This window comes from Phascolarctos cinereus, unplaced genomic scaffold, assembly GCF_003287225.1.
Source record: "Phascolarctos cinereus isolate Bilbo 61053 unplaced genomic scaffold, phaCin_HiC Scaffold_8;HRSCAF=390, whole genome shotgun sequence".
Lineage (NCBI taxonomy): Eukaryota > Metazoa > Chordata > Mammalia > Diprotodontia > Phascolarctidae > Phascolarctos > Phascolarctos cinereus.
The window spans coordinates 4339578-4405295 of record NW_027556291.1 but is presented as its reverse complement, the minus strand read 5'-3'; the positions used below and the strand labels follow the sequence as shown (position 1 = coordinate 4405295).

The following is a 65718-nucleotide window of genomic DNA, read 5'->3' as shown; positions in this document are numbered from 1 at the left end:
TCTTCCATTCAGCCACCAAAGTGATTTTCCTAAAGCATATGTCTGATCATTTCACCCCCCCACACACACACTCAACAAACTCCAGAAGCTTCCTATTGTTTCCTAGGATCAAATATGCCCTTCATAGCCTAGCGCCCTCTGCTTACGCCTTACTCCACACATCCTCTTCGATCCAGTGGTATGGGCCCCTGGCTGTTCCATAGACAAGACCCTTGAACTCTTGGCTCTGGGCACTTTTTTTGCCTGTCCTCCATGCCTGGATCACTCTCCCTCCTGTCCCCTGGCTTCCCTGGCTTCCTTTAAGACTCAGTGGAAATCCCACCCTCTAACGTGAATTCTGAGCTTTCCCCAAGCCCTCTGAATTCCAGTGCCGTTCTTTTCTTGTTGTTTTCTCCCTCATTAGACTGTGAGCTCCGTGAAGGCAAGAACTGTCTGTTGCTCCTTTTGTATCCCCAAAACTGAGCACAGTGTCTGGCACAAAGCAGGCCTTTAATAGATGTTTATTATCCGACTGATTCACCCTCACAGTAACCCTGTGAGATAGATGCCAATGATTATCCCCATTTTCCAGATGAGGAAACTGAGGCTCAAGGAAATTTTGAGAGGCGAAATTCCTAGGGTTGCACTACTAGAAGCTGTCAGAGGACAAATTTTGAACCAAGGTTTTCCTGATGCTAAGTTCAAGACTCTCCATCCTCTGTGCCACACAGCATGATGGAAAAAAAAAACCACCTTAGTTTATATTTTGAGATACTGAGACCAGTACTGTGGAAATAAATAGGCAATCTTTGTAAAGAATAATTCAATAGATACATGTCAAACTAGCATTTGAGATTCCGAGACAGAGAAAACACACCAGAGACCATCTAATAACCTAATTTTACAAATAAGGAAACTGCTGCCCTTGTGGAAGTGACTTGTGGAAGGTTATGAAGCTTCCTGGTAGAGAGAGAGAATAGGGATCAAATCAAGTCAAGAAGCATTCAATGCATACCTGCTGTGTGCCAGGCACTGAGCTAAGCCCTGGGGACACGAAGAAAAGCAAAACCAGCTCCTGCCCTGGAGGAACTTAAAATAGAATGGGGAGAAAACATCGAAACAAGTATGTCAAAACAAGATATAGACAGCCTATATTGGAGATCATCTCAGAAGGAAGGCAGTAGCCTTGAGGGGGACTGGGAAGGGCTTCTTGTGAAAGGTGGGAATTTATCTGGGACATGAAGGAAGCCAGGCAAACCTGGCAGAGGTGAGGAGGGAGAGCAGCCCAGGCCTGGGAACAACCAGGGGGAATGCACACAGCTGCAGATGGAGTTTCTTGTAGGAAGAACAGTTAGGAGCCCAGAGCTGATCATCGATTATGTGGAGAGGAGGAGAGTGTAAGATGACAGGAAAGGTAGGAAGGGGCCCTATTAGAAAGGGCTTTGAACTCTGAACAGAGGATTTTCCACTGGATCCTGGAGGGAGCCACTGCAGATTAATGAGTAGTGGAGTGACATGGTCAGACGTGTTCTCTAGGAAGGTGCGTGAAGAATGTCCAGGAGTGGAGAAGGAGTGGGGCCAGAAACTCGACGCACAGAAGCCAACTAGTCTGAGCATGATGGCACCCAATGGTCCAAGACACATGGTCCAGAATTTGCCATATTGTAATAAGACAGCACACTTCCAATCCAGCCATTTCCCATTCCTTTCCTCCTATTTTCCACTGGTCTGGTAAGTGGTGCCCTTAGTCCCTATCCCCAGGCCCTCGACAATGTCCTAAAAACACTCATCTCTGTACCCCACAAGCCACAGCTCACTCTGCCCTGGGTCTCCAAGCTTTACAGTATTGTTTCACTGTCACCAGGGACCCTCCTTTCTTGACTGCTTCAGGAACTAGTTGTAAAGTGGAAAAAAAGACAGGAGGCATGGGAGTCTCTTGGAGGGTCTTGCCCTGAAATGATCAAAACATGCACAAGGGCCAATTGGGACAGTATTTGGGCAGCACGCTCTATCCACTTCCATGGCCACCCCTCTCACACAGACCCTGACCACCTGCTATCTGGGCTATCCCAAAAGCCTCCTGATTTGGTCTCTCAGACTCCAGGGCCTGACCTCTCCAACTCAGCCTTGCCCAATAGTTGCCAAGATAACAGCACTCCTTCCCCACCTCTGTGACCAGTCCTCTCTCCTGCTCAAATACCCTCAGTCTATTTCATCCTGATGAGCTGGTGAGCCAGTCTGCTGAGCCTGGCATTGAAGGCTCTCCACCAACTGCACCCAAGCTGTCCTTCCACAGCCTGAGGCCTCTTCCTCCCTGTGCTTCCAGGTGTTCCTCTTCAACCAAACCAGCTTAAGAGGCTCCAGGTACAAGGAATGTCATTTGAGTACAAATAGATCCACAAATTTAAAAGTTTACGATTTTCTTTAAATATATTTCATTATGAAAAGGCTATGGAATCACAAAACATGTTTTTGGCTCCAAGAAAAGCTGCTCACCAGACTCGTCCTCTTGGTCCAGGAACAAAGGGGGTTTCTATGGAGGCCTCTTTAAAGAACTAAGTAGAAGCCAGAAAAGCAGTTTACCTTTAGGAGAACACTACCATCATCACTGTCACTATCAACATTAGTATCCAATTTCTTGGGCATCTAATGTATGCCTGCTACTAACACAGGCTCCCCGGAAACCTATAGCCCCCATTACTGAGCATCATGATGGTGCCACCTGGCTTTCGTGCAGTGCTTAACTCTACAAAGAGCCTTCAAAGAGCATACCCCATGAGGTCCATGGGGCACTTGGGCCCATTGGACTATGTACCCTAAAATGGCGCAGCTGGGACTAGAACCCAGTGCTCTGATGCCCCATCGCCCACCCTTTCTACTAGCTCTGTCTTCAGATGGCAATGACTGAGGCCAGCCTGAGAGTCTCAGGACGGCTCACGTCTAGTATGGGAGCTGTTGTCATCATTGACTTCTCTTCCCAAAGGTGGGACAAATTTCCAGGTGGACATGAGGTTAGCTGAGCATGGTGGATGGTCTCATTGGAATGGAGGGTGATTCTTTATGCACTCAACACTGATTACTAGCAGGAGATCTCAGCTCTCAAAATGATCTGAAATATGGATCTGGTGTGAAACAATGGGGGGGGGTGGGCAGGCAGCAGCCATTATAATAATGCCCTTGTTATACCCCAGATGGATTTCTCCTCCCATATAACTTTCCCCCGGAGAACCTAAAATCAAATGAAACTCTCCATTAAAGGATGTAGGATTGTCTATAATCTCTCTGTCTCTGTCTGTCTGTCTGTCTGTCTGTCTGTCTGTCTCTCTCTCTCTCTCTCTCTCTCTCTCACACACACACACACACACACACACACACACACACACACACCCCATCTAGTTTTGTTTCCTCTATCATTCAATTTTAAGATCAAAGTGTCTAGAGGAAGTTGGAACGGGATTGTCAGTCTAAAGGAGTGATAACTTCAAACAGCCACGTCCCTGTGTGTTTCCAAAAGACCTTTACAAGGGGCCCCCTGATTCCTGGCAGTGTGGCCAGGGGGCTCCTCTTTCCATGGCTCACATATCTGGTCCTTATATCCGCCCGCGGCAGCAGGACACCAGGACAGTTGCAACTTCTTTACCTGGGATTCCAGCTCCTGCTTCCCAGCAAAATCCACCCCTTGTTTATAGAACCTCTTTGTACACCGAAGCCCAAGCTGTGTGCCTGCATTGTCTCCTGTAACCATGGAAACGAGCCCTCTGGCTTGGGGGCGGGGGGGGGGGAGAGGTTCCACAAGCTGAATGAAATCTAACAATTTTAAAACCTTATTTGGAGAAAGAATCCATAGGCCTCTTCACCAGACTGCCCAAGGGTTCTGCATCACAAAAGACATATGGAAGCCCTCTTTGGAATTTCTGACTGTTTGAGCTAGAAAAATCTCAAGGGGCACCTCGCACAACCAGTAGCCTCTCCTTCTCCCCCCAAACCACAAAGGAAGATGGGGTAACACAAAAAAAAATAATAAAAATGTGAAAGAGGACCCAAAAAAATGACGTGGGGGCACGTGGGCCCTGCACAAGATTAGCTACAAGGGGGCTTTGGGTATGGCAATCTTTTCAATAAAATATGAGGCAAGGTTCTCAGCTGAGTGGGGGGGGGAACGACGGCCGGACTAGGGGAGCCATGGGAGGTTGGAGGACAGATGAAAGAATTCCCCTTCCCCTTGGGTGTGAGATCTAGGACTCTCTCTCCCCCTCTCCTCTCCTCTTCTCTCTGTCTCTCTCTCTCTCCCTCTCCTCTCCCTCCCTCCCCCCCCCTCTATCTCTTGGGCTGGGTTACCTCACTCACAACAAAAGAGCTCTTCCTCTGTAATGTCTGGTATATATTCTCCTAAGCAGACTTTCTCTGATTTCTCTTTTGCTACACTTGGATAAACGGATTTCTTTGGTACCTGTTATGTGTGTTCTGTAGAATTGGTATTTGGTGGGAAGGGAGTCAAGCCTTGGATGGAAAGCTTGGGTTCCTATCCTGCTTTTCCCAATAAAGAGAAAGTAATCAGAAGTTAGCTTAAACCCTAAAATCACATCCCTTAGACTAATAATATTCAGGGGAGCAGATAGATGTAATTCCAGCCCAGTGCCCCTTGGCTCCAACCTCCTGCTTTCCTTCCTACCACAACATAAAGTTTCCCTTGGAGAAGAGTGGGGAGAAGAGTGCCTTTGAGCTGCACCCCAACACCCCTGCTATGTGTGGGGAGATGCCCTCTCTCTGCACATTGACCACACTGCCACCATTTGGCCATGGAGTTGGTAATAGAGGAATTTCCCGAGAGTAAAAGAGGGGTGAACACTGAAAATCGATGGATTTTTGCAAACAGCAAATGGACAAGAGAAAAATCACAATAAAGAGATAAACACTTCCCAGCTGCAGAAACGAAAGTAACATTTTATTCCACGGCTGAGAGCAAGGGGGGATTTAGAAATGCTTTGTGGTAACTTGCTGATAAAAGAGCAGAATTCCATCCTTGAAATTCACAATGAGAAACAGACTCCTACAAAGTAAAGGCGTCAGCTGGTGTGATTATTATAACTAAGTGATTCTACTCTGGGCAAGTCTCCTGCCTTGGGTTCTATGAGCCTCTCATTTCATACCAATTTCCCATTTAGTCACTGAGAAAATCCCCTTACTCGAGTTTCCACACAAAATCACACAAAAACATTAAAAACAGAATAAAGCCAACTGCCTAGGGTGTTACTGCCCCATTCCCTCTAAATGTTTAAATGATGGTTGGAGGAAGTTCAGTGGCTTCTTTGTCTTTCTTTTCCATCTCCCAAGTCTTGTTTTGTTTTTTTAAAATTTATTTATTTTTTTCCAAGTCTTGTTAATTGATTTTCCATCCTTTGTAAAAACTGTGCAAAGGAACCATTATTTTGTTGTTTTGTTCTGGTTTGTTTTTGGTAGTATTGACAATTCTAAAACCTGGTGCCATCTCCAGGGACAAAAACAGACTTGATCTCTCACAGGTGTTATTCTCCACCACTTGCAGACCCTCCACGTTGTGACTGGAGTCTTTGTGCTACTTTTTCTTGAGATGACTATGTCCTGTCTGCACCTTTTATTACACAACAGCCATGTAACTGTGAAGATGGATAGAGGCCCTGCCTTATGAACCTTCCTTTAGGAAGCTGTCTTTCACCTTCAAGTCATCTGTCAGATTTGAACACTTAACAAGTTCACTTAAGCCAACAAAACAGCAGATTTTGAAATAGTGAGAGAATCTTGGCAGTGTGTGTTACCCAGCACATGAAAAACAAATTTAACTTCTTTCAATGGCACGTTATAACTTGTCACATTTTAGGGCTGGGACCTTTGGGGGGGGGGGAGGCATCCCAGATCTACATCAGGAGAAAACTAAGGCTTTAACACCACTTTTCCAGAATTTACACTGGAAGGCTGTCTCAGTTAACGAAACAACCAAAGCAGAGGTTCATTTTTTGTACTTTGGGTATAAAGCTACTGAGGTACAGCCATGTTATTTGAATGTTTGTCTTGTTAACATGCCCCTGCTGCATTGTATCATTTCATATGGTTTAGAAAGTGCCCTTCCAAGGACCCTGTTCACTGCTGCACTTTTCAATGAGTTATACTGTGTCTAATGGAAAATGTCAAAAAAAAAATTCTACCAAGATTCTACTGGGTAAGCTGAGGACCCTTAAATAGCGTTCTGCATAGATGTGTGTCTGTAGGAAACTTTATTATGTGTGGAGCTAAATGTCTGTCAGTACATGTGTGTGCAGGTGTTTTGGCAGGGGGAGGATTGGAGAACTGGGTAAAAACACAGAGGTAATGAGCAGCGTTTATCTCAAAGCTGGAATATAAAATGACGAGACCACGTTCTCAAAATCCCAAGCCAAACCAAGACCACTACAATAATGCCGACATTTCCCAAATGGTCCCACGGGGACATTTAGAGCATGAGAAGGCTGTGCTTTGGTACACCCATTCTCTCCAAGCCCTCAAAACGTTTCCTGGCATTGGGGATATTGATCAGGGTGGCTGCAGAAGTGATGGGGGAAAAGGAAAGAAAATAGACATGAACCTCAATAAGAAAAAAAACTGGGCAGGAAGCTGACTGATGTTTTCTGTTTGTTGGACATGTTTACTGACTGACCAACTGAGTGTCTCTCAGGACAGGCTCACCTCTAGAATGGCAGCAGCTGTCTTTTGAAGTTATGCTGAACTTTAAAGACAAGGACATGGCTAGTGGCAAAGAGAGTGCTGTCCCCAACCAGCTAAAGAGGCTCCAGACTTAGGAAATGCCACTGGGGCAAATCCATCCACAGATTACACACCATCTCAGATTTTGACAACTATTTCATTCAGAAAAAATATCAAATCATGAAACAATTTTTGGCTCCAACCAGACTCATCCTCTTGGTCCAGGAGCAAAGGGGATTTCTATGGAGGCCTCTTTAAAGAGCTGAACATAATAAGCCAGAGCAGCATTTCAGCTTTAGGAGAACACTGCCACCATCACTGTCACTATCGACATCATCAGCCCATTTCCTGGGCATCTAATGTGTGCCTGCTACTGTCATGGGCTCCCCAGAAACTCATGGCCTCATTAATGAGGATGGTGATGATACCACCTGGCCTTTGTGCAGTGCTTAACTCTACAAAGAGCCTTCCCATCTCTTACCCCATTTGATGCTCACAATGACCCCATGAGGTCCATAGGGCACTTGGGCCCATTGGACTACATACCGTAAAATGGCACAGCTGGGACTAGAACGGAGGTGTTCTGATGCCCCGTCACCCATCCTTTCTACTAGCTCTGTCTTCAGATGGCAATGACTGAGGCCAGCCTGAGAGTCTCAGGACAGGCTCACCTCTAGTATGGGAGCTGTGGTCATCACTGACTTCTCTTCCAAAAATTGGGACAAGTTTCCAGGTAAAAATTAGGTCAGATCAACATGGTCGACAGTATCATTTGGAATGGAGGGCTGCTCTTCATTATTTCTCTCAATGCAGATTACTGGCAGGGGAATCTCAGCTCTCCAAACAATCTGAAAGAGATGACTCTGGCGTGAAACAATGGGGTGGTGGGGGAGGCAGCAACCATGATAAGAATATCCATGTTGTTCCCTGGACAGATTTCTACTCCTGAACAACTTTCCTCCTTGTGAACCTAAAAATTAAGTGGAAATCTTTATTGAAGGATATAGGACCACCCATAATGTCACTCTCACACCATACGTACACACACACACACACACACACACACACTCCTTCTGGCTTTGTCCAATCAATTGTTCAATTTTAAGATCAAAGTAGAGGAAAATGGAAAGGGATTGTGGGTCTAAAATAGAGAAAACCTCAAACAGCCACATCCCTGCATCTTTCCAGAAGACCTTCCCTATGGGACCCTCACTCTCTACAGTTTGGTCAGGGAGCTTTTCCTTCCATGGCTCCCACTTCTGGGCCTCATATCCAGCAGCAGCAGCAGGAGGAAGGGATAGCTGTAGCTTCACTACCTGGGATTCTGGCTCCTGCTTCCCAGCAAAATCCATCCCTTGTTTATAGAACCTCTTTATAGATGAAAGCCCAAGCTGTGTGGCTCTCTTGTCTCCTGTAACCATGGAAACGAGCTTTCATGCTTCCCTGGGAAGAGGTTTGATAAGCTGAAAGGCATCAAATAATTGAAAAGCCTCATTCTGGGGTATCCATAGACGTCTCTAGTAGGCTGCGCCAGGGGCCCAAGGCACAAGAGAGATGTAGAAGCCCAGACTCAGAATTAATGTTAGGCAAAGATAGAGGCGCCTTAAGGGCCATCTTACATAAACTAGTGCCTCCCCTTCTCCCCTCAAACCACTAATGAAGATAGTATAAAACAGACAAATATTCAAAGGGAAAAAGGGAACCCGAATGAATGACATGCAGACCTTGGGCTGTGCTGCAGACCAGCTGCAAGAAGGTTTTAGATGTGGTCGCTGAGGAATTGTCCATGATGTCCATGTCCTAAACAGACCAGAAGTGGGCTGCAGAGGGGAGTGCTGGCTGTCCCTCAAAACACTCAGCTCAGGCAGCCACATGCACATTTTAAGGCTTGCTCTCATTCAGAAGAGTCCTAGAACCCTCTTTGGGAATTGCCTTTAGGGCCCATTTATATCTTCACCAGAAACCTCTTTGGATTTCTTAGTTCACCCAGCCTGTTTGGACCCTGAAGTAGCACCCATAAAGCATTCACCAATCAACTTAGGTGGCAGCTATATCGTTTGGGACTTGAGTATTTGTTGGCTATTTCCAAACATGAAATCCTTCCTCCTAGGACAGTGGGAATCTCCCATTGTGTGGCCAAGGTTCTAACGGCAATCTCAGAGGAAGCAGGAGGCTTCCCAAGGCGACCGACGTGGAGGCTCGAGCAGTTCCATGGGGCACTTCTGGTCTCAGTGTTTCTTTGGTTTTTATGTCACATCACAATCCCATGCTCCTACTGATCTCCATCCCCTCTCCACCAGATTGGGTGCCTCAGAGGGTCGGGCACCATCTTCTTGGGAAGAATGCCCACTCCCTTAAAAAGGTAATTTGGAAGCCTTCCCCAACCATGTCAAGTGTTTGAAATGAACATTAAAAATAGAGAATTTGATGAGAAGGAATAAAGTTCATTCACCAATACTAGCTGATATATGTATATATATATATATATATATATATATATATATATATATATATATATATGTATGTATATATCTCAATATATCAATCTCTCTCTATGTGTGTGTGTGTGTGTGTGTGTGTGTGTGTGTGTGTGTGTGTGTGTGTGTGTGTGTGTATATATATATATATATATATATATATATATATATATATATATATATAATATGTGTATGTATGTATATATCATGGCCTTTTAGGACTGTCCATGGAGCCAACAGTGACTGAGCCTCTGTCTTGCTGTAGGCACTAGGCACAGAGCTTCAAAAGGAGAGTGATTTCAGGTTTGCAGAGGGCCTTGCATACATTATCTTATGGTCCTCAAGAGTGGTCCGCTGAGGTAAACGCTACTATTATACTCATTTTCCAGATGAAGAGACTGAGGTTCAGAGAATTTGAAAGCTATTCCCAGGGTCACACACCTAGGAAGTGACAAACACAGGGTTCCAAACCAAGGTTTTCATGATATCAAGTTCTGGGCTTTCTAACCATTGCACCACTTAGCATAAAGAAAGCTCAAATTACATATTGAGGATGGCTTATGGAGCTTACAAACTAAAGGGGAAGAAAACATGTAACAACTATGACAATACAAGATCTAGGCAGGCTGAATTGGAGAAAATCTCAGAAGGAAGGCAGTAGCATTGAGGGGGACTGGGAAGGGCTTCCTTCAGAAAGTGGCATTTTGGCAGGGACCAGAAGGAAGCCAGGGAAACAGGAGGCAGCGGGGAACAGGCAGAGCATCTCAGGCATGCCGGCGAGCCCATGAAAATGTCCAGAGTTGGGGGTGGGGGGGGGACCGAGATGGGGAGAAAATTTGGAACTCAAAATCTTGTGGAAGTGAATGTTGAAAAGTAAAAATAAATTAATTAATTTAAAATACTAAAAAAAATTGTCCAGAGTCAGGAGATGAAGTTTCTTGCACAAGGAACACACAGGAGGCAAGTGTAGCTGGGTCCTGGATTACATGGAGGGGAGGAAAGAAGACAGGGAAGGCAGGAAGGAGCCAGGTTAGGAAGGGCTTTGAACTCTGAAGCTGGAGGGGATATGGAGCCCCTGGATCTTCCTGATTAGGGGAGCGACCTTTGGGAGGCGAATGAGGATGGACGGGAGTGAGGGGAAAGACTTGAGACAAATACCAAGCAGCGGGCCTTTGCAATAGTCTGAGCATGATGGCATCCAATGGGCCCAGGTGCATGGTCCTGCTTTTCCACATTGCATCCAGACCCCACATTCCCAACCCAGCCATTTCCTATTCCTTTCCCACTGCTTTGGTAAGCAGTGCACACAGTCCCTATCCCCAAGCCCCCTATGATGTCCTGAGGGCACTTACCTCTCTGCCCCACAAGTCATGGCTCACTCTGCTCTGGGTCTCCAATCTTTACAGTATTGTTACAGTATCACCAGAGACTCTCCTTCCTTGAAAACATCAGGGATGCAAGGTAGAAAAAAGGCAAGAGGCATGGGAGTCTCTTGGAGGGTCTCGCCCTGAAATGATCAACACATGCCTCTAGGCATCACAAGGGCCAATTGGGACAGTATTTGGGCAGCACGCTCTATCCACTCCCGTGGCCACCCCTCTCACACAGACCCTGACCACCTGCCATCTGGGCTATCCCAAAAGCCTCCTGACTTGGTCTCTCAGACTCCAGGGCCTGCCCTCTCCAACTCAGCCTTGCCCAATGGTTGCCAAGATAATAGCGCTCCTTCCCCGCCTCTGTGACCAGTCCTCCTCTCTCCTGCTCAAATACCCTCAGTCTATTTCATCCTGATGGGCTGGCGAGCCAGTCTGCTGAGCCTGGCATTGAAGGCTCTCCACCGACCACACCCAAGCTGTCCTCCCACAGCCTGACTCCCTGCTCTTCCCTTCCCTGTGCCCCTAGGTGTTCACCTCCTCAACTCTCCTGTGCATTTGTGTAGACTCTTTGTCCCCCAGGATGGGAATACATCACTACCTCATCACTACCTGCTAAAATCTCCTTTTTTTAAAAAGGGACCACAGATAATGAAGTAATATCAATACTAAACCTACATGTAACAAATGCTATAGCATCCAAATTTTTAAAGGAGAACCTAAATAAATTACAGGTGGGAATAGATAGCAAAACTATAATAGTGGGGGACTTCAACCTTACCCTCTCAGAACTTGACAAATTGAACCAAAAACTAAATAAGAAAGAAGTCAAGGAGATGAATAGAATCTTAGATAAACTAGATATGACATCTAGAGAGAATTGAATGGGAATAGAAAAGAATATACCTTTTTCTCATCTGTACATAGTACCTTTACCAAAATTGACCATATATTAGGGCATAAAAACTTTATAGCTAAAGGCAGAAAAGCAAAAAATATTCTTTCTTACCATAATGGAATGAAAATTATAGTTAATAATGAACCATTGAAACACAGATTAAAAATTAATTGGAAACTAAATAACTTAATCTTAAAGAATGAGTAGGTTAAAGAACAACTTATAGAAACAACAAATAATTTTATTAACGAGAATGAAAATAAGGAGACAACACACCAAAACCTATGGGATGCACCAGAAACAGTGATCAGAGGAAAGTTTAGGTCTCTAAATGCTTACATAAATAGAGAAAGAGAAGGTAAATGAATTGGGCATGCAATTTAAAAGAAAACTAGAAAAAGAACAAATTAAAAATCCCAGATTAGACACCAAATTAGAAATCCTAAAAATTCAAGGTGAGATTAATAATTGAATGTAAGAAAACCATTGAGTGAATAAATAGAACTAGCAGTTGGTCTTATGAAAAAACAATAAAATAGATAAATCATTGGTTATGATGATTTCAAAAAAGAGAAAATAAAGCCAAATCAGTAGTATCAAAAATGAGAAGGTGAATTTGAAGATGAAATAAGAGCAATTAGGAAAAATATAGACTGCCTAGATTAACAGAAGAGGAAACAGAATATCTAAATAAAACCACTTTAGACAAAGAAATGGAACAGGCAACATACGAGCTTAAGTAAAAGGCATCGGGGCCAGATGGATTTACAAGTGAATTCTACCAAAAATTTAAAGACCAACTAATTCCAATATTAAATAAATTATTTGGAATAATAGGCAACGAGGGGGGTCCTACCAAACTCCTTTTATGAAATTAATATGGTGCTGGCATCTAAACCATGCAGAGGAAGAAAATTATAGACCAATTTCACTAAAGAATATTGATGCAAAAATCCCAAATACGATATCATCTAGGAGACTATGACAATATATCACAAAGATTACACATTGGGACCAAGCGGGATTTATGCCAGGAATGCAAAGATGGTTTGACATAAGGAAAGCTACTGACATGATTGATTACATCAATAACAAAAGTAACAAAAACCATCAGATTAGGTCACTAGATGCAGAAAAAGCTTTTCACAAACTACAACACGTATTCCTATTAAAAAACAATGAAATCATAGGTATAAATGGGTTTTTCCTTAAAATGATAAGAAGTACCTATGAAAAACCACCAGGAAGCATTATAGGTAACAGGGATGAGTTAGAAGCTTTCTCAATAAGATCAGGCATGCAACAAGGATGTCCATCGTCACCAATATTATTCAATATCGTATTAGAAATGCTAGCAATAGCAATAAGAGGAAAAAAAAAAGAAATTAAAGGAATCAGAATGGGCAATGCCAAACCAGAGCCACAACAATAATTCTGGCACTTCCAAAATGGTCACATGAGAACATTTAGAGCATGAGAAGGCTGTGCTTTGGTGCACCCACCCTGTTCCACTGATACACCCTTCTATTTCTTAATTAAATTACCAAAAAAATACTTTATTGAGCTAGAAAACATAATAACAAAATTCATTTGGAAGAACAAAAGGTCAAGAATATCAAAGGAATTAATGAAAAAAAATGAAAGGAAAGAGGTCTTAAAATATATAATAAAGTAGCAATTATCGAGACTATCTGGTACTGGTTAAGAAACAGAAAGGTAGATTGGTAGAAAAGAGTAGACATACAATACACAGTGGTAAATGACTATAGTAACCTTGTGTTTGACAAGTAAAGATTTAAGCTTTAGGGATGAGAATTCACTATGTGATAAAAATTGTTGAGAAAACTGGAAAGCAGTCTAGCAGAAACTAGGTATAGACCAATATCTTACACCATTTGCCAAGATGAGGTTAAAATGGATACACGATGTAGACATAAAGGGAGATACGTAAGTAAATTAGAAGAACCACAGCATATTAACTATCAGGTCTGTGGGTAGGAGAAGAATTTATGAATAAACAGTAGAGAGCATTGTGAGATGTAAAATGGATAATTTTGATTACATTAAATTAAAAAGGATTTCTACAAATAGAACCAATATCACCAAGATTAGGAGAGCAGATAATTGGGGAATTTTTTTGATAGAAAGTTTCCCAGATAAAGATCTTACATCTCAAATATATATGAACCTTTGTCAAATTTTTAAGAATATGAGTCATTCCCCAATTGATAAATGGCCAAAGGATAGGAACAGGCAGTTTTTGGATGAAGAAATCAAAGCTATATATAGTCACATGAGAGAAATGCTCTAAACCATTATTGATTAGAGAAATGCAAATTAAAACAACTTTGGGGTACCATCTCATACCTATCAGACTGGCTAAAATGACAGAAGGGGAAAACGACAAACATTGGAGGCGATGTGGAAAAACTGGGACACTAATAAACTGTTGGTGAAACTGTGAGCTGATCTGACCATTTTGGAGAGCAATCTGGAATTATGCCCAAAGAGTTATAAAACTGTGTACACCATCTGACCCAGGAATACCAAGGTGATCAGGGAAACAGGAAAAGAACCTACATGTTCTGAAACATTTATAGCAGCTCTCTTTCTGGTGTCAAAGAACTGGAAATTGAGGGGATGCCCATCAATTGGGGAATGGCTAAGCAAGTTATGGTATATGATTGTGATGCAATACTACTGAGGAACAGGCTGATTTTAGAAAAGCATGGAAAGACTTACATGAAATAATGCAGAGTGAAATGAGCAGAACCAAGAGAACATTGTATACAGTAACAGCAATTTTGTTCAAAGAATAATGTGAATGACTAAGCTACTCTGAATATCATAAATATTCAAATCAACTACAAAGGACCTATGAAGGAAGATGTGATCCACTTCCAGAGAAAGAACTTCTACAAAGAAGTATGTATAGCTTGGAACTTAAAATGTAAAAATAATAATAAATAAATTTTAAAAAGAAAAACGATTTCCCTTCCTTTTAGGACCAGCTGAAGGGTCACCTCCAAGAAGTCTTCCCTGATTGCCTCTAATCTGAACCTGTTCTCTCCTTCTCAAAGTCTCCCTGGAGCATTCTGGATCCCTCCTTCACCCTAGCACACTCTTTCTGGTATTTTCCTTACTGGTGTATGTGTCTTAGCCCACCTCCAAAACACTCTGACAGCCCCTTGAGGGCAGGCATGTGCCTTTTGAAGCTCTGTGCCTAGTGCCTACCGTGTGCCTAGCTCTGCCACAAAGGAGGTTCTCAGTCAGTGTTGGTCAGCCCGATGGTCCTAAAATGCTAAAAGGAGACCACTAAGGTGGGGGTACTTCTGAGCTCACCTCCTTGCCTTTCATTGGCGCCAAGCAGAATCCCAGAAGGCCAGGGACATTTGTGTTTCTTTGACATCAGTACATTGTTTCCTTCAGTGCTGAATACAGATAACAGAAGACTGTTAGCAACTGGCCATGGGGTGGGTAATAGAGGAATTCCCTGGGAACGAAAGAGGGACAGATTCATGAAGACTGATAGATATTTGCCAATGGTGAAGAGACAAGAAACAAAAAAATAATACAGAGCTAAGCACTTGCAAACTGCAGGAACTAGGAATCCCTCACAGGCAACATTTTAGCCATGACTGAGAACAAGGAGGGATTTCGAGATGCTTTGTAGCAGCTTGCTGATAAAAGAGCAGAATTCCATCCTTGAAATTGCCAGTCAGAGACAGAAGAACCCAAAGCCTTGGCCTACATCACTAAGTTACTATATTATGTATAAAGGCCCTGCCCTTGGCTGCCATGAACTCCTCACTATGACACAAAGCCCTTCCTCAGGTTCCACTGAGGATGTGGATGACCTGTAAATAGCATGTGGCCTAGGTGTAAGTGTGTGTGTGTGCTCGTGTGTGTTTGTACAGGGGCACATGTGTCAATGAGGGAGGTAGAGGGAAGAGCACAGGGAAAGAATAGAAAGGGGATTAGCAGCGTTCATCTCAAAGCCAGAATATACAATGACAAGACCACATTCTCAAAACCCTGAACCGAACCGGAATCACCACAACAATGCCGACATTTCCCAAATGGCCCCACGAGGACATTTAGAGCATGACAGGGCTGTGCTTTGGTGCACCCACTGTCTCTAAGCCCTCAAAATGTTTCCTGGCATCGGGCATATTGACCAGGGTGGCTGCAGAAGTTATGGGGGGAAAGGAAAGAAAAGACGTGAATAGCAGTAAGAAAAACACTGGGTGGAAAGCTGACCAATGTTTTCAGTGGTTATCAGAGACTCTGTTGAGTGACTAAACTGACTGACCCAGCAGCAGCTGTTTTGGAGATATACGGAACTTTAAAGTCAAGGTCGCTGCTAATGACAAAGAATGCTCTGTCCTCAGCCAGCTAAGGAAGCTCCAGATACAGGAAATAGCATTTGAACCCAAATAGAGCTGGAGGTCATATACATTCCCCTATTATATAGCAGAATGTTAAATACAGTATACTGTATATATGTAATATATAATGCAATAAATATTATATACTATTATATAGCAGAATCTTATAAGGTAGAGGTTATACACATTCTACTGTTTTCTTCTTAGGGGCAGCTAGGCAGCACAGTGGATATAGAACACTATTCCAACACACATGGGGGTCAGGAAGACTCATGTTCCTCAGTTCAAATCTGGCTTAATCCTGTTTACCTCAGTTTCCTCATCTGTAAGATGAGCTGGAGAAGGAAATGCCAGAAAACCCCACATGGGGTCACGAAGCGTCTGACCCGACTGAAATGACTGAACAACAACAATTTTCTTCTTTGCAAATATTTCCAAAAAGGTTTTCAAATCGTGAAACTTTTCAAAGCAAAACTGTTCACCAGACTCATCCTCTTGGTCCAGGAACAAAGGGGATTTCTGTGGAGGCCTCTTTAGAGAGCTAAACATAATGAGCCAGAGCAGCATTTCTGCTTTAGGAGAACACTGCCACCATCACTGTCACTATCGACATCAGCAGCCCATTTCCTGGGCATCTAATGTGTGCCTGCTACTGTCATGGGCTCCCCAGAAACTCATGGCCTCATTAATGAGGATGGTGATGATACCACCTGGCCTTTGTGCAGTGCTTAACTCTACAAAGAGCCTTCAAAGAGCATACCCCATGAGGTCCATGGGGCACTCGGGCCCATTGGACTACGTACCATAAAATGGCACAGCTGGGACTAGAACCCAGTGCTCTGATGCCCCATCGCCCATCCTTTCTACTAGCTCTGTCTTCAGATGGCAATGACTGAGGCCAGCCTGAGAGTCTCAGGACAGGCTCACCTCTAGTATGGGAGCTGTGGTCATCACTGATTTCTCTTCCCAAAGGTGGTACAAGCTTCCAGGTGAACATGAGGTCAGCCCAGCAGGGCAGACAGTGTTATAGGAATGGAGGATCATTCTTCAGCATGTCCTCAACACTTATCACTAGCAGGAGACCTCAGCCCTCAAAATGATCTGAAAGAAAACAAAATGTGGATCTGGGCTGGACGATGGGGAGGCAGCGGCCATGTTAATAATACCCTTGTTCCCTGGATGGCTTTCTTCTCCCATACAATTTTCCTGCCCTCCTGATCCAAAAACGCAAATGGGACTTTTGAGGAAGGGATGCTGGATTGTCCATAATGTCAGTCACACACACACACACACACACACACACACACACACACACACACACACACAATCTCTAGCTTGTCTACTCAGTTGTTCCATTTTAACATAAAAGTTACTGGAGAAAGATGAAAAGGTATTGTTGGTCTAAAATAGCCTCAAACAGCCACATGTCCGTGTCTTTCCAAAACACTTCTCTTCATTCTCTGCTTTTTGGTCAGGGGCCTTTTCCTTCCACGACTCCCACTTCTGGAACTCATATCCATTGGCAGCAGCAGGAGGAAGGGATAGTTGTAGCTTCACTACCTGGGATTCTGGCTCCTGCTTCCCAGCAAAATCCATCCCTTGTTTAGAGAAGCTCTTTGCACACAGAAACTCAGAAGCAGGACTGTCCTGTCTCCTGTAACCATGGAAACATGGTCTCTAGCTTCCGGGAGAAACTGTTCTGCAAGCTGAATGAAATCTAAGAAATGCAACCCTTTATTGTGAAAAGGGGCTATAGGCTTCTGCAGCCAAGGGGCCCCAACACAAAAGATGTGGATCCCCCGCCTTCGAATCAAGGACTGTTAGAGCTAGCAGGGCAAGGGCCAACTAGCACAGCCTGCTGCCTCCCCTCCTCCCCAAACCACCAAGGAAGATGGGCTAAAATGGAGAAAGAAGCCAAATGTGAAAGATGACCCAAATGAATGCCATGGGCATGGATGCATGGGCCCTGCTGAAGATGAGGTCCATGAGGGCTTCAGGCTTGGCTACTCGGGAATGTCGTCCATGAGGTTCATGTCTTAAACAATCCAGAATCAGGATGAAGAGGGGACGGCTGTCTGTCCTTGAAAACACTCAGCTCTGGCGGCCATATATGTATTTCAAGCCTTGCTCTTGCTCAGAAGAGTCTTAGAACCCTGTTTGGGAACTGCCTCTAGAGCCCATTTATATCCTCACCTTTGGATGACTCTATTCTCCCAGTCTGTTTGGACCCCTAAATAGCATCTATCAATCAACGAGTGAACATCTAGGTGCCAGGTACATCATTTGGGACTTGAATGTCTTTCAGCTTTTTCGGAAAACAAAATCCTTCCTCATAGGGCAGTGGGGATAGGCTATTGTGTGTGCCCACGGATGTGAAAGCAATCCCAGAGCAAGCGGGAGGCTTCCCAAGGGGACCAACATGGTGGCTAGAGCAGTTCCATGGGGCACTTCTGGTCTCAGAGTCTGGTTTTGGGGGTCTCATTATGATCACATACTCATACTGATCAGTCCCCTGTCCATCAGACTGGTGCCTCACAAGGTTAGACATCACCTTCTCTGGGAACAATGCCTACTCTCTCCTAAAGGCTTTTGGGAAGGCTTCCCCTATCAATGCACTATTCCATGCCAAATTTCCACAGGGGAAGAAGGTTCATTTAGTAATTTGTTGTTCAATTGTTTCAGTCATGTCTGACTCTTCAGGACCCCATTTGAGGTTTTCTTGGCAAAGATATTGGTTTGCCATTTCCTTCTCCAGCCCATTTTTAAAGAAGAGAAAACCAAGGCAAACAGAGTGAAGTGCCTTGCCCAGGATCACCCAGCTAGTAAGTGTCTGAGGCCAGAGTTGAACTCAGGAAGGTGAGTCTTCTGGATTCCAGGCCCAGTACTCTAGCCACTGCACCATACAGCTGCCTTCATTTAGTAACACTAGAGGTTATGTTTATAATGATTTCAGGTTTGCACATAGCCTCTCAGAGTGGACCTGGGAGATAGAGGTCATTATTATCTCAATTTTCCAGATGAGGAAACTGAGGTTCACAGAGTATGAGAACTCCCCAGGAATAAAAGAGGGACAGACTAGTAAAAATCATAGGTTTTTGCCAAAGATAAGAAACAAATAATGAAGAGCTAAGCACTTGCAAGCTGCAGGAACTAGGGATCCCTCACAGGCAACATTTTATCCATGACTGAGAACAAGGAGGGATTTAGAGCTGCTTTGTAACATGTTGCTGATAAAAGAGCAGAGCAGAATTCCATCCTTGAAATTCCCTATCGGAGGCAGAAGAACCCGGAGTCGAGGCCTTGGCCAGCATCACTAAGTTGTCATATGCTATGCGCCAGTTGTCTGCCCTCGGGTGCCTCTTTGGCATCACGCCCTTCTTAAATAGTGTCCCGCATATGGGCATGCATGTGGGGGAGGGGGGGAACTCTATGATTTGTGCAGGTGTTTGTGTTGGTAGGAAGATGTGGTCTGTATCTGTTTGAAAGGAGGACAAGGGTGGGAGGAAGCCCAGGGTAAGAATACAGATGCAATGAGCTACATGCATTACTGCATCCTCAAAAACCAAAACTAATCACACCATGGGAATTCCAGTGTTTTCAAGACTGTCTGTCACAAGACCCAAAGCAGGTTTGGAGAAGGCTGTGCTGTGGTGCGCCCACTCGCTCCAACCCCCTTGAAATATTTCCTGGCATCGGGAATATTGATCAGGGTGACTGCAGACATAGTGAGGGTAAAGGAAAGAAAAGAGATGTGAACAGCAGCGAGAAAAAAACCGGTCGGGCATTCAAAGGACATTCTCCGTGTTTGGTGGAGATGTTTGAATGAGTGATGCCTGGCAGTGGATCTCAGCTTTCAAACAAATCCAAACGCTTGAAAGACAAAAAATATGCACACAAGCTCCTCCCTTACAACTAACTTTCCTCCTGCTGAACTGAAAAGTAGAATGGAATTGTTGGTTAAGGGATACTGGATTGACCCCATCAGTCACCCTTGAAGAACCTCTGGCTTTGGCCAATCATTTGATTCGAAGATCAAAGTGTCTAGAGGAAGTAGGAAAGGAACTGTCAGTCTACAGCAGTGATAACCTCCAACAACCATGGTCCTGTGCCTTTCCAAAAGACCTTTGGTACAGGACCCCTGATGCCTGGCAGTGTGGTCACAAGGTCCCTTTCTTTCCATGGCTCATACTTCTGGGCCTTATATCCATCCGTGGCAGCAAGAAGATGGGACAGGTGTAGCTTTCTGTTGTTTTTTTTTTCTTTTGTTTTATAGATGTAATTGAGGTTGACTTGCCTAGGGTCACACAGCTAGGAAGTGTGTGAGGCTCCACTTGAACTCAGGCTCTCTTGACTCCAGGGCTGGTGATCTATCGACTGTGCCACCTAGCTGCCCCAGTTGTAGCTTTTTTACCTGGGATTCCAGCTCCTGCTTCCCTTGTTTATGGAACATCTTTGTATACAGAAACGTGGAAACAGACTCTCTTGTCTGCTGTAACCACGGAAATGTGCTCTCTTGCTTGGGGCGGGGGGAGAGGAATCATTCCATTAGCTAAAGGAAAGCTAATCAATTTAAAAGCCTTATTCTGAGAGGGGGTGAGGTATGGACTAGGGGAGCCATGGCAAGTTGGAGGACAGATGAAAGGGTTTCCAAGAGCTGCTGTGGTGTCCCACTCCTTCTTCCAAGCTGCCCCAGAGCCTCTCGAGGCCAGGGACTCTCCTTTTGAAGCTTTGTCTCCCAATGGCTACTGTGGCTAGCCCTGTGACATGGCAGGCGCTCAGGTGCCAAGAGACCACCAGGCCTGGGGCACTTCTGGATTCGCTTCCCTGCCCTTCACTGGCATCATGCTGGAAGATGACCCCAAAAACAATCCCAGAAAGCCACCCACGTTTGCATTTCATTGCCATAAGTACTTTATTTGGTCAGATGATTAATACAGATAACATAAGACTGATACAAGTTTGCCACTGGGTGGGTAACATAGGAATTCTCCAGGAATAAAATGGTGATGGACTCCTGAAGATCCAGAGATTTCTGCCAGTGGCAAAAAGGACAAAAACAATATAGTGAAAAGATAAAACACTCACAAGCTTCAGGGAACTAGGAATCCCTAAGGAGTTACATTTTCTTTTATAATTGAGAACAAGGAGGGATTTCGAAATGCTTTGTAGCATGTTGCTGACAAAAGAGCAGAATTCCATCCATGTCATTCATAATCACAGGCAGAATACCCAAAGTAAATGCTTGGCATGCATAACTATCAGAACTATGTTAATATATGATGTGCAAGTCCCCTTCCCTTGTGCCCTACGAGCCCCTCCCTTTCATGCTCTGTTGGGTCTCTTGGTAATATTTAAGTAAATAGTGTCTTGCATGTGTGAATGTGTGTCTGTATGGGAATGCAGTATGGGTATGGCTGAAGTGTCTGTGGATATATGCATGTGTAGGTGCATGTATGTGTATGGGGGGGAGTGTATGTGTATGCTTGTGTTTTATTTGGAAGAGGGGGGAGCACAGGGTAAGAATATAGAGGGGACAAGCAGCATTCATCTCAAAGCTTGAATACATGATAGCAACACTACATTCTCAAAACTGAAGACCAGACCAAGAACACGATGGAGCTTCGACGCTTCCCAAGGGGTCACGTGACCATACTTAGCGCATGAGGAGGCTGTGCTTTGGTCCATCCACTCTCTCCAACTTCTCGAAATGCTTCCTGGCATTGCGGATATTGATCAGGGTGGCTGCAGAAGCTATTGGGGGGAAAGAAAAGAATACAAAGGAGGCATGAAGAGCTGGCCCGGGGAGCAGCCTGCCAGTGGCCCTCCTCTGTGGCTGGATCTCAGTGGGTCTTGAGCTCCTGTTTGATTTGTACCCTTGTGTCCCCCAGGGGTGGCCCCAGTACCAAAGAAGGGACCCAGCTGTTGGACTGAAGCGAAATCATTCCAAAAGAGAAACTGAAGTCCTGCTCAAAATCTTTTCCACATGCTCAAGAGTTTGCTTGCAAACTGTAATAGGAGAGCGAGAGCGAGGCTAGAAGCACATACTGTGACACTGGGTACTAGCCAAGAAGGGCTCAGAAGAATTCTAGAGAAATCCATCCAAAGGGAAACTGAGCTGAAAAATCCTTCCTGGGCCCAGCACATCTTAGATCCAGGCAAAATGCATGCTGGTGACGGAAAGGGCAGCGGATGAAGCAGCATTGCCAAATATTCAAGGCAGTCCTTCTTGGATCTGACCTGCGCTAAGCAGCTCTCAGGTGCCAGGCCCTGTTTTCCCAGAACGTCTGCCCTCCTGAGGAGCAAGGCCGGCCGATGACATACAAGCTGTTTCCTGAGGAGGAGGGAACGAGGGCTGCCACGGGCGCCTGCCCCAGCCAGGAGCTAGCTAAGCACTGGGGTGTAGCCTTGAACAAGCTGGGGATCCCCCAGGGTGGAGGCAGGGAAGGGGTACATGCCAGGCCTGGGCCCAGGCCATAGACTAGCATGACCATAGAGCAGTAAGCCACTTGGCTGGTACAGAGGAAACAGTCCCTGATTTCCAGACCTTCCCTTCTACTGGAGGCGTATGGCAGGGAAGCATAACAGGGTAATTGGAAGAGATGGCCTATGTCCAAAAGTGTCTCACCATCATTCATTTCCCTAAAGCTGGTGTCCTCCTTCAGGCTTTCCTATTTGGCTGGGGGATCACCTGCTATTCACCCAGCGTCTTATCTTCATAACCTGAGTATTGTGAGTACACCTGGGAGGTGAGTATCACCTCTGACTCCTTCCTCCTTCATCACTCAGACATGGCTGGTTTTCAAGCCCTGTCCATTGAGCTCAGAGAGCAGGGGTTTTAACTCCCCTAACTTTCGGTTTCCTCAGGACCTAGCAAAGTCTTTTGTTCACAGCAGAGGCTTAATAAAATGCCTCCTATTGGATCTAGAAGCTACTGTATTTAGACACCAAAATACATTCAAACACACACTTGCAAGTGATCAGACACATGCCAACCCACTTTCTGCATGTGTTTAAGTGAGGAGGGCTACAAAGAGGCTTCTAGGCTACCACTGGGCCCAAATGGTACAAAAGACTGATAAAAATTTCATTTCTTCTGGGCTCCCAGGCAAGACGGGGAACGCCCTGAAGGACTCACAAACAGATTTGGGAAGGGTGAGTCCCTCATTCAATATCCAGAATGGGGTTGGGAAGCTAGGGAGATTGGGACATCTTTTTTTAAAGACAGGCATGGATGAGCAGAGTGTTCTTTATCAAATGTGGCTACTCTGAATCCAGCAACTGAAGCCTGGGTCCCAACACGTTTTCAACCTATAGCACAAACTGGGAATATGGCACTTTTGGGTTGGGAAAAAGGATGGGCAAGACCATGGTATGTACAAAGAATCCAGCAAAGCCACCTGGCATTTCAGCGTTCCGAGATCAGTGCCTCCATGTACTAGTCAGCCTGAGATTTGCATCATGAGGCCTAAAGCACAGTATTTTGTTCCTACCTTCTTTGAAAGTCTAGATCATTGGGAATCTGTTTTGTGGATTGTTTTATGTTCTAATGAGAGAAAAGTAATACCACTGAGAGTCTTGAGAATTGGTTGCTGGATTCTATTAACTTACGTATCGATGGATCAGACATGACGACCATCACGTAGGTGTTGGAAGTAAAGATGTCAATGAAAGCAGCAAAGTTCGAGTTGCGCACTTCCATGCTCTGGAAGGAGGCCGCCAGCTTGCTAGAGGGGAAAGGCAAAAAGCTATTGAAAAACTGATTTCCTTGGACACATGGACCCTTAATGAAGCACTGCAGTTCAGGGCTATTCTACCTTCTAAAGCAAATGATCAGATGACTTCCAGGTCATGTGTGCAACATGATGGCCAACTAGACATTTTCTCCAATCCCCATAATCTGTCAAACTTTTCCAAAACAGAAATGCTGCGCCAAAGATAAAGAAACTATTTCCATGGTCTAGGATACCCAGAATCCAAAAGAAGGTTAAAGAAAAAATCCCCTGAGCCTAAGAACTGATGCTTCCTGAGCTTGACTCACTCCGTAGCCCTTCCCCAGTTCCAAGGACACAATACAGGCTGACAGCAAAACCCATTGCTACATCCCAGTCTCCCCTCTCTCGTGCCAGTGCTGGGACAGAGTACTAAGGAACAAAGGGAGTGGGGCAGGTCACCAGGACAGGACACTTTGCATGGAGTGTGTGTGTGTGTGTGTGTGGTGTGTGAGCGTGTGCATGTGTGGTGTGTGTGCGTGTGCGCGTGTGTGGTGTGTGTGCATGTGCGGTGTGTGTGCATGTGTGGTGTGTGTGCGTGTGGTGTGTGTGTGTGGTGTGTGTGTGTGTGTGTGTGTGTGTGTGTGTGTGTGTAACGGGATGCAGTACTCCACCAAGCCTGAGGGAAGGAGTCCAGCATCCAGTTGGCTACAGTTCTGACTACCCAAAAGTCAGTTGGGACAAAGACCCAGGCTGGTGAACCAGGAAATGCCCAGTGTGGGAAGAAGCTGACACACTTTTGAGATCCAGTTCCCAAGGAAACCACCATCTGAAGGGAGAGAGTCAGGAAGTAAGCAATAAAGAAAACAATGCGGGGGGGGGGGACGGACGGACTGAAAGGACCAAAGATTCCAGGAACAAGAAAACTCAAAGACCTTAAACATTAACATAAATCAAGAGGAAAAACTGTTAACAACAAAAGAAATCAGGGATCCACGGACAGATAAGTGCAAAACAAAGGAAGGTGATCCAACACTTGCTGAGACAGAGGACCCTGTGGAATGTGAGGAGAACACAGAGCCCAGTACACTGCTCCTAAGTGGTTCAAAAGAGAAATGAGTTTACGTCCTGCACAACAAAAATAACGAGAAGAGAAAAACTGGAATTTGCAATGGCAAGCTTCACCAAAGAAACAAGAGAGAATAATAGATTGGGAATTCAAACACACAGAAGTACAGGACAACCTGGAAGCAAAAAAACCAAAAATATTTAAAGAAAATATGCTCACAGAGGTGAAGGAAAAACAGCAACAAAACGCAAGCCAAGGAGAATAATTAGGCCAATACCCCATGAGGTTCCAGAACATGTGGGGAAAAATCAACTAACCTGATTTTTTTTGCCTGAGCAAAATGTCCTTTAGCCATAAGATTCACATATTATCTTCTGACTGTCATAATTAAAGAATCTCATTTCTTTCCAACCAATCACCAACAACTTTCACTTTCCTGTCATGGTCTGCTCAAATGGAAAACAAAGACCCCCCCCCTTCTGCTCTCCTGGTAGACTTGGAAAGAAGAGTTCCACCAAAAATGATTTATTCTCTATCTTTAATAATGTCATTCTGGTATTCACCAGCCACTCTCCTCACAATGCCAATGTCATGGGACGATTAAGCATTGACTTTGTGCAGACCAGAGACATCGAGAAAAACACGTATAACACATTAACAACTTGCAAGCCGTAGTGGCTCACAACTGAAGGGGTGGACTCAAGAGGTGAAACTTGCCCACATTCCTGAGCCAACATCTGAACCCAGATCTTTTGACTCCAGACCCACTGATTTTTCTTCTAGGACACATTCTGCCAAAGCCAAAGCCAGATGGGATGCGGTTAAGTGAGGCTAGAGTTACATCAGGAGGGACTGTGAATATAACCCGAGTACAGACTAGGTGGGGGGCAGCTAGGTGGTGCAGTGGATAGAACCCCAGGCCTGGAGTTAGGAAGACTCATCTTCCCAAGTTCAAACCTGGTTTCAGACACTTCCTAGCTGTGTGACCCTGGGCAAGTCACTTCACCCTGTTTGCCTCAGTTTCCTCCTCTGTAAAATGAGCCAGAAAAGGAAATGGCACACCCCTCCAGTATTTCTGCCAAGAAAACCCCAAATGGGGTCGCAAAGAGTCCGACACGACTGAAATGAATGAACAACACAGACGAAAATCCTAGCCTGGAACCGCACACTGACTGCCCTCTACAAACTCAGAACTTCCAGTGCAGGCCTTGTTCAAAAAGGCCGTTAAGCAGAGTGTTGTGTGTGGCCAGCGGCTCTCACCTGCAGCTCAGCTTGAACTGCTTAATGATGTTGCTGATCTTCTCAAACCTGTGGACGTCGCGCTGCTCTTTACACTGGTAATGGGAGATCACCTGTGGGAAAAGAGAAGCAGCCGCCGGTAAGTACAGAGCACCTGAGCGCCGCTCTTTAAGTCTCACGCCGTGTGCGTGACGTCAACCAAATCCAACCTCTAGGCCACGCTCGAAATGCTGTACGAGGGAGGAGTCGGAGATGCTCAAAGCCTGCAGCCGAGCTTGGGAGCCACGGCCTACGTGCTCATGTAAGCATCAGGATCAGTGGTCTCTGTGCCAAGTATATTCTTCTGCTATTACAGACACAAACGCCTTCTGGCCTGACACTGTTACCTATTTCAGCAGAGTCCTTGAGGCCAAGCTAGTGATTTGTCATGGTTTACGATCACCAATTCAGCTCTCGCTTATTTTCCCTTTCCTTCAGACAAACACTCTTCTGTTGGGGCACAGCCACTGCACAAGACATACAGAGAACTGCTTAGAATTCTGTAGATGCTCCTGAGAGAGGGATAAGGCTCAAACATCTCTTTAGCTGGCATTCTTGGCTAATGGGGGAGGGAGGGAAATGGGGACATGGAGCAGTGAACAATCCTAAGGAGTCCTTGGTAAATTAAGAAATGTGTTTCTGATAGATCTGAGCCCTTGAAACATAATGTGGAGTGACTCGGTTTATTTGCTTCTATAGAGCAGCTACGGAAAATGTCTTCCATGCTCATCAAAAGTATCCTTGACTTAATGACTGGCCCCCATAGGCAGCTGTTGCCCACTATGGACAAAGACCCACTGCCCCTGAAGAAAACCTGATCCAGCCCCCTGCTATTACTACTACCCAAAGACCCAGACACTCCCCCACCACCATCAACTGGGACCCCTGCCCTGGAACTTCTGGGAGTTCAGAGTAATGGCATAAGTCTGATAGGTTCTATGCTACTATTCATAGGCTCTGGTGGGCTGGTCTGGGAGCTGAACCCATTTTAAAATATTTTTTAACGTCTATTCTAAATGACCAACTGATAAATCCTGCCCATGCACTGGGGACTACTTGTAATTTACACAAGACTTTAAACTCTCCTTACGCAAGGCCTAGAATCAGAAATTTCAAGCTGGAAGGGGCCTTAGAAATGTCAGTTAGTCAACACCACTCATTTTCTAGAAGGGAAACCAAGACCCAGACAGGCTATGTCATTTGCTTCAGGTCATATGAGTAGAAATGGCAGAGGTCAGATTTGAAACCAGACTTATAGACCCAAAGCAAACTGAGCAGCTACCTTCCAATCCCTAAAATACACAGAATCTCTGCCCCCCCCCCCCCGCCAAGGAACATGTAACTGGCCAGCAGAGGCAATAAGGAAATCAGGCTATTATTTCCATAAAAGCCCAAGAATGAAGGCCAGAGTGGCAAAAGTCAGCAGTGAGGAATATGCTTCCCATTCTGCTGGGCAGGGTTTCCAGGGAAAGGTGGAAATCCCAGAGCTGTGCCCCTGATGAAGAACAAGGAGAGGGGAGAAACAGAGGGAGTGTCCAAAGCCCACCTTCCGGCCCCCTCTGCTTTGGGGGGGAAGGAGGGGAATGAGAAGCAACCCAACTTTATGTCTGCCAAGCACATAGGTTCTTGGGAACCCCCATTCCCCATAACTGAAAACCAGCATTCTCCAATAATTTCTGTTCTGGGCAGAACTACGAATAGGACAAATTAGAGGCAGTTGGGAGGAGCAGAAGATACAGCACTGGACTTGGAGCCAGAAAAGAACTAGGTTCCTATCTCTCTTGACTCTGACTGCGTGATTCTAGGGAAGTCATTTAACCTGCTGCTGAAGCTCTAATTCCATTTTTTGTTGGAAGAGACTTCAGAGGTCATAGCTAGCCCAATCTCCCTATCTTACAGATGAGAAAACTAAGCCTTGACCAACTTGCTAGACTCACAGAGCCAATAAGTGGTAGAGGTGAGATTTGAACCCAGCTCTCTCTGTCTCCAAGGCCAAAGTTCACTCACAGCCCACTGGCATCGGTCATGAAGAGTCTTCAGTTGACAATCATTTCATATTGGTTTTTCTTGACAAAGGGCAGAATGAGAGCTAAAGGCAAGCTTGAAGATTTCTCTTGCATATTAGGGGATCTGAGCTCATTAACAGGAAGAGACTTAAAAGCCAACAAACCTCAGTACCTTCTAAAAATCAAGACAGGCAGTGCCAGTCACTAAGTAGGCAGATAGCCTTGGCCAAGTCAAGTCACCAGAGCCAGATGGACTCCATTCTTAGGTACTGAAAGAACTGGCTGATGTGACCCAGGAGCCAGCAGAGGCGATCTCTGCAAAAGCAGGAAGAAGGCCAGAGGTACCAGATCATGAGAGAAGGGCAAAGGCCGAGCTATTCACAGACAGCAAAAGAAAGCAGCCTGAGGCTACAGGTCAGTGAGTGTGGCACTCCCTGGCCCAAGCCTAGAATGGATTATTGAACCCTGCTCATCAATGAATGTCTAGAAAAGGAAGTGGTGAACACAAAAGGCCAACCTGGCTTCAGCCAAAGCAGGTTATACCAGACCAAGCTTATTTTTTGTTTTTGGACAGGGTCACTAAAGTGGTAGGAGGCACAGACCTGAGACCGAGTCCAACTTCTGTCACATCCTAGCCACCTAGCCCACAGTGCCCCAGGCAACTCCATAAGCCTAGAAATTAGGCTCCAAATTAGATTGGGTTGGATCTCCATTGATGAGAAAAAGATGGGGCTTTTAGCAAAGCTGTCTCATAAAATCTTAAAAGACAGAGAAATGGGGGGGGGGCAGCTAGGTGGCACAGCGGATAGAGCACTGGCCCTGAAGTCAGGAGGACCTGAGTTCAAATCCAGCCTCAGACCAAACACTTGACACTTACTAGCTGTGTGACCCTGGGCAAGTCACTTAAACCCCAACTGCCTAAAAAAAAAAAGAGAGAGAGAGAGAGAGAGAGAGAGAGAGAGAGAGAGAGAGAGAGAGAAATGGGAGGTTGACAATAGTACAATTAGGTGGGCTAAGAACAGACTGGATGACCAGCTGCGAAGAATAGTCATCAATGGCTCCACGTCAACTTGGAAGAGTTGTAGTGCTAGGAGTTCTAGCTTTCTCCCCACCCCCACCCCGCCCCTGCCCCAGTGCAATTTAACAAAGTTATCAGTAACTCACAACAAGTCATGGATGGCATGATGACATCAAACTAGATGTCACACTAAATGACATCTGACATTTGGGCCAAATCGAATCTGATGACGTTTTACAGAGGTAAGTTGACTGTCAAGTCTTCCAAGTGGGCTCTAAAATCAACTTCCCAAGTGCATGGTAGGGTTCACCTCAAAAACCTCAAAGGGGTTTAGTGGACCACAAGCCCAGAGTTACCAATGGTGTGTGTCGGAGATGGGCAACTGGAACACAATAAAGAAGCTGAAGATAGGAGGGCGAGGGCAGAATCTCCAAGCTGCCTAACGGAAGAGGCATCGCAAGAGACTCGAACTAAGAGCAACCAGGAAGTCCCTGGCCTGCAGGCCTCTTCCAAGTCCCTTCTGGGACAGCCACATGAACAGGTGCTTGGTCTGGTTGTAATTTTATTAAACTATCTCAAATATATTTTCTATTTTGGGGCCCTATTGTTTAAAAAGTAAACTTTATAAAAATGCTAAATTCTAATCTTTTTTCAAAGGAGTTCATGGGATTCCATTGAAAACAGAGAATTCGTCATTGTGTTTGAAGTGTTGAAATAATTAATGAAAATCCACTTCCAAGAAGCTTTGGGCATTTCCTGGTTAGAGCTAGATAGAAGACCCTCACATCTACCTAGAGAGAGGCAGAGAAAGAGGGAATGTAGGAAGAAGAGTCCTTGGAGAAAAGTAGCAGCTCCTAACCACTGCCGGCATTGGCATTGGCATTTCTGAAGCTGGCCCTGGGACTGAGGACCGAGAGGCAAAGTGCAGACTAATGTGCCTGCTGGTTACCAGGAGTGGATTCTTACCACCTTGATCTCCCCGAAAGGGCTGGAAACTCAAATGCTTTCTTTTGCTGGTGCTGCAGAAAGTCTCAGAGCTAAGGAAAAGGTTTTCCCTTCAGGACATTTGACATTAAGCCCTCAGTGGAATCTCCAACCTAAGGCCAAGATAACTTCAGCATCCAGATTCGGTGTGGGGGTGGGGAGGCAGCCATCTGGTGTCCCCTGCTAAGGAACAGAGGGAGCTCAGGCCACCCTTTAGCCTCACCTTAGGTCAAGAAAGGGCCAAAAAAGGGGGACTGCCTTGCGGTTTGTTATATATTCTGACAGTCCTTGTCCTCAAGCAGCTGGCAATCCCGCAAGGCCCGGGCCAGAGATGCCAGGCTGAGTGTTGCTTTGCTTAAGCCCTGCTCCAGGTGACGCAGTTCCTCCTGGTCAGGTTGGTGAGGAAGGGCATTCGGCTCTTCAGCCACACATCCCAGGGCCTGTGGTGCTAGTGGCTACCAGAGCAAGGGACCTACTTGTCACAGGTGTCGCTTGGGCCAAACCAAGGGAAAGGGAGGAAATCCTAGTCAGGGTCACAAAGTCTCAGAAGTATCTAGGCCAACCCATCCCTCAACAAATCTCATCTTTCAAATCCCAGACAACTGGTCACCTGGCCTCTACTGGGAGCCCTGCCGTGAAGCCTGTGTCCTGAGCACCCAAGGGAGAGCCCTTCAATTACCTGACGGCCGCGGGCATGTTCCCTGCCCACTCCTAGGACAAGGAGTTCAGCCTGGGTTCACAGATTCTCCCACCACCCAACTTTTCCAGCAATGTGGCAGTTGCTAATTCAGTCAAAGAAATTTAGGAAGAAGCTCACTTTATACTGCCAACTTTGCCAAAATGACCCCATCGGCAAAGTGAGGTACACACACAGACACAGACACACAGACATACAGACACACACACACACACACACACACACACACACACAGAGACACCTCTAAATATCTAATAATTACTCAGGGCTAAAGTAATGTTCCGAGAATTTCACTCAGGTCATCTTCTACACAGCCCCACTTTGGAAGCAGTGACCACACGGGAAATGGCCGTGCCCCACACGGCCCCAGGCCCCCCAGCTGGTGAGCCCCAAGGCTGCTCAGGAAGTACAAAATGTTCCACACACGCCCAATGCCGATGATTCTCACCAGAAAAGTTGCTCTTTCAAAGAGAAGCACCTCATCCGCTTCAATGATCTGAGCGAAATTTCTCAGGTTCATTTCCAGCTGCTGAACGTTGGGGATGAGCTGATAGACGATACTGGACCAGGCCTGCCAGAGGAGAGGAGGAGCGTGGAAGTTGAGGCTCTTGCTCTGCCCTTTCAATCCGAGGCTACTTTAGGGGGACATTTATTTGCAAAAGGAAGACCACCGCAAGAGACAAAGTTTTGCAGATAGCTCTGTTGCAGAAACCCAGAGGGCCGGGGAGCATTCTAATTTAACCAAGCCTTTGTACAAAGGTTTTCTTGCCTCGGGCAAGTCCCTAGATGTGGGATTTCCTTTTCTCACCAAAGTCTCCAATAAAAGGGTAGGCTTTAAGCTAAGGGCCAAAGGTTTACTGGAAGGAGGGGGTGAGTGAATGAAATGGAATGGAAATTAGCAACTGATTGTTACTCCAATTAAAAATCTTTGTTAAAGCCAGCAATGCCTTCATTAACATTTGGAAGGGAAAAATCCAGGCCACCACAGGTCATTAAAATTCATCAAGCCCCTCAACTCCGGTAAAGGGCTGTTGCCTTGGGGAAAGTGGCCCAGCTGGGATGGGAAAGGCAAAACTTTTCTAAAGGGGTGTGTGTGTATATGTATGTGTGTGTACACCCACGTATGTGTACACACACGCACAAACACATAGACACACTTACCTCCTGTTTAACATACCCCCCATGTGAGCCCACACAAGTCACCTAACCTCTCGGGGCTATTTTTCCACTCGCGCACATAGCTCCTGGGAGGCCAGCTGTCACCCCACTAAGGCGCCAGCTACCCTCAGCCCTGAGAACAGGTTTCTATCCCAGGTCAGGGAGCAGTCGGTCACCCTTTGGCTGCCAAGAAAATCACTGTCACAGTGAGTATTAACAAAACCTGCAGTTCCACCACATCAGGAGAGCATCTGAAGGGAGAGGAAGGGGGTCCTGTGCGAAGTGCTCTGCAAACATTAGCTCCTTGGGTGCTCACCCCAACCCTGGGCCCATTTCACAGCTGAAGAACCCGCAGCAAACGTTGGCTAAGTGACTTGCCCAGGGGCAGTAAGTGAACTCGGGGCTTCCTGACTCCGGCCCAGTACTCTGTCCACTGTGCCACCTAGCAGTCAGAAGTCAATGGAGGCTAAGTACAAACCCCCAATATTATCAGAAAATTGTTTAAGTGACCAGTGAGGCATAACTTTCATGCGAGGCCTTATTTCTCTGAGACTTGGACAAGCCAGGAATCAGAGGAAGATTTTCACTCTGTTAATTTCCTTCCATGATTTGGAGATTCCTATTTTAAACTGAGAGAACTCAGAGAGAAAGTACCAACCTTATAGAGTGTTTCATCCCAGATAGATGTTCGAAAACAAGCACATTCCAATGGGCGGGACAACCGCCTCAGGTCTTCCTCCCGTTCCTTAAAAATCTGAAGAAAAGCCCAAAAGAAAGATCTAACACATTTGGTCTTTGGGGGAATAAACCAAGGACACAATGATTCTGACAGCATCTTGTCACCCACCAGCTGCTCTTCCTTCTTGAGGTAGGTAGGTAGGTAAGTAGGGAGGTAAGGTAGGTGTGACATCTCTAGGGCTAGGCCCCCACCAGATGCTCTTAGTCAGGACTGAAGCAGAACTACTGGGATCCCAAAGCCCTTAAGTGAGGTCAGTATGAAGCTCCCCACTCACACCAAAGATGACTTGGACATCCTTCCATATATGGAATACATTATACTGAAGATAAGTCAGCAGCAAGTGTAAATTCTTTAACAGTAAAACTCAGTTCTGGAGATATAACTAGTAATGTTTGTGCTCTACAGCAAGAAACATGCCCTTGACTGGGTTGGGGGCTGGGGAGTGGGAGGTGCTAAGAGAGCCCAGGGAAGGAAGTGAGCCCAATTTTAATGAATGATCTCTTTTAAGTAAGTTCTTGGCTCAGCTGCTATCTGAGACTCCCTAAATTCCCTCAAATGAATGTAGACTTTCTCCCCACAACTCTGTGTGTTTGTTTCTGACTGTGTCTCTCTTGCACTCATGATCCCGTAAACTTCATTTGTCCAGAGATTTTTCCAGAAAGACTGAACGAGGGAAGTGAGAGGAGACAGTGGTCTGGTATACAGAGAAAGATGGCTAAGAGCAGACAAGAATCTCATCCAGGACTTCCTCTGGGAGCCCATGCAGTGAACAGGAAGAGACTCCAGATGATCCAAGCAGTTGGCTGCCCACTCCTCACCGATGCTTGACGCCACTCTCAACAGTGACACTTGTTAGAATGGAGCTGCTGCGTGGCTAGGAAAGCCAAATGATCTATTCTGCTAGAGGCCCGAATTGACGACCAATCCAAGGAGAGGAGTTAGGGAAAAGAGCAGTGGGCTGGGATTCCAAGTGCCTTCCCTCATCCAAGCTTCCGATTCCCCAGTCATGGGCGGGACTAGGTGGTGGATCTCTGAAGACCCCTCTAGCTCTGACAGGACGGGATTCCCCAGATGTGTGGTTGAGAAGCACGTTTAATAAATAGTTTGAACAATTGAATTTCTTCGACCATGTTGTTCCCAACCTCTGCTTCCTTGCTTAGCCCCACTAACTCTAACATCAGGGTGATTCTTAGAAATCCCCTTCTGGAGTGGGTGGGCCACCTCGTGCCCAGCACTGACAATATGAGTACAAAGAATGAAGCCATCCCTACACTCAAGGAACTTTCATTCTAATTGGGGGGGGGGGTGTCAACAAGAACATATGAAAGTATGTCTACAATGAATACAGAGAACAAATCCAAAGAAACCTGGAAAGATAGGCTTGGGCCAGTTGGTAAAAGGCTTTAAAAGCCACAGAGGAATCGATATTCAATCCTTGAAGCAATAGGCAGCTTCTGGAGTTTACTGAGTAGGGAAGTACATTTAAGGAAAAGCCCTTTAACAGATGAAGGAGAAGAGAATGGAGTGGGGAGAGACTTAGAGGTGGGGAGGCCTCGAGGTTAGAAGACTGAAAAGGACCAGTCACATAGGTAGAGGGAGAACCAAGAGAGAGAACACGGTCACAAAACCCCAAAGAGGAGAAAACAACCAGGAGGAGGCTGGTCAACAGTGGCCAATGAATTAGAGAGGTCAAGTAAGATAAGGCAAAAGAAGGATAAGGCAAAAGAAAAGGCCACCAGAGCTGGCAATGAAGAGGTCACTGGCAACTTTGGAGGGAGAACAGCATCTGGTGAGTGATGAGGCTGGAGGCAAGATTTCTAAGGGTTATGGAGTAAGGGAGAGAAGAGAGCTAAGTGCCACAAGCTTAAGGGGATAGTAGGATCTAAGGAAGACTTTATGAGGATTCAGGAACCTGGGGGGCATATTCAAAGGCAGTAAGAGAAAGAAAGAACTGGGACTGGAGAGGTTAAAGACTGCTGAGGTGGAAATTACTGAGAGAGACAATCCTCCCAAGGAGATGGGAAAGGGTAAGGTCGAGAGCATATGAAGAAAGGTTTTGGCTCTGGCAAGGAGAAGGACCTCCTCAATATCAGAGGCTAGAAGAAAAGAGGAGAGAGTGGGAGATAATGTCAAGGGGTTCTGAGAAAAGGGAAGGGGAGAAGAGGGAGCTCCTGGCAAATGACCTCCATTTTCTTAGGCAAGAGGCAAGGTCCTCAATGGAGAGAAGGTACAGGGGGAGCTGCAGGGGATGGCCTGAAGAAAGCAGAACAGGTTTAGAATCACTTCTGTGGACAACGAGATAGCAAATAAATTAGAAATGCTCGGAGGGATTGCCTTGCTGTGCTGAGGGCCCAGTTGAAGCTGATTAACATGAATGTAGGGTGTGTTTGCTCAGCACAACTGCAGAACTCCTCCAGCTTCAGCCAACAGCATATGAAGAGGTGAGAAAGCAGATGGGAAGAGTAATCCAGGGCTGGGGAGAGGGGAGGAAGAGGTGGCAAAGGAATTCAAGGACTGTGGAGGTGAACTGGTTAATGACTGCGCTGAGGCTGGGAAGGGAGAAAAGTGAAGTCTAAGCTGGGCTAATGGCCTGAGAAGAAAGTGAAGGACCTGGCAGTCAATGCCCTGAGAGGTCAGTCAGCTGTGAGCAGCAGAAAAGAAGCAGTGAGACAATGACCAGGATGGTGCCTCTTCCCAGAAGTGCCCCCACTTTGTCACAGGCAGCTAGCTCTCCCTGCTTTCTCTGGCTCCTTTCTCCTCTTCTAGGTCAGGAAGGAGTACTAACTTCTGGAAACAAGACATTCAGGGACCAATCACATACCCTCCTGCGCCCCAGGGCCTAAGCAGGGTGTGAGTGAGTCAGAGGCCAGGTATCTGAGGCCACAAGCTGCCACAGCAGGCCTGGCTCTTCCTTTTACAGATCTTAGGGAACTGGGGCCCACAAAGAAGTGACTTGTCCAGGGCCACACAGCTAACGTGAGCATGACTTCTGGAAAGCACATCTGCTAGGTCTCCCAGTATGGTGAAAAAGCTGCTATTGGGCTCATGGGGCTGCTGGCCCCAGGTGCCTTTTTTTCCCCTCACATTGTAAACATATGCTCCCGATGCAGAGTGAGGGGTCTTGGAAAAACAGGCAACAGCAGGGCTCCAGACCTGAGCCCTGCGGAGAAGCAAGGGCAGGCCGAGCACATTCCAAGCAGGGGAGCCTGGAGCCAAAGGTAAGAATGCCTGTGCTCAGCTGTAGGGGCTAAGAAGACCAGGGCTTTCAGATGCACACTGCTAAGCAGAGAAGGGAGCAGCTGCAGCCCTCAGGGCCTCAGAACAGCGTTGGCTCCTAAGCTGCTTTGGGGGAGCCCTCGATCAGAAAAGGCAGCTGAGGAAATGCAGTCTGGCTCCTGGAGTCCCCCTCACGGCTGCTGCCCGAGCACCGAGCAGAGATGGCTCAAACTCCAAATATGGTCATCAAAGAGCTTCTGGAATACAAGAAGCCCCTTCACAGGCCGGAGGCCTGCAGCCAAATGGCAGCCCCGGCCAGGAGACTGGGGTTTGAACTTGTGGCTCTACTTTCTAAAAACACAATGGAGCCACAGAATGTTCTTTTAAGGGAAGGAAAGGGGAAAGGAACAAGCATTTTTAAAGTGCCTACTATGTGCCAATCGCTGTGCTATGAGCCTTTCACAAACATGACCTCATTTGGTCCTCACAACAACCATGGAAGAGGTAGGTACTTTTACGATCCCCATTTTACTGCTGAAGAAACTGAGGCAGAGGGCAGCTAGGGGGCTCAGTGGATAGAGCACTGGCCCTGGATTCAAGAGGACCTGAGTTCAAATCCGGCCTCAGACACATCACACTTACTAGCTGTGTGACCCTGGGCAAGTCACTTAACCCCGACTGCCTAACCTCTCCCCCCCCAAAAAAAAAATAAAAAAAAAGAAACTGAGGCAGAGTTAAGTGACTTGCCCAGTGTCACACAGCTAGGAAGTACCCGAGGCAGGACTGGAACTCAGGTCTTCCTGCCTCCTGGCTCAGTGCTCTGTGGTGCCCCCTAGCTGTCTGCAGACTCTTGAAGAATTGGGAATGGCAGAAAGAAGACTGAACCCTGCCTGGCTTTCAGTCTAATCTCTGCTGCTGAGTGACCCTGAAAGAGTCACTTTTCTCTTGGGACCTCAGATCCCTAAGATCCGTAAAAGGAGGAGCAGCCTGTGGACTCAGAGGCCTCACCTCCTGATTCCCTTCTTTCTGAGGCAGCATTGCCTGGGCCCCAGGGCACAGAATCTGAGAGGGGGGAAGGGAGAGAGGAAGGGAGAGAAGGAGAAGTGGGAAAGGGGAAGGAGGGAGGGGAAAGAGAAACAGAGAGCCAGAAACTGAGAAAGAGGGAGAAGGGAAGGGAGAGAAGACAGAAAGAGGGAGGGAGAATGGGCCTCTTTAAGGTACAGTGGAAGCCAAAGGGGGCAGAGGAGATTGGTGAGGGTGAGCCAGGAGGAATTCTAACACAAGAGGAGCAGGAAGAAGTGATGGCAGAAGAGCTGAAGAGGTGGTGGGAGCATCACTGCTGCCCCTTCCAAAGGACTTTCCTCTGCCGAGGTGGGCAGTCCTCCTCAGCGCATGAACCCACTCACTTGGGAGTCTTCTTTTTGTTCTATGGGATGGGTCTCTAATAAGGGGGATGGGAAGGGATGGCAGGAGAAACAATGTGAAAAAGAGGGAGCGAGAGGGATTCTCCAGGGCTTCACCCACCAGTTAATGCCCTAACCCTAACTGTTCAGTCATTTCAGTTGTGTCCGACTCTCCATGACCCCATTTGGGATGTTCTCGGCAGAGACACCAGAGCCATTTGCCATTTCCTGCTCCAGCTCATTTTACAGATGAGGAAACTGAGGCAAACAGGGTGAAGTGACTTGCCCAGGCTCACACAGCCAGTAAGTGAGGCCACATTTGAACTCAAATGTTCCTGACCCCAGGCCCAGCACTCTCACCACTGCAGCGCCCCCAGCTGCCCAACTCCAAGGTTAAGGGAAGATAAAAATAGGCCACAGGCCTAGATACTAGGTACTCGAGTTATACTGTTAGCTGCCTTCACTGGTTTGTCCACTTTAGAATACAAGTCCAAGGCAAAGCCTACGTTCAGAGTGTACAAGAGTACTTAGTAAGGCTTTGAACTAAAAAACTTTTTTGTAAATTTGGTCTTAAATTAAGTTTTTGTGGGACCTCAGAATACAGCAACAAATGTAACCCTAATTTCCACCCTTCACCCCAAACTGAGCCAACTTCATAAACCTCTCTCCTCCTGTAGCACAGTCCTGGGTTCTCCATCCTAGGCTCTGGGCCCCAGCCGCCAGGAAGGGAGAGGCCCTAGTCAAACGAGGAAGGGTTTTTTGGTGCCATCACATGGCTGGGCTGTATAACTATCCCCCTTGCCCTATGACCATTGCTCTGCCTACAGAGGGGACCTTAAAAAGTGGGGGCTGCTCCTACCAGGTCCCGCTGATCCTCCTGAACGAGGTCCATTTTGTGCACGAGGCAAAAGATCTTGGCATCAGGGGAGTTCTGAAGGATGGCCTCCAGGCACGACTGGTAGTAATGCATGTCCTTCTCCAGCTCGCGGCTTTCCACGTCAAACACATAGATCAAAACCTCCACATTGCGGAAAATATTGTCCCGTTGGCTGGTAAAATAGTTCTCCATGAAGGTGTCCTGGCTGGGGAGAAGCAGATGGAGAGCATGAAGGCGCCCTGGCCTCAGGGCTCCTGTTTGCACTTTACACCCTTCACGTGTCCAACATTACAACAGCCATTTGTGGGAAGGGCAGGGATCTCACCTCTGACTCTAAGACCACAGCCGAGACTTCTTCTTGCTAAGAGAAAATTCACAGAGAAGAGATCAACTGGAACTCTCTGAGATGCTGGGGAGCCTCAAGCAGGCCATCCCAATGCTCTGCCCTTCCCCGCTGGTACTGAGCACAGTAGGGCTGCACGAGTCACGTTTATGACACAGATGCCGCATTTTTCCATTAAAGCTTTAGAATATATTCATTCTCCTACATTTCATGGAAAATGGAGGGTAATTTCCCCATTTTAAATGATTATAGGAGTTTAGACTCTTGCCATTTGGGGTTTTAGGACACACTGTCTACACTGTCTGTCCTATCGTTAATGGCTATAGGTCCTTGATCAGGAATGCAACATGCTTCCCATGAGAGAAGGTGAATCTGTTACAAAAATGTGCTTGGCAGGGACAGCTAGGTGGTATAGCGGATAGAGCACCAGCCCTGGAGTCAGGAGGACCTGAGTTCAAATCCAGTCTCAGACCAGACATTTGATAGCTGTGTGACCCTGGGCAAGTCACTTAACCCCATTTGCCTCACCAAAAAGCAAAAAAAAAAAGAAAAGTGCTTGGCAACATGGCTCCTTAGAACACCCCATAAGGGGAAGGAGGGACTGCTTGTATTGAGAAAGCCCTCCAAACCTAGCAAGGCCAGTGTACTCACTGTGCCCAGAATATCTGATTCTCCTTCCTACTCCACACCTTTGCTCAGCTGTTGCTCCTCCTCCCTACCACTAGCCAAGCCCTTTCCTTGTCCCTAAAATATGTCCACCCCCCCATTCAATTCCCACCCCACTCCCTATAAGGAGAAGCTCAGGCCCTGGCTTCTTCACCATCCTGCCCTGTCCAACTCCATGCATGACTCTCTTCCTCTCTGAAAGCCCATTGTTTCTGCTATTCATTTAGACCCTGGTTCCCTTGGAATGCTTGCTGCTCCAATGCTTCCCGTGTGTGGGCCTCCCTCATCTTCCCAAGGACATCCCAAGCTCCTAGAAGAGGGAGCACACACATCCTCTACATCCACCCACACGGTCCTCTAGCCACACTCCCCTGCATTTAGTGCTAAAGAAGAGCTCAGGGAACATTTGGTGAACGAATGAATGAATGAATGAATGAATGAATGAATGAATGAATGGATGAGTGAGTGAATGAATTAATGAAAAGGTGTCCTCCCTACCACCTGGTTCTGGATTAGGCACCAGAGAGGTATACAAACGGCCCTCCTGAGACAGCTAGGAAGACCTGAGTTCCAGTCCAACCTTAGATACTCACTAGTGGGACAACCCTGGGAAAGTCTACTTCAGTTTCCTCAACAGGAAAAGGGGGGAGATACTAGGACGTCCTTCCCAGGGTGTTGTGAAGAGCAAATGAGTTACTGTTTGTAAAGTGTATAGCACAGTGCCCAGCCCATGGTTAGCACCACATAAATGCTCGTCTCCCTTCCCCTTCCACCACTCAGGAAAGCTTGCTGAAGAAAGCAAGCTCACACTGTCGGAAAAAAGGCAGGACGAAGCAGGCAAAGAATGGGAGCCTTCAGGTTTCCAAGAAAAGCTTAGCTAGCAAAAGTTAGCAAACCTTTGGGGAAGAAAGGATGCCTAGGTGCTTGTGAAGGGAATGAGCATTGGTGGGACTGCCTGGTTTGGAACAGAAGGCGCAACTTCTAACAATTCATTTCTGAAAAGCCAGCGATCTCTGTAGGCTCCTTTTGTGGGAAAGGAAGCTGAAAGTGGCTGGGCCCAAGCACCAGAATCCACATCCTGACACTGGGCCAGGAGGGCGAGGAATACGCCACAGACTGGTTGCCTCAGAGGACTTTCTGGGAAGCAGAGCCCAAGCAGACTCAACCAAACCAGTGTTTTGCCACAGAGTTCTCCGCCCCCACTCTGAGCCTGTGGGCTTTTTGGGGTGGAGTGGAAAGTATCTACTCCTGCTACCACTGAGAAGAGAAGCCAGCTCGTTTAAACTAGAGGGTGCTGAAGAAAAATCTGTGAGCGTCTGTGTTCTCCAGCAGGGAGGATAGAAGCTTCCCCTCCAGCCCGGTGTCAGCCATCACACCAAAAGCCCTTGAGCAGAACTAAAGGATGCTTCTGCTGGCCTGGACTTCTCTTCTGTTTGCTATCTGGTCATATCCTTTGGTCATTTTGTTCTTCATTATTTCGTGCAAGTCTTTCCAGGTGTTTCTGAAGTCCACCTGCTCATCATTTCTCATAGCACAATAGTATTCCATGACATTCATATACCACAACTTGCTCAGCCATTCCCCAATGGATGGGCATCCCCTCCATTTCCAATTCTTGGCCACCACAAAGAGAGCTGCTCTAAATATTTTAGAACACAGAGGTTCTTTTTCTTTTCCCCCAATCATCTTTGGAAACAGACCTAGTAGTGGTATTGCTGGGTCAAAGGGCACAGGTCATTTATTAACTCTTTGGGCATAATTCCAGATTATCTCCAGAATGGTTAGATCAGTTCACAATTCTTTTGGGAGCTGGTTCTTAATCTTGGGCATTTGGGTCAGTCCTCTGTGGATTCTGGATGTGGAACTTCTAGTAAGTATTTGATATGAAGACTCTCTTTGTCACCTTCCACCCCCCCCCCAAAATAAAAACAGATGATGTGGGACTAGATAGCTAAGGGAGGGAGAAATGGATGGGTTTAAGTACACGTGACCACTTAAATCTCATAAAGCCAAGGGATGTTTCTCAAGTACCAGGCCAATGATGAAGATGAGCAAAGGTAGAGCCCTTGAAGGAGCTTAGAACACACAGAGCCGGCTTAGATTCTCATAATCTAGCCACTGCTCAGATTCCTAAAATCTAACCACTGCTGGGATTCTTAAAATCTAGCCACTGCTTAGATTCTTATAATCTAGCCAATAAGACTCCTTAAGAGTCTGCCCAATAGGATGGATATTCTAATAAACCTTGTCCTTGGCTGAAAGAAGGCTTGGGTCGAATTCTTTTAGACAGGACCCACATGTTGTGATATTGGGGTCCCAGCCCCGCTGAACTGTAAACCGTATCAAGACCACTATGGAAGCACTGAAAACTTGCTACAGTATTCCAGCCTATCCCTGAGATTCTAGAATAACATAATACTCAATAACCTGACAAAGCAGCATTGGTACCAGCCCAGACCTTACCTCTAGGTGTGTCCTAGAGTCCTTCTCTAACATGAAGCCCAAAATCAGGAAATAAACTGAAAGAATGGGCAAATAACGACGACGACAACAACAACACCAGAAAGAAGAAGGTCATAAGCTGTTTGGGTGGCAGGGATTCTCAAGACACAAATACAGAAGAAAAGAATGACTCCAGAACATCTACAAGCAATGCCTCAGGGAAAAACATAGCTCAGGCACTAACTCGACCAGAATTCCTGGAAAATACGAAGCAAAAGTTAATAAAAAGAGCTTTAAATTGTCTTCATTAATGGAATGAAAGTGTTTAGAGGGGAAAATGGGAAAGAAATGAGAGCCATGGAAGAAGGAACTAGACTTGAATCACAAATTACAAAACCTTTCCCAAGCAACAAACTCCCTAAAAATGAAAATGGGCCAAAAAGAGGCCAATGACTCCATGAGGCAACAAGAATACTAAAACAAAAGTAAAAGGCTAGAAAAATTAGAAGAAAATGTAAGGCATCTCATAGCAAAGACAGCTGACTTGAAAAACAGATCCAGGGGAGAAAGATTGAGAGTCATTGGTCTATCTGAAGGCCAGGGCCAAAAACTTCTTAAGATCTTTTAGAACTAAAGGGCAGAGTGGAAGCAAAAAGAATCTATCAGACATCTCTTGAAAGAAAACCCAAAATGAAAACTCCCAGGAATATCATAGCCAAAATCCAGAGCTTCCAGATCAAAGAAAAAATGCTGCAAGCAACCAGAAAGAAAGAATTCAAATAGTGAGGAGCCACAGTCAGGATCACACATGATTCAGCAGCTACTATGATAAAGGAGTGGAGAACTTGGAATATGATATTCCAGTAGGCAAAGAATATGAGCCTATAGCCAAGAATAACTTATCTAGAAAAACTGAATATAATACCACAGGAGAAAAAATGGATTTTTAAAGAAATAGAGGACTTCCAAGCATTCCTGATGAAAACAATAGAGCTGTGGGGAAACAAATTCTAACACAAAAGTGAAGAGGAACATAAGAAGGTTAAGACATGAATGAACAATGCTAAAGGACTAAAGAATAAACTGCTGCTTACATTCAAATGTAATCATTTGACACAGCATCCCCTCTTTAATCCTGTCATTATCAGGATCATTAGAGGGAGTCCAATTAAACAGAGCCTGGGAGTGGTTATGTTACATCTTGATGATCTTGATAAGAGAATGGAAAGGGGGTGGGGCTGGAGGTAGGGAAGAACACCCTTGGGGGGGATGGGGGGGAAAGGAAGGTTAGGGAAAGTTATCTCATATAATCAGGGTACACAAGTAGACATGCATATAAAAAAAGAAGGAAGGGTGGGAGGGGCAGGTGGCTCTTGAACCACATTCATCTGAACTGATCAAAAGAAGGAATACATATTAACTTACAGTTGAGTAGAGAAATACATTCCATTTAATAGGGAAATTGTAGGAGAAAGTAAGAAGGGGAAAAAAGAGGGAGAAAAAAAAAAAAGAACACACAGAGCCTCCAGCAACAGGGGCTCCTGGCCTGGTGTCTTTAAGCAGACCACCTAACTTGTGTGCACCCCAGAGCCACTCTGACCCTCACAGCACTGCAGGGAAATGGAGCCAGACTTAGAGTCAGGAAGACCTCCAGTTGGGGAAGTTGAGGCCTGGCCTGTGGTCAGATAGTGCCTACTGCTCTGCTGACCCATACTGGTCTGGTACCTCAGAAGGCAAAGAATACCTACCCACCACAGTCCCAGAGGTTCAGAACCAGATTTCCCAGAAATCGAACATGAGAATGTTCCACATCAACTGGAAAAGAAGTAGAAGAGAATTAGAATCATTGCAAGAAAAGGTAGACATTCTGCCAAGGACAGGATTGATCTCCAATGGCACAGAGGGGAGCCTGCCTTCGGGAAGCCCAAGCAGAATGTGTGCTAGCACAGAGCCAGGGCCCCACCACAAACTCTGTATGTTTCCCAAGCCTCAGGCTAGCCTAGAGTAGGGCCCTCCCCCCACCTGGCTGGCCACCAAGAATCACCAGGACTGTGTGCCTGTGAACGCGTGAGCGTGTGTGTGTGTGTGTGTGTGTGTGTGTGTGTGTGTGTGTGTGTGTGTGTGTGCATGTGCGCATGCATGCATGTTGTGCCAAAGATTTCACATCTATGATGTCCCTTGAGTGTCACAACAACCCTATGAGCAAGGCACCACAGGCATCAATCTTACAGATGAAATTAAGACACAGAGGAGGAAGTGCCTTGCCCTGATCACACAGTGCTGGAGGGAGGATTTGAACCCAGGTCTTCCTGAGTTTGAGCTCAGTCAGCATTTTTCATGCTTGAGGCCAGAGGAGTAGGATTTCCAACCAGAGAGTGTGAGTCAGCACAAAGGAAGAATCCCAAGATCCTAGGCGAGTCAGAGGCAGGATCAGAAGCTCGGTGTCCTTGTTCCCCCTTGGAGCTCGAACACTCTCGCTCCCTGCTGCCATCGCCAGACTCTCCCTCCACCCCCACACGTAAGCAGTCGTTCCTTGGAGGGTCACAGCAGTTCAGAGCCCACAGGCCGTCAGCCAGCCTCTGAGCTCTTGGTCAGTCCTCTTCCTCCCTCAATGAGTTCTTGGCCCGGTTCCCCACCCTTCTCTCCTTCACCCGCACGTACTGATGCCCGCTCCAGCATGCTCATTATCCATGTCCTCAACCTACTTCTTTCCCTCGGCCTCCTGCTCTGGCCTCCTGCTCTGGCCTGCTGCAGAGAAGGTCACAGGCTTGATCTGGGCAGCAGCCACCAGTGGCCCCCCCTCCGTGTTCCTCAGCCCGGGGATTCTGAACCTTTTGCTGTTGCAGACTCCTGCAAGTTCTCTGCTGAAGTCTAAGGCCCACCTTCTCAGGAGAATGGTTTGACATGCCTCCAATCCAATCTGGGGGACTCCCAAGGACACCAGTTCTACGGCCGCCCCTGCCGCTGCCACTCAGCACTTCTGTCCGCCTAAGCTCTATCCTGGTTCCCCTCCCATCTCTGGTGGTTTCTTCTCAATCTCCTTTACTGGGTCCTCAGCCAAGGCACTGGCCTGGGTTTTGCTCTTGACCTTCTCCTCTTTTCCCTCTCTACTGCCTGACTCGGGGATCTCCTCAACTCCCATGGGCCCAGTTACTGTTCCTATACCACTGACTCCTCAGTACATGGAGGGCCACATCTAGCCAGACCTTATTCCTCTCCTGAGCTCCAGCCTCATGTCACTACCTGCCTTTTGGACATCTCAAGTTGGATGTCCTGCGAACATCTGAAACTGAACCCCAATCCCTTCCCTCTTCCCAATTTTCCTATTATTTCCTTTTTTCCCTGTCAAGGGTCCTAGCATCCTTCCAGCCACCCAGGCTTGTCAAATCCTTACCGCCTGCCCCCCCACCCCGGCCCCCGCCGCATCCCCTCATTTCCCCTTCCCATCTCCGCTCCCGCTGCAGCTGCCTGGCAGGCCCTCATCACCTTACCCCCGGCCCACTGCAGCAGCCTTCTGGTTGCTCTCCCTGTCTTAGTCTCTCTCCACTCCAACCTACCCTCCATTTGGCGGACAAAGTGATTGTCCTACAGTACCCACTACTCTATAAATTCTAGCAGCTCCCTATCGCCTTCAAGATGAAATATCAAATGCTCTCTTTGGCATGAGAAGCCTTTCAAAACTCGGCCCCTTCTTCTGCCTTTGTGCCGGTGGGCCCTCCTCGCCTCTGCCTTGGGGCTTCCCTGGCTGCCCTCAAGACTCAGTTCTAATGTCACCTTCTATAAGAGGCCTTCTCCTGCCCACCCCGCACCTCCCTCTGGACATTAGTTTCCACTTACTCTACGTATTTCTTGCACACACATGCTTGTTTACGTGTCTCTCCCCTCCCCACCCCTGAATGTGAGATCCTCGCTGGCAGAGCCAGGTTTTTGCCTTTCTTTGCATCCCCAGCGCTTAGCACAGTACCTAATGCATAGGCTGCCTTGACTCCAATCTACCCTCGACTGCCAAAGTGACCTTTCTAAAGCACAGTTCTCGAGTTGATTTTGACCCCCAAGATCATTAAATACAAGCTGCTGCGGTTGGCATTCGAAGCCCTTCATAACCTAGCCCCCTCCCCCCTTGCCAGTCTTCTCACTCCTTCCGGGGGCCATCTCCAGTCATCCTGATCGCTACCTGGCCACTGGACCCAGAGGGCTCCAGGAGGAGAAAGTGAGGCTGGTGCCCTTGCACCGCCCTCCCTCACTGCAATCCTATTCACCTTCGAGTCATGGCATCACCTCCCTGATGTCATGGGCCTTTTGAGAATGAAGGACAAACAACAGTGTTACATCTTCCTCTCGTCCATATTCTACCGGCTCAAGCTCCAGCAGCTGCTCCCTCATTTCTCCTTGTGCAGAACACTCCATGTCCCGGCTGTTTGCCTCCCAGGGTCATATTAGTAAAGCTCTTAGCATGGTTCCCTGGGCAGGGCAGGCGCTTAATAAATGCCGGTTTCCTTCTTTTTTTTTCCTTTCAGCCAAGGATGGATTATACTTACCAAAGTTGGAAAAATAAACTTGTCTGAATACCTAAGCCTCAGACAAAGAGAATTAAACTCTCTGCAAACAGAAGGGGAGGGAGAAAACTGTCTAGTCTCTAACCCAGATTTCCAATAGCAGCAGAAGCAGCAGGATTTGAATTTGGATCTTCCTGACTTCAGGGCCAGCCCTGGTTCTCTTACATGAAAGTACCTCTCCTCATCAAACTGCCAGGAGAGAGGCCAGAACAACATTCAGCTGCAGCCTGGACGGGATGACCCCTGATTTTTCTTTCAGCTTTCAGATTCAATGTGATATGTGAAAACCCTTTGTGAGAAAGTCTAGAAAACCATTCTAGAGGCTTACGAAGGACTAAAAAGGCCAGGGGTGGGTGCTCCAAGGAATGGGGCCTACCCTGAGTACCAAAGCACCTCCTTGCCTCAAGACAGCCACTGGCCTCCAGGCTTTTACCAGGGAATGAAACCAGAAAGAAAGTATCTGAGGAAAAAGGCTGCCTGGCCAGGAGAGAATCTTCAGGCTGATCAATGTATCAGTAGCATAGGGCCATGGTTACATGGTAACAAGGTTGCCCAAGGGCTAGGGTTAGCTTGACTAAGAAGTATCTTCCCAGAGCTTGGTGGATACAAGTTATCCAAGCTGAAACACACAGACCCTGGGGTGGGGGAAGAGACCATCAGCGGTACCATCCTGTCCCCTGGCCCACCAGCTCCACTAGAAACTCTGCCAAGTAGCAGCTCCTCTTGGAGATGTGGGAGGGGCCGTTTTCTGCAGCTATCTGGTTCACTAAGGAAACAGGCCTGTGTTTTGAAGAAAGAGGCCTCCAAAAACACATGCCAAAAATCAAAGGCCAACTGGTGAAATCGTGTTTCTGGGGGCTGTTTTTGAAAGCTGTGGTTTCAGGATTGGAGGCAAAGAGGAAGGAACTTACTCGTGGCACCAAGGCGGCGGGTGTCTCGCGCGATATAATTTGCAAAGATGATCGATCTCATGCTGGTCTTGCCAGATCCACTCTTCCCCATCAACAGCACCTGTTTAATAAGAGCGTTCACTTAAAGGGACCTACAAATGCAGGCACCCCTGTTTCTCTCCCATTGCATAGTTTATTGAAATGATGCCCATAATCAGTAGCCAGCTACACTGGTGTATGAGTAGCAGCACTGATGCCACACTGCCAAGGTGGACGCCTGGAATTCTGTCACTGTCCTCGTCCCATACCACGTTGGGGAAAAAAAAAAGCTCATTTCTTCAGTCTTCAATCTATACAGAACCACTGTACTAAGCAGTGTAGAGAAAACCTTCCCTGAAAGAGAAGCCCTGGGACCTCGCAGTCAAAGGCCAACGCAAGGGATGCAAGATGAACTAACAGAGCAGAGCTATCACCACAGGGCTTCCTGCTTCCCCCTTCACCTTCCTGTCCCTGTAGAACTTCCAATTCTGATAAAGCTGGGACATCAGGACAGGTGGCAGGCTCCGGAAACAAAGCACAAACAAGTTCCAACTGTCTTAGAGGACTTCCTTTTGAACCCACGTAAAATCTCCGGCAGGACAACAGGCTTCCCAATGAGCTGGGTCATTAAGAGCTACAGCACTGTCTGTGCCCTCTGGCTCGGTGACTCCACCAGCCATGGCGAAAAGAGATTTGAGAAAGAGACTGGTTGTTTGAGAGAGAGAGAGACAGAGAGTGAGACAGAGACAGAATTAAATAACAACAAAAGAGAGAGAGAAATTGCTGCTCTGTCTTCCCTGGACATCCCTAAGATAAAATGCCTGGAGTTTCACCAGCATCCATGATCACGAAAACATCAACCAGACCACTTAAGCAACCGAGGTAAAACCCAACCATCCCTTTTTTATGCAGAAGGAGAAAAAGAAAGAATGATGAAGGCTCCTTGAGGTCAGCATCTCTCCTTCCCACCAGCACGCAGAAAAATGCTTCACCTGTCGTCACCTAAGAAACACCCCATGGACTGCACAGACCGTTGACCTTGGCTGATATAATCCTTGGCTTTGCTGACCTGGCTTTTTTTCATACTTTTTAAAAATTCCTCATAACGTGGTATGATTCTCTGGGCAGGCAAAGGGGAGTGATGCAGTTGGAAATGAAGGAGATGTAAACAAAAGACAGCAGCAAAGCTTTTCTTCTTTTCAAAGAAATGTAACAGAATAGTAAAAGAAATCTAGTTGACTTGCGAAAAGTGAGGACAGAGACCAACACAAGGCCACCATCCTCCAGACCTCTCCACATCTTCTCACCTGGGTTCTCAATCTAATACACAACAATAAACTGAGATGAAATCCACGGTGAAAGGATTGGAGCACAACCAAATGGCACAAGGAAGCCGGCTGAGAGTTTCAGATTGGAACCAAACATGATCCTTAGACCTGACTGGCCCATGGCCTGCCTTCAGAGCCAAGTGAGCTACCTGGTACTAGAAAGACACCAGAGAGAAAGAATAGATGCCCCTAAGCCCTTCCCCCTCACTCTACAAAATTCGGGTGGAAAAGGGCCTGGAGATGACTGACCTCTAAGCTCCCTGCACCCAGGGGCAGTGCAAAGGGCTGAATTTAGAAGCAGAAAAACTAGCTCTTCTACTTACCACTAGGATAGCATGAGACCCATTACTTCCCCAATCTGGGACTCAGTTTCCCAATTTGCACAACTGGAGAGTGGGACACTAAGGTCCTATCCACATGTAAATATACAATCTTATGACCTTGCTTTTGATATCAAGGAATTATAAATACCAAATGCAAAATAAAGACTTTCTAGTTGTAAATATTGGGAGAGGAATGATAAAAATTGCATCAGACATTCAAGGAATTCAGCCTATAAGTCAATCCAATAGAGGAAATTGTCCCAACAGAAGGAAGAAGGCCCTTTCTGAGGAGCAGGTTGAGGAAAGGCCAGGGATGGTTTGGTTTAGTTTGGGATTTTTTCCCTAAATCACAAATAACCATGCCCAAGTTGTCTATGAAAGAGAGACCTTGTACATTTCCCCCCTTAAGTAAAATTTACAAGGAAGAAACATTTCCCTTCAAGTTTTACCTACTGGGAAAATGGTGAAGGTGTTTTATTTTGAAATCCTGTGACTCAAGACTCAGAATTTAGTCAGAGCTGCTTCACTGGCCACAGAGCGCAGCTGAGCTGGATCAACCTTCATCCCATGCTTTACCGCACTTTCTCAAGGTGACTGGAATGGCCCTCATCAGCCTCAGGAAGAGGCCCTTTCACTGTGCCTGCCTCCAAGAGATAGCAGCCCCACTCCTGCCAGGGAGGCAGGGCTGGACTCATGTGGGGGAATTGGTTTTGCTTGACTATGCATGTATATTACAGGGGTTTTCTTTTTCTTTTTTTTGGGGGGGTGAGGGAAGGGGTGGAAGAGAGGAAAAATAAACACCTGATGACTGAAAGCAAATTGAACTAAAAACTTTTTCAAGGGCCTCCCCACTAGTATTGCAGTAGGACTCTAGTGGAGAACTTAGTAAAAATGTCTTTAAAATACCCTACCACATACAAGCATATTTCCTTAAAAGTAAAACCCTTAAGAAACTCAAGAATGACCAGCAGTCACTACACGTGCATAAATTCCAGTCCAACATGTATTAAAGACCTATGTGCAATCCAATCCAACATCCATATTAACCACGTTGTATGCAAGACTGGCCTTGACCTAGCCAGGACACAAAGACAGAAACAATCCAGTCTGTTTTCAAGGAGCTCCATGCTAGGATGAAAAGTATTCAGAGATAAGGATACAAAAAGTATTTTCTGGATAGGGAGACTTATAACAAGTTGGGGTGGGGATAGTGGGAGGAAGAGGAGGAGGAGGAGGAGGATCAGCAAGGCCTCTCATAGGAGGAGCCACTTGGCTGAGTCTTAAAGGGAAGGGTAAGGATCCCAAGAGGCAGCCAAACTGGACAAGGAAGGCAGAAGGTCATGGATGGGGACTAGCCAGAGATTCAGGAGGAAGAGGAGATCAGGCTAGAAAGGTCAGCTGGAGCCAGATTTGGAAGAACGTGGAGGAAACAGGGGCATACTCAGGCCTGGGCTATGACAAGCCTTCAGTCCCTGGCCCAAATGTTTCAGAACTTTAGCCTTCATGCACAGTTGCTTTTTGATGGTGTCAGGATGCTTACCTTTTTCTTCATGGCTGTGATTGGCATCACCCACCTGTAGAATTAAAAAGAAAGAGTATCCATGGGCCAATGACAACTAATACAATTTCCAATTAGTACAAAATTGGAAAGGGGTCTAGCTAACATAGAATCTGAGTGTTACATGTTGGCTCTGTTGGCTTAAACTCAATCTCCTTTGGTCTCCCTCCTCCCAACAGGGTCTTTGCTATTCAGCCACCAAACTACTCATCCTAGGACAGCTGAAGAGACTGGGGACTTAGAGGATCAGCTGCTGGACTCGGCACCTGGAAGAGCTGGATTCAAATCCTGCTTCTGGCCATTATTGGGTATTTGACTCTGGGTAAATTACTGAACCCTATCTTCCTAATCTGTAAATCGGGGATGATGGAATCTCCCTCACAGGGTCCCAGGAGGGTTGAATGAATGAAGACAAGTGTTTTGTAAACCTTAAAGTGCCACATAAATGAGAAATGTTTATTACAAACCATGGGACACACACAGACACACACACTCTCTCTCTCCAGCTGGAGCTGTAATTCTATTAGCATGAGAAATTTAGGATGTTCTTCCAGAAAGTTGCCTCTGGGGCACTGAGAGGTTGAGAGCAAGGCAGCTGCCTTCAGGAGCAAGACTTTGAACCTAGATCTACCTAATTCCAAGGGCAGTAAACCATGCTGCTTCCCACGAACAACCTGGCATGTGTCTGCTTTCACTTAGCGACAAAAAAGAGGCTGTTCCACTCTAATGCCCTCAACAGTGCACTTTCCCCATCATCCTGGAAGGGTGAGATAAGGAGCCTAATTTATAAACAAGTGGAATCGATTTCATGCCCTTAATGTACGCCTTTTACCCCCGACTCAGGCCTCACTGGAATAGCGCAAGAGGGAGGCTGCCGGCCCCCGCACCGCACCTCTCCTCTGCTGGGAGCTGGATTATTACATTGTAACCAGAATGGATCTGTTTCCCAGCCGAGTGCTGAAGGGACTGCTCCCTGCCGGGGTGGGGGGGGGAAGGGGCTAGCTCTGTTACCTGCGCCAGCCGAGAGTTCCTCCAGTGACAATTACTGACCTCGGGCTCTCTATTAGGCCGCTGGATCGGCTCGATCAGACCCAGACCCGGACCCCGACTCCAGCCCCAGCCCCGCCCTGGCCCCGGCGCCGGCCCACCCACCCGCCAGCCCCGGACCCCTCCCATCCCCTTACGCAGACCCTGTGGCCCCCAGCAGGTAGGCCGGAGCGCCCCATCGGCCGAAGTCGCGGCCCCATCCTCCAGAGGCCGGCCCGATGGGAGGGAGCGGAGGAAGCAGGGGTAGCGGTGGGAAGGGGACTGGGGCCAGGGCCGGGCGAGGGACCGGCCGGGGAGGGGACGCGGGCGGTGGCAGGAGCGGGGACGAGCTGTCTCCCCGGGCCCGGGCCCCGAGCCGGCCGGCCAGGGCGCTCCACGGCAGGTCGGCCAGGGACGGGACCGGCACCGGCACCCGCACCGGCACCGGCACCGGCACCGGCACGGGCGGCGGCGGCGGAGGCGGAGGGGCGGCAGGGGCCCGAGCCAGGGCCGGGGCCGGGGGGCCGAGGCCAGGGCCGGGGCCGGGGCCGGGGCCCGGGCCGAGGCCGGGGCGGGGGGCGGCTTTGGGGGAGAGCGGTGGGGGAGCGGTGACGGGCGGGGACCGGAAGCAGGGGCCTCTGACCTGCCACTACCGGCTCGGAGGGCCGCGAGCGGCCGCGTCTGCCAGGGCCCGCGCCCCCCGGGACGGTGGCCGCGCGCGCCTCGCGACGCCAACGGCTACGGCTACGGCTACAGCTGGGGAGGCAGCGGCGGCGCCGGCGGCGGCGGCCGGGGTCACGTGAGGAGCAGGCGGGGACCCCCCCGGGGCCCCCGTCACGTGACCGGAGCCCCGGAACCCCGTACCATAGAGTGTGCATGGGGAAGGCCAGAGTGTCGCCGTCGGCTTCGCTATCCCCGTCCCCGACACAGTCACCGCCTCCGCCTCCTCCTCCTCCTCCTCCTTCTTCTCCGCCTCCTCCTCCTGATCCGCCTCCTCCTCCTCCGCTGCTGGTGCTACCGCTGCCATCGGCCCCTTCCCGCAGCAGCAGGCCGCAGCCTCCGGCGCCCCCCGTGCCCGTACCCCCCGTGCCCCCCGTGCCCGTGCTCCCCGAGCCCCCGCCGGCGCTGGGAGCAGTATCGCCGCTGCCGTCCCCGCTGTCCCCGCCGCCGCCCTCGTCGGCGCTCAGCTCGGGGGCCGCCAGTTGGCCCTTAAGGTAGCGGCGGCTCCGCGCTGCCTCAGCTGGCCCCGCCCCCATGGCCCCGGTGGTGGCGGCGGCGCTGCTGCTGCTGCTGCTCCTCCGGCTGCGGCTGCTGCGGCTGCGGCTGGGGCTGGGGCTGCTGCTGCTGCCCAGGCTCCCGCCGCCGCCGCCCCCTCTGCTGCTGCTGCAGCTGCCGCCGCTGCTGCTGCTTCCCGGAGCTCCCGCCGCCGCTGCCCCTGCCCCGGCCGCGCCCGCTCGTAGCTGCTGCTGCTGCTGCTGCTGCTGCTGCTGAGGCTGCTGCTGTGGCGGCGGCTGCGGCGGCTGCTGCTGCTGCTGCTGCTGCTGCTGCTGAGGCTGCTGTTGTGGCGGCGGCTGCGGCGGCTGCTGCTGCTGCTGCAGTCCCCGAAGGCGCCGCCGCCTCCTCCTCCTCCCGCCGCCGCCGCCGCCGCCGCTGCTGCGGCCGCGCCGAGGCCCTAAGGATTACCCCGAGCGGCCGCCATGCCTGCCATGGCTGCCGCCGCCGGGACTCCCGCCCGATGGCCCCGCCCGATGGCTGCCTGCTGCCTCCCGCCTGGTGGCGGCGGCGGCCACGGCTCGGCTCACGCGGGCGCGGCCCCGGGGCCCTGGGTAGATGCGCGATGCACCTGCCTTGGCCCCCTTTCGGCGCTTGATTGTGCAGCCCTGGCACTCGGTGACCTTTGTCCTTCGGGCCAGAAAGACGCCCTCGGCCCGGGAACGTGCCAGTGCCAGCGTGTCCCCACTCAGCCAGCCACCCACCCCAGCAGCAGCACCCCCTTGCGCGCCTGGCCGCTGGGGACCCGGACTGCGGCGGGCGGGCCGCCTGGCAGCCCCGCCTGCAGGCGGGTGAGAAGAGGGAGGCGCGGCTCCTCGCCCCCAGCCGGGCACGCTGCCGTCTCCAGATCCGGGGCTCTCTGTGCTAGACCCGATTTGGCTGCCAAGCGGGCCACCTGCCCTCCAACTTCTCCTCTCCCCAGTGACGACCAAAGCACATGCAGGCACACTGCCCAGCTGGCACCATCTCGACACACTTGGGAGCTGCAAGGGACCCCAGGGGGCTGTGCCCGACTTCCAAGGGCTGTCTCCCCGGCTAGTGAGCTCTCCCGCACTGGAGGGTTGCAAAAGCCACCTAGTCCCTGCGAGGGCTGGTGGCTGGATCAAATGGTTCCCGGGGACCATATGGTCACCCAATCACAGCTCAAAGGAACCGCAGAAGCCACCTAGTTCAACCTCCTGATTTTACACGGGAAGAAACTGAGGCACTGTGAGGTTAAATATCCAAGGTCGCTTCGAGGATAGGAGTGGGCCCTGGCTCCTGTGGCAGACACCAGCACTCCACACAGGGTGTTGCTAGGCCTTTCTTCACTTGGAGCAGAGCGCTATTATAGTTTACAAATCACTTACAAATGCATCCCACATCACTGTCACATGATCCACCCAACAATCTGGTTTGGCAAATGTTATCCCCATTTTGCAAACGAGCACCCTTGGGGCGCAAATACTTAATGCAAATGGCTGATAAGCTGGAGAGGGCCTGGGAACCCAGGTCTACTGACTCTGACTGAGCCTAATGCTCTTTCCCCTACATTGGCCATGTCTATAGCACTCTGCTGCCTTCCAGATGGGTCCCAGAATCCTTCACCTACAACTCCCATTTATCAAGATAAAGACCCAAGAGTTGGCCCTGCAAATTCTCGATGCTTTTGCCCCACTCTCATTCAAGTTGGCCCATAGCCAATCAGTACCCTGGTTATGGAGTTGTGGCACATATGCACACTACCACACCAAATGCCTTCCACTTCCTGTGGCTCTTTGCTTGTATCTCTATTAGGATGCTTACCATATACTGGCTTGTAGTCACTTGACTGCAAATCTTATCACCTACCTCCTACCTCCCCCCCCATAGCAAAGGCAAGCACTGAGTGGGGCCAGATGTTCCAGCATTCCTACCTCATAATCCTACACCTCTGCCTGTGAGCCTCAATTTCCTCATCTGTAAAATGAGAGAATTGGATGATACCTTTGCTACAGCTACGATCTTATTATACTTGAGGAAAGCGGCTGAATCTTATTTGAATTTTGTTTCCCACCAAAGTCCAATTTCATTGCCTTACCCTAATACGGAAAGGAGCCTGGGTTCTCAAGGGACCTAATTGATCAGTGAAAGCTAAGGTCTACTAGATACTACTAAGCTGGAAAGATCTGGAGTAAGGGCCAAAGGGTGATGCATTCTTCAGCCCTGGTAACTCTTAAAGAGCCCCTACTAAGCCCAGGAAAGGTTGCCCACTGGTTCAGCAGGGGAAGCACCCACACTGACAACATAGATCAAGCAATCTAACCACCTCCTACTATGTGCAATGCCCTGTGCTAGGCACTAGAAATACAAAGGTAAAACAAAGGCCAGCCCCATCCTCAAGGAGCTTACATTCTATTTGGGGAGAATAAAACAAAGGGTTAAGTAGATACAAAGTACTTTTAAGAGAGAGAGATGTGCTAACAAAAAATGGGGAGGGTCAGAGAGAGGAGCAGGAAGAGCCTCCCATAGGAGGTGGCCCCTAAATTGTGTTTGAAGGAAGCTGGGGGTCCTACAAGACAGATGTTAGGAAGGAGTGCACTCCAGACACAGGGATGCCAAGGCACGGAGGCAGAGCTGGAGCAGACAGGAAGGAAAATCAAGGCAGAGCGAGGAAGCCTAGGGGGAGAAAAGAGTTGCTAAAGGGAGGAGATGGTAGGCAGTGTCAAAAGGTGCAGAGAAGTTAATTAGCCAAAAAAAAAGAAGGGACCAAGATTGAGAAAAGGTGACATTTCACATTGCACAGATCATTGGTACCCTTGGCGAAAGCAGTCTGGGTAGAGTGGTAGGATTGGAAGGTGGCTGCAAGAAAACAAGTTGTTAAAAAATATTTTAAAAAATAATAAAAAAAAAAGAAAGAAAACAAGTTGTTGGCAGGATTTGGGGAGAGGGAGGTGGAACATGAGCCTTCTACAGATACAGCCCTTAACAGGAGCAGGGATGAGGTAAGAGCAAGTGAAAGGTTTGGGGGCTTTGTTTTTAGGATGGGGAATGCTTGAAACAGGAGGGAAGGAGAGATTGAAAATAAGGGAGTGAGTGAGACCGTGATACCTAGAGGAGACAGGAAGAAATGGGATCAAGGGCCCAGACCAAAAGGTTGGCTTAGGAAAGGGGAAGGGCCAGCTCTTCCTCTGAAACTAAAGGAAGAGAGTAGGGGTGAGGTGGAGGAGACTGGAGGTGTTAATTGAGAGAAGAAGGAGCTTGGGAAAGTAGGAGGCAAGCCCTTTTTGCTGGGGAGGGTGGGGGAGCTGTGGTATGGGTGACTGGAGAGGAGAAAAGCTCTCGGACAGATGCCAAGGGGACTGGGCTACAGAGTGGAGCAGAAAGCAAAAAGGACTGATGTGCAGCATGGAAGACCAAAATGAGATTACAGAACACACATGTGCCCAGAACCCAGGCAACTCTATATGCTCCTGCAGCTAGCTCTCCCCCTCTTCCTAGCTCTGCCTTCCTTCTTTCCTCTCATTCTGCCTTCCTGCTCTCCTTCCTCACTCTTCTCCCTCCTCCCATCTTGGGGCCTTCCCCCTCCCCTCTTTCTCACTTTGCTCCCTCCTCCCCTCTCCAGCCCTCCCCCTCCCCCTCTCTCTCTCAGCTCCCTCCTCCCCTCTCTAGCCCTCCCCTCTTTCTCACTCTGCTTCCTCCTCCCCCTCTAGCTCTCCCCTTTTCCCTTTCTCTCTCTTGCTCCCTCCTCCCCTCTCTAGCCCTCTTCCTTCCCCCTCAATTGTGCTCCCTTCTCCTCTCTCCTGCTCTCTCATTCTGGAAAAGTGAAGGCTGAGTGAGAGATGAAAGGATTGAATCTGTAAACTGAAGGCATGGGGAATGGGGAGGCAAGGGTCAAGGACTAGTTTACTAAATCCCAGAATGCTAGAGTTAGGAGGGCGCTGAAACTAGAAAGAGCCTTATTTTAGTACATCTGAGATAGATAAAAGTTCCTTGAACTCATTATCCCAAGAGGCAGAACAAGATAGAAGCACAAATAGATCCCATGAAGACTTAAATTCATGATTAAGGAGCTTTCCCAGAGCCCCAAAGGACCTAAGGCTTTAGGGGGGATCTTAAAGATCCTCAAGTCCAACTTCCTCATTTTAGAGATGAAGAAACTGAGGACAAGAGTCATAAAGTGGCTTGTCTAAGGTAACACAACTAATAGCCAGCAGAGCCAGAATTCAAACCAAGATCTTTTTGACTCTAGACCTGGTACTATTTCCACTCCACCATGACCAGAGAAGTCTGATCTATGAGGCAGCTGGGTGACACAGTGGCTAGATAGAGTTCAGGACTTGAAGTCAGGAATGTCTGCATTTGAATTCAGCCCTAAACACTTACCAGCTCTGTAACCCTGGACAAGTCACTTAACTGTTTGCCTCAGTTTCCCCAAAAGTAAAACAGGGCTAATAATAGCAGCTACTTCACAAGGTTGTCAGGAGGATCAAATGAGTTAACACATGTAAAGTGCTTTGCAAACCTCAGCTATATAAATACTAGCTATTATTGGCTGTGAGGTGACATTAGGGAGGGTAAGCATGACCTTGCCCAACATAGCCCTTGCTTCCTGATCAGAGCCAGAATGATCCTGGGACCCTGGGGGCTGACAGGACAGCCTTTCTAATGATTTGATGTTGTATTATTATGTTAGAGAAATTAAGCTTAGGTACATATGGGGATCACTCTTCCTCCTCCCCCACCGTAAGACTTGGGAGATGATCGAGAAGTGCTGAGAAGTGCTGGACACCGTGGTATACAGATGATAGCCTTGGGTGATTTCAATCCCCCACCCAAATACTTTTGAGAGCTCAGTTGAGAACAACTAGCGGTGGAGGGTGGGGAAGGAAGGGTACTACCGCTCATTCCTTGGATGGACAAGACGGTGCCCCCTCACCCTATGTCGGTATTTATGGTCACAGATTACAAATAGAGAGTTGGTGGTGAGGAGACTCCAAATTCTAGAAAACAAAAAAGAAACCATGGTGAAAAGAAATGGCCTCGGTAACAGGAAGTCCTTGCTCTGAGGCTCAGGAGAGCTTCAACGCCTCCACAGACAAAGAGAGGCCTTGAGGCTTTTTTCCCTTGGTGGCCAAGACTCCCAATGACAGAACAAGGTTTGTTTCAGTAGAGAGGGGTTTTGGCCTTGGGTGGGCTGAAACAACTGGCCAGTATAGAGAGAGCTACCCGGGGAGCCTCCAGTCAGAGCAGACAGAACCACAAGCAACACTTACCATGGCTTCCTAGGAGTGACAGAAAACTCAAGAAGCGAGGAAGATGCTTGGGAGGGAGAGGCCCCGGGCTCCCCACCTCCTCCCAGCCAAGCACCACTACCCCCCATATCGAAGCCACGGCCAAGGCTGACCGCACCTTGGCAACATCTCTCAAATGTGCCCCTTTCTGTGCACTGACACCTCACTGCTGGACTACAGCAGCAGCTACTGGTGGGTCTGCCCGCCTCAAGTCTCTCGCAACTGCAGTCTATCTTTCATTCAGCTATCAAAGGGATCTTCTGAAAGTGCAGCTCTGATCACGTGTCTCAACCCCCCCCCCCAACTCCAGTGGCTCCCTATGGCCTCCAGGAGCAAATAGAAAATGCTCTGTTTGGCATTCAAAGCCCTTCACAACTTAGTCCCCTCCTCCCTTTCCAGTCTCCTGACACCTCACTCCCTGAGGCATTCTCCTCCTCTTCTATTCACTGACCCGGCCTCCTGGCTGTTCCAGGAGCAAGGCCCTCTGGCTCTGGGCATTTTCTCTAGCTGTCCCCCAGGCCTAGAATACACTCCCCACTCCTGCCACTGACCTCCTTGGCTTCCTTGAAGTCCCAACTCAAATCCCGCTTTCTAGGAAGCCTTCTCCAACCTCTCTCCATTCCAGGGCCTCTTCTCTGTTGAATATTGCCAGTTTAGCCTGTCTAGGGCTGATTTGTACTTATTTGCTCGTTTGTTGTCTCTGCCCTTAGACTGGAAGCAGGGACTGCCTTCTGCTTTTCTTTTCAGCACTTAGCATGGGTCTAACACATAGTGAGTGGGCCCTTACTCAATGCTTCTTGACTGCTTGTCAACCAAAGTCAACTGCTAGGAACTACAGGAAGAGAGGAATCCTCATATTCAGGACTGTGAGTGACCCTGGGGATTTACAAAGACTTAAAAACTTTCTTCACTCTCCTTCCTCCCCCATAGCCAAGCAGTTACCAAGTCCTGCTGGCTCTACTTCTGTAACTAAATAGAATAGGAACAAACGGAATGGCCAGTGGCATCAGAAAAAGACTCTCCATTGTAATACAGCCAACACTGCCCCCTCAGGCAGAACGTTGAGAGCTCCAAAGGTGAGAGGTCCACCTGGGCAGTAAGAGGCCCACTCCACCCCACCCCACTCCAGGAGCTCCGACTTGATCCCATCTGTATTCTGTTCAGGATGCCACGTCAGCAAGGACATTGACAGACTGCACACACACACACAGTCTCTTGGAGCAGAGAAGGCTGAGGGGGCTGGGCAAGAGAGCTGCCTTTAAGTATCTGAAGGACTGGACTGTTACTGAGGGATTGGGCTTGTTCTGCTGGGCCCTGATGGCAGTGCCACAAGAAGGAAGAGGTAGGGAGCTAAATATCACCAAAGGTCTTTTGGGAATGTTGAGGGCATTATTGTTAGACACAGGTTTAGACTAGGAGGTGTCTGAAGCCCCTTCCAAGTCTCCCATCATCTGCCTCAGAATACATTTAGTACAGACAGAGCATGACAGAAGCTCTTCAACAAGACCAGGCATCTGCACTCATGGAGCTCACAATCTGGGTGGGGGGGGAATAGCATATATACACAAATAAGTCTATTGCAAGCTAATACATTATGACTGCATAAGACAGCTTCAGAGCAAGTGCTATATGAGGTCAGGGAGGAGCTGGCTTGTCGCCACTTAGGGTGTCAGGGAATGCTTCCTAAAGGAGATGACATTTGACCTAGGTCTTAAAGGATGGATAGGATTTCAAAATGCAGAGATGGGGGTGGGGAGGCTATTTCAGAAGCAGAAGCCAACAAGAGCAAAGACCAGGAGCCAGGACAATGTTGGACATGGATGGAACCCAGCAAATCATACAATCTGCCTGCAGAGTAGCACATATGGAGGCCAGCAAGGTGAGATGAGGCTGGAAAATTAGGACGGTACCAAATTGTGGAGGGCCTTGAATGCCAGGATAAGGGCTTCCCCAAACCACCGCTGAGTTCTGAGCAGACTTTGTGCCGCTATCTTGGCCTTGACAGTGGGTCATAAAACATAGTGGCCCTATTTACCCTCTACTTGCACAGGTAACCCCATTCTTTCCCATCTCCTCCAGCAGGGTGCCCCTCTGTCATCCCCATCTGTCATTCATCTTCAGTCATTCCCCGGCTCCTGTCTGTTTCCTATCTACAAATATGCCCACAGCTCCCCCATCTTCAAAAGCCCCTCACTTGGTCCTTCCGTCCCCGGTAACTATCCCTCCTCTGCCCTTTGTAGCCAAACTCCTGGGAAAGGCCGCCTGCCCTCAGTGCCTCCTCTCGCAATCCGGCTTCCCCCTCAGCGATCCACTGAAACTGCTTTTGATGATCTCTTAGTTACCAAATCCAGTGGCCTTTTCTCAGTCCTCATTCTCCCTGAGCTCCCTCTCTGCAGCCTTTGACACTGGTGGTCACTCTCTCCCTCTTGGTCCTCTCTTCCCTCTAGGTTTCCAGGACACTCCCTCTGTCTCCTGGCTCCCCTCCTCCCTCTCTGAGCGCTCCTTCTCCGTCTGCTTTGCTGGATCCTTCACATCACGCCCTGTAGCTGTAGGTGTGTTTCCCTCGGGGCTCTGTCCCGGGCCCTCTTCCCTTCTCCCTCTACACTACTTTCTTGGTGATCAACCATCATGTGTGTGAAGATGACTCTCAAACATGCTCATCTCTGCTAACCTCCAGCGGCCTGTCAGATGTCTCAAAAAGGAATGTTAGACCTCGGAAACTCGCCATGCCCGAACTGAGCTCATCATCCCGCCCCTCACCATTAAGCCCTCCCCTCTTCCCGACTTGTCAATTCCTGCCAAGGATACCATGGCCCTCTCAGGCCCTGAGGCTCCCAATTTCCATTTCATCCTTGACTCTTCACTCTGTCTCACCCCCCACATCCAATCCGTGGTCAAGTCCTGTTGTGTGGACCTTTGTAACATCTCAAATGTGCCCCTCTTCTCCCCTGACGATGCCCCCAGCTAGCTTAGGCCCTCATCATTCACACCAGGGCTGCTGCGATAGCTGCTGGGGGAAGGGGGGCAGGCGGTACCAACCTCGCTCAGCCTCCAAAGGGATCTCCCCAGGCCCCGGTGTAACACTGCACGTGCCCCCCAAGCCTGAGAAGCTGCTCTTCATCTCTGCCTCATGGCTTCTTTCGGGTTTCTGTTAAAATGTCACTTTGTGCAACAAGCCTTGTCACCACTGCCTTCCCTCGGAGGCGCTCTCCAATCTCTCCTGTCTGCAGGCGTAGACTGGGAGCTCCTCGAGGGCAGGGACTGACTGACACATTGACTTTAAGACTCCCGGCATTATTTCTTGATCCTGGTCCTTCCTTCACTCCTGTGGACCACAACCCCTTGGAGCCTCAGATGACCTCTGTCAGTCACTGGGGCCGAACAAAACCTTGTCGCCTTATAGCAGCCCATAATAATAGCTCACATTTATAGAGCATTTCCCAAAGCTCACCTCATTTGAGCCTCACAACAACTCCAGGAGGCAGGTACTTTTACAGACTCCATCTTACAGATGAAGAAACTGAGGCAAACAATAATCAAGTGACTTGCCCAAGGCCACCCTGAGGCTGGATTTGAATTTGGGTCCTCTGATGCCAGGCCAGCACCCTATCCACCGCAGCCCCACTTAGCTGCCTCTTTGGCTGAGAAGCCAGCCTCCAGAACAGAGCCAAACAGACCCTCGGAGGTGGACCCTTTCCAGAGCTAGGCCCAACGGCCCTCTCACTGCCTCCTTCTTCCACCCGAGCCTCCTCGGGCCTGGGACCACCCCGTGGCCCCCACCTCAGGCAGCTGAGGACACTGAACTTACCTGAAAGGTGCCATTGGCAGGGGCCTCCTCTTCACCACGGCCCCTGAAGAGACGATCCTAAGTCTCTCCATCCCTTGCTCCAAGCGGTTGAAGGGGATACACCTGGGAGAGACAGCAGCATTAATGGCGCACCATGGCAGCATTCCCATTGGACCCCGGAACCCCTGCCATCCAGCCCAGGGTTTCTTCCCCTTTTTATTGTCATAGAATCCTTTGGTAGTCTGAGGAAGCCTAGGACCCCTTCCCCTCCCCCAACAAGTTTTTTAAATGCATCAAATAAAATGCATAGGATTACAAAGGAAACTGATTCTACTAAAAAGAGAAAAGTTATCCACATTTCTTAAAGTTCCTGGATCCCAGGTAAAGAAACCCTGGTCAGGACAAAAAAACCCCAAAAAAACAAAAAAACAAAAAAAACCTTCCTCCCCTACTTCTCTTGAAGTCATCTTGGCCCCTTCCCAGTCCCTATCCTCCCCTGTGCCCCCCCCTTTTACTGTGACCTCTGGAACCCCCACTTCACTTTGGGTGGGTTTTTTAAAGTTCAATCAGTTTCCTCAGTGGCTGCTATAGACAAGGCACTGTGTTACATGCTTTGGAACATACAGAAGAATTCTAAGGAAATATGGTCTCTGCCAGACAGGAGTTTATAGTCTTAAGAAAAGTAAGGAATTACTCGGATAAGTAGAATTCAAATAGAATATAAAAGAGTAGAAAGTACTCTTTTGTTCAGTGAAGACACTGCTTCCAGCTTCGAGAATACAGAAAGCAATGAACTGGGTCCTAAGTTTGGGCAGGGCAGGGTCAGATCTACAGTAGCTAAAGCGTATTGGTAGGACACTCCAGGAGATGTGAAGGGGACAGTAAACAGTCCAGTGTGGGTGAAGGGTATTAGCACAAGGCAGTCCTGGAAGGCCTGGCAAAGGACTGTGGGTATCATTCCTAATACTCCTGATCTCAGAGGCAGTTTCAGGGACTTTGGTGGACTCCATTGAGAAGGTAGTCCAAATTCCTACAGCTCTCCATAACCAAAGATCTGACAAATGGAGAGAAGGGGTAGTCGGTTTGAATACCCGGCTTAGGAAAAGCAGTCCTAAGGCCATTATGCCCCAAGCAGAAAAAGAACCACTTAAGGAGGCCAGCAGCCAAGCTTATCTTGAAGCAATGGCAGCTCAAGATCAGCTGTAGAACTGCCTGCCCAAAGAGCAGGCAATTTTGCTTGAAGCAAACTGATTGGGCAGGATTTCCAGAGAAGGCAGAAATAGACCGACTCTACATATCAGGCACCATGAGGTGCAGAGTGAGTTACAGATTGCTTGGAAGAGCCTGCCTCACCAATCTTTACAGCAAATGCATCTTAATGATTAATTCTTAAAATGGAGGTGCAGGCAGGCACATGCTTTAACAGATAAGAAGGCAGTACAACTGAAGAAAAGCTTGTCAAAGCACAGAGCAGCAAACTGAATGCGAATCTCAGATGAGACGCAAGTGAGAACGGACAGATGCTGAACCCACACCCTTAGGTCTAGAAATTGGAACATGCTGTAGTTTGGGTTCAGTCAAAAGACCGAACTCGAGGACCTAAAGGGCCACATGTGACCTCGAGGCCTCAGGTTCCCCATCCCTGGTTGTAAGCTGTTGGACTAAACCAGCTTTCTTTCCCTCCCATTTCTTTCCAGTTTGCCCTTGTGAATAAGAAATCTCCCCCTCCCTAGTTTGTGCTCTTGGGTTTCTTGAACCCTGGGCTGTCATGTTCATTAGCTCTTCTTCTAGTCTGGCTTTTTTAGTTTTTTGCTTCTGATCTAGTCTTCTATTTTTTAACTGCAGTACCAAAACAGTTTTACTTTGAGAGCTGAGAATGCCAGACCCCCACTATTCCATTTTTTAAAGGTATTCTGTTCCTTGAAATTCTTGGCTTTTCACTCTTTCACATGGATTTTGTTTTTATTTTGTCTAGTCCTATGAAGTAAAACCTTGGTGGTTTAGCATAGATTAATTTATAGGCAGTTTCATTGGTTTTTAGTATATCGGTACAGCCTAGCCATGAACAATGGATATCTCTCCAACTATTTGGGACTTCTTTCATTTCTGTAAAGACTGTTTTTAACTACATTTGTATAAGTCCTGTATGGTACGTAAACTCACAGATATGTTCAGCATTTTGTACTTATCTTGTATGGAATTTATTTTTCTATCTTTTCCTCATAGTTTTTGTTAGTAATTTAATGTAAAAATGTTAATATAAATTTTAAAATGTTGATGACTTTGACCCCTCCCCACTTTCCCAGTCTCTTTACACTTTACTTCCTTCCCATGCAGTCTACAATCCAGTCACACTGGCCTACTTGCTTTTCCTCACACACTACACTCCATCTCCCGACCTCAGGCCTTTGTACTAGCTCTCCCCCACACCTGGAATGCCATCCCTCCTCACCTCTTCCTCCTAAATTTTCCAGCTTCCTTCCCCTACTACTAGTGCCTACCCTTTGAGATTACTTTCCATCTACCCTGTAGAAATATACAGGTTGCTCCCTTTCTCCCCCCCTCCCCTGCCCATTTAAATTTAAGGTCCTTGAGGGCAGGACCATGGTTTTGCCTTTCTCTGAATCCCCAGAGCTTAGCACAGTGCCTGGCACATAGTAAGCACTTCATAAATGTTTATTGATTGCTTATCCTGCAACTTGCCACTCTACTCTGCTGTAGGAGGCTCCTCTTTATTGGAGGCCCCTTCCTCTGACACTCCCTCTACCTTCTGCTGTTCAGGGAAATCTGGCTTTGGCCAGAAAGTCGCTCATCCTTTGTTACCCTCTTTAGTACCTGCTGCTGCTTCCCCCCTTACAGCCAGGAGAGGAAGGCAGCATCTTCCTTTCTCCTCACTGCCATCACCACCTTGGCAGACTCTCCTCTTCCGAAGTTCACCCCATCTGTTTGTGTTAGTCTGATCAGGTGCTTGTTGGCATCATCTACCAGCCACCAGGTCACCCCCTCTCCTTTCTCTAACTAGTTCAGTATCTGCTGCAGTCTTCCTCTCCACCACCCCACCTCTAGCCTCATTCTTTTTAAAAATTTTTTAATATAAATTTATTTTTAGTTTTCAACATTTACTTTTGCAAGATTTTGAATTCCATATTTTCACCCCATCTTGCCCCTCCCCCCACCCCAAGATGGTATGCATTCTGAATACCCCTTCCCCTAGTCTGCCTTCCCTTCTATTTCTCCCCCCATTTCTCTTATCCCCTTCCCCTTCTATTTTCCTGTAGGGCAGGATGGATTTCTGTACCTCATTTCCTGTATTTCTTATTTCCCAGTTGCATGTGGAAACATTTTTTTTTAAACATGTGTTTTTAAAACTTTGGGTTCCAAATTTTCTCCCTTCCTTCCACCCTACCCACTCTCATTGAAAAGGCAAGCAAGTCAATACAGGCCATACATGAGCAGTTATGCAAAACACTTCCATAGTAAACATGTTGTGAAAAACTAACTCTATTTCCCTTAATTCTATCCTGCCCCCCCATTTATTCTATTCTTTCTTTTGACCCTGGCCCTCCTCAGAAGTACTTCCTTCTGATTACCCCCTTTCCCAATCTGCCCTCCTCTGTATCATCCCCCTGCTCTCTTGTCCCCTTCCTCTCCTATTTTCCTGTAGGGTAAGACAGATTTCCATACCCAATTGTGTATGTTATTCCCTCCTTAAGCCAAATCCTATGAGAATAAGATTCCATCATTTCCTCTCACCTTCCCCTGTTTCCCCTCCACTGTAAGAACTTTTTCTTGTCTGTTTTGTGCAAGATAATGTACCCCATTCTACCTCTCCCTTTCTCCTTCTCCTAGTATAATCCTCTCTCACCCCTTAATTTTATTCTCCAGATATCACCCCTTCATCTTCAACTCACCCTGTGACCTCTATCTCTATCTATCTATCTATCTATCTATCTATCTATCTATCTATCTATCTATCTATCCATACATACATACATACATATAATTTTTCCCCTCCCATTACCCTAATAGCCTCATTCTTTATGACCCTTCAAACACCCAGGCCTTCCAGTTTATCCTCCTCCATCTCTCCTCTGTCAAAGGAGGCTTTCCTCTTCTTCAGCCTTCTTCAAGCCTCTGAATCTTTCCACCTCCAAAATCTTGAAATCTACAATTCCCCCTTCTTAGAATGTTCTGTCACCATTTCAGATCCCTCCTGAATCTGCTCTGTCTTCACCTCAACCTCTGGTTCT

General features: G+C 47.8%; 1 protein-coding gene across 3 annotated transcripts; it reads right to left on the bottom strand.

Annotated features, from left to right (window-relative positions):
- Positions 1-20725: 20725 nt before the first annotated feature.
- On the bottom strand, positions 20726-52489 carry LOC110202682 (ras-related GTP-binding protein A). Of its 3 annotated transcripts, none has more exons than XM_020978942.2 (10): positions 52022-52489; positions 50114-50147; positions 46905-47004; positions 43186-43252; positions 37969-38191; positions 32410-32505; positions 31042-31164; positions 25871-25962; positions 23441-23556; positions 20726-21583 (listed from the first exon to the last, which is right to left on the bottom strand). In XM_020978942.2, exons 1-10 carry the CDS (start codon positions 52411-52413, stop codon positions 21486-21488), a joined length of 1341 nt encoding a protein of 446 aa, XP_020834601.2. In that variant the 5' UTR covers positions 52414-52489; the 3' UTR covers positions 20726-21485. The 3 variants fall into 3 exon arrangements, with proteins under 3 accessions (XP_020834601.2, XP_020834602.1, XP_020834605.1); XM_020978943.2 differs by lacking the exon at positions 52022-52489 and adding an exon at positions 51801-51969; XM_020978946.2 differs by lacking the exon at positions 52022-52489 and adding an exon at positions 51322-51393.
- Positions 52490-65718: the final 13229 nt, after the last annotated feature.

Coding starts and splice junctions, on each gene's coding strand:
- LOC110202682 (XM_020978942.2), bottom strand. CDS start 52,413: ATGGGGGCGGGGCCAGCTGAGGCAGCGCGGAGCCGCCGCTACCTTAAG. Junction 43,253..46,904: donor CCGCCGCCTTGGTGCCACGA/GTAAGTTCCTTC, acceptor CTTCTTTTCCAG/TTGATGTGGAACATTCTCAT. Junction 32,506..37,968: donor AGGAGGATCAGCGGGACCTG/GTAGGAGCAGCC, acceptor GCTTTTCTTCAG/ATTTTTAAGGAACGGGAGGA.